General features: G+C 41.2%; 4 protein-coding genes across 6 annotated transcripts in view; 2 read left to right on the top strand and 2 right to left on the bottom strand.

The window, feature by feature from the left end:
- Positions 1-430, bottom strand: part of dlx3b (distal-less homeobox 3b) — a 2,784-nt gene extending 2,354 nt beyond the window's left edge. The window contains exon 1 of the mRNA XM_069155338.1: positions 1-430. This exon is cut by the window's left edge and continues 131 nt beyond it. Coding sequence (XP_069011439.1) covers positions 1-212 — 212 coding nt within the window. The 5' untranslated portion in view covers positions 213-430.
- A 15,261-nt stretch (positions 431-15,691) lies between these two features.
- On the top strand, positions 15,692-42,365 carry itga3b (integrin, alpha 3b). 2 transcript variants are annotated; one of them, XM_069155901.1, is made up of 26 exons: positions 15,692-16,125; positions 29,159-29,286; positions 30,420-30,502; positions 31,341-31,590; positions 31,782-31,880; positions 32,026-32,230; positions 32,905-33,098; positions 33,451-33,539; positions 33,627-33,763; positions 34,089-34,175; positions 34,267-34,334; positions 34,547-34,692; positions 34,820-34,966; positions 35,079-35,176; positions 35,715-35,883; positions 36,132-36,209; positions 36,298-36,377; positions 36,525-36,602; positions 36,717-36,819; positions 37,096-37,272; positions 38,800-38,928; positions 39,129-39,242; positions 39,686-39,784; positions 39,869-39,994; positions 40,212-40,368; positions 40,798-40,887. In XM_069155901.1, exons 1-25 carry the CDS (start codon positions 15,950-15,952, stop codon positions 40,320-40,322), a joined length of 3,171 nt encoding a protein of 1,056 aa, XP_069012002.1. In that variant the 5' UTR covers positions 15,692-15,949; the 3' UTR covers positions 40,323-40,368; positions 40,798-40,887. The 2 variants fall into 2 exon arrangements, with proteins under 2 accessions (XP_069012002.1, XP_069012001.1); XM_069155900.1 differs by lacking the exon at positions 40,212-40,368 and having other exon boundaries at positions 40,798-42,365.
- A 422-nt stretch (positions 42,366-42,787) lies between these two features.
- On the bottom strand, positions 42,788-60,547 carry ace (angiotensin I converting enzyme (peptidyl-dipeptidase A) 1). 2 transcript variants are annotated; one of them, XM_069155899.1, is made up of 25 exons: positions 59,921-60,547; positions 55,752-55,925; positions 55,561-55,648; positions 54,473-54,616; positions 54,119-54,310; positions 53,195-53,292; positions 52,839-53,008; positions 52,457-52,680; positions 52,147-52,291; positions 51,061-51,159; positions 50,261-50,383; positions 49,963-50,168; positions 49,463-49,599; positions 48,896-49,054; positions 48,211-48,298; positions 47,762-47,905; positions 47,188-47,379; positions 46,647-46,744; positions 46,100-46,272; positions 45,462-45,685; positions 45,237-45,381; positions 45,030-45,128; positions 44,687-44,809; positions 44,146-44,330; positions 42,788-43,005 (listed from the first exon to the last, which is right to left on the bottom strand). In XM_069155899.1, exons 1-25 carry the CDS (start codon positions 60,152-60,154, stop codon positions 42,788-42,790), a joined length of 3,882 nt encoding a protein of 1,293 aa, XP_069012000.1. In that variant the 5' UTR covers positions 60,155-60,547. The 2 variants fall into 2 exon arrangements, with proteins under 2 accessions (XP_069012000.1, XP_069011998.1); XM_069155897.1 differs by having other exon boundaries at positions 42,788-42,981.
- Positions 60,548-68,184: 7,637 nt separating this feature from the next.
- On the top strand, positions 68,185-71,214 carry abi3b (ABI family, member 3b). Its single transcript, XM_069155896.1, has 5 exons — positions 68,185-68,554; positions 68,682-68,849; positions 69,703-69,882; positions 70,061-70,131; positions 70,501-71,214. The coding sequence occupies exons 1-5, from the start codon at positions 68,420-68,422 to the stop codon at positions 71,048-71,050; spliced, it is 1,104 nt and encodes a 367-aa protein (XP_069011997.1). The 5' UTR covers positions 68,185-68,419; the 3' UTR covers positions 71,051-71,214.
- The last annotated feature ends 19 nt before the right edge of the window (positions 71,215-71,233 follow it).

Genomic DNA, 71,233 nt, shown 5'->3' with positions numbered 1-71,233 from the left:
TGGTGGTAAGAGTTCATGGGCTGTCCGTACGGCTGACTCTGATAATATTCGTGATGGCCGTGGGCCGTCTGTCCGCTGTAGTAGCCCATGTCCGTCACCGAAGACTCGGGGAGTGTAGGAGAGTCCTTGGAGTTCGGGTGGCAACTCATAGATCCGGGAAGATCGGTCAAAATACTCGCAATCTTCTTTTCATAGGTCTGTCCGGCGCTCATGGTGAAAGCAGCCCTCCGGAATAGAGAAAGTCCACTGTTTGGATTATTTTGCTGTTGAGTGCGCAAAAGCAAAATCGCAGTAGAGAACTGTTGTGTGCGCGCTCTTTGAACGCACGGCTTTGCTGAGCCTATAGTCCACTGAAACTCTTCCAGCTGCAGAAACCTGGTTGTGGCATTGCTCAGCCACTGTGACACAGAGTTATAGAGAGCTGGGCTGGATGCTGCCTTCCCATTGGCTCCACCGTCCCCCCCCCCTTTGCGCTGCGGGCGAAGTCGTGGCCTTCAGCCAAGAGCGCCTGAGCACTCATACCCCACTGCCCTGAGTTTTTTTTGTTTTTTTTTTCCTTTGCATTTACCTGTTCACACTTGGTGCAGTTCTTAAGGCCTTTAGGGACTGTCAGTCCAAAAAACGTCAGGCAGGTCCAGTTCTGTTCCCTCTACAACATTATTATCTACTGCACGGTGGCTTCTCGATGTTGCAAAACAATAGAGGCCGAGAGCTTTTCTAAAGACTGCAGCCAGACCGTCTCCTTAATGTTTTTATGCAATGTTTTCTTAACAGTGCCTCGAGATCACGCTTTATTCAGCCTATTGAAAGGCTGCTGGCCAGCCTCCCACTGACTCCTTTTGTCATTCAGAGGTGTTGGCGAACAGTGAACTTTACGTCGAAGAGATTGAGGAGATAGGGGAAAAAACACGCTCAACTCATATTGCTTGCGGGTAAATTCCTCCGCACTGTCCGTGTTGTGTGCGTGTAAATGCAAGTCAACACAGTTAGAAGGTGAGCCAGACTGTACCAGAGTGGACAATATTGGAGGGAAATGAGTCAGCAATATCTAGTTACATTTTTATTTATTGGGGAATATTTTTGATACAGGAAAAAAAAAAAGGAAAATATCGCGTCCTTTGTCATTTAAACCGTTTAAAAACCTTGTATTGTATGTTTTTTTTGCAGCTTATTTGCCTTCTGTTGAAAGCACGGCGCACAGCGCCGCCTGGTTTATTCATATACAAGTGCAATTTGAATTTTACAATGAAAAGTAAAGAAACGGAAGTTGTACAAACTGTGATTTGATGTCTGCTATCAGCATCTTCTTTTTAAAATAAATAATCTTCACAGAACACAATCTCAAGGTTTTGGAAATAAACTTTAGATGGGTTACAACACGCGTTTCCTCTGGGGCTCCTCATGTCTGATAAACTACCGCCCTCTTTTGGTAACTTTGTGTAGCACCGTCCTGGAGCTACGTTTAAAGGGTCCATTCATGCAATTCACCAAATTTTAAAAACATAAATAAAATTAAAAACCTATAGCAAGCAGAAACTATTCAGATGACTTCAGTTTTACCCATAACCCCAACATTGGAATCTGTACGAAATCAACCAAAACGTAAAATAAGAGCAGCCCTTAGCCTTCTGAAACTATGTGATCATTCCAGGGGAAATTAAGTGTTGATGAGCTGATATTCACGACAGAAATTAAAGTCTGTTGTTTGATATACATGTTTCAACGACCTATAAATGACAGGACTGTTCTGAAATAATAATAAAAGAAGACTAACATGTGCGTCTTTTGTATTTCTAATATCTATACAGTGTCACATCACAGATCTTGTAAATCCCACACCATAACTTTGATGAACAGTTGACTCTTAATCATTATATAATTCACTATTTGAGCACTTTTGACTCTCTTGCATTGTTGTGGTTCAAATCTACATAAACAGTATGATTGGTAGATATTGTTGTTTTTTCTCACCTACATACATACGTACTATATTTTAGTTGTTGTATGTTTATGATGATATAAACTGAACTCGTTTCAATAGACTAGCCAAATTTAGTCCAGCGGTGCAGATTATGTTTTTCAATAGTTTTATGTTGTGATACAGACAGAAATTTTCCAGCTACAGCAAATGTTTTGTGCTCAAGTAAAGAAGACATGAATAAACAATAACAATAACAGAATAACAATTATTATGTTATTAAATATTGTCGTTGTTTTCACCATTAGTATTTTGCCAAGACGTCGACAATGCCTGACAACATATTTAAGCATGTCTTACAGAGACTGTGTACGTCTTATATTGTTCATTTAGAAAACCCCAATCTGTGGTTTCATCATCAAGCTGTCAAACCTCACTTTACACTGCTGAACAACAACAGTGAACACATGAGAAAATAGAAACACATTCAGTCAGCAGCAAAAACAAGAAGCTGTAAACCTGCAAAACTCTCCTGTGTGTTAATAGTTCAAGTCAGGTTTGCATTTCAGCGAGCAAATAAGATGTTTGAGGACAAAACATGGTGCATAATAACATATTCCACGTGTTTAAGGAGCGAACACAATAGGTCCCTGTTCTACTGTGAAACAGTCAGGATTTTGCAGTGTCACAGAACAACCAGTAGATGGTGCGTCTGTCTTAAAATTCACTGTGGTATCAGTTTGGAAAGACTCACTCATGACACATAAACACACGTTCATCACAAAAACATGGTAGAAATACTCTCCAGTGTATATGGGCACCTATCTCTGAATAATGCAATGTGAACACCAGTCCGGCATTAAGTCTATCAAAGTAATGTGTTTTCACAGTTTTTAGAGATGTAGGAACTAAGTCTAGTATCGGGGCTGTCTTGTCCAGGACTTACCTGTCTGACGCGCTTCACCTCTGTTTGACGTCACCATACGTTTCCAGTCTCTGTGCGTAGTGTTGAGTAAACAATCCGCAGGCCCCTTCAGTTGCTGAATGACGATTATCCCTTTTGATTGTCTCCACGGTGCATAAAGGTCAAGTGTCCAGCAATGAATGAACACACAACTTATAGCACGACAAACAAACTTTAGCACCACCGCGGTCAAAAAACGCGATTACTTCCGGGGTAAAGCACCTGACAACAGTGACCTTCCTACCTATAAAGGATACCTGGGCTCTAATTATTAGTACAGCGACACCCAGCGTACACGCAGAGGATAACAATTAAATTCTGGTTGTTTCAGCAGAGATTTGACTAGAAGGTTATTTTGGAGGATGTAAATTGTGGTGGTGTTAAACTGTTTTGAATTGTACAGAAGGGTGCTTCCGCTATATAGCCTGCACTCATATAAATGGGGTGGAGAAAATATTGAAAGTATGTGTCAGTATAACACAAGCCAATTCAATGGTATCAAAAATGCAGCCGGCACAATGACTTTACACAGCTGAATTAATTCATTCAGGCTTTTAAAAACAAAGAAACAAAACCCTATCACGAAGGAGGTGTTTATGAAAGGATCATTCTATTTGACAGCATTAGTTTTAACTGCTTGTACCTAATATACTGTCAACTGAGTTTGATGTTATGTCTGTAAATCCCTTTACTCAAATATGCTGGCTCAGGCACCTGCTTGGGTTAGGATGGCGAGAAGATCCAATATTGCATTCTTAATCGAATTGGAATTTGAGGTTTTATTCTTGTCCTCTTCAGGCACAGTAAGGAATCACTCATGTTGGCCTGTAAAAAAGTCTCTTTAATGCAAGTAATGTTTCTTTCTAAAATTTTATTTTCTCCTAATTGAAGTTAATGAAGGCATTTTGTGTCAACAAATAAACTTTCAAGTAAATTGCCAGGACTTAAAACTACTGCCTCATCGCAAAAGGCAAGAAGACATGAGAGTTTTACCAACAGGAATATGTACTGTTTTTTTCCCCATGTATTTTGTCACTGCCAAGTTACACCTGTGAAAAGCCTCCATGTTGTTACAGACACAGGAAGGACCCTCATCTCTGCCAAATTATCTTCAATCCACCAATGTCATTCTGGACACCAGACAGAGGAGAGACTATACCCAGTTGAATTTAGGCTCCTGTACACTTGTGGAAATCTATTCTGCACACGGTCAAACAAACTCTATCAAACTTTGCCATGAGTCAGCCAATCAAGCCCTCACAACACAGTAACATGAGACAGCATTCAGGGACATGTTTTGTGCTTTCCTCGTGCAGTGTGTAAAAGTGGAACAGCTGGCTTCGGTCCAATATGGGACAAAAGCTCAGACCTTGCACAGAAAAAACCCTGCAATTACTGGCTGGGTTCGGTCTGATCGCTGTCGATGATGAAAAAAAATAAGCACCTTTTGTTCTGCACATTATAGATGAATCAGTATTACCTCAGAGAAAGCAATTTTCTTTCCCTTTTATAGTTCTTAAACCTTCCCGAGAGTCATCAGTGTGATTAAGGGAGCCCCACTCGGTCAAAAAAGCAGCACTAATGGCGGTGACCCTCACACAGGACGTATGATGGAGAATCAGAGATAGTCTGGCAATTGTTTCAAGACCTTGATACAATGCCAATAGTTATCAGAGTTGCACCTCAGATCCATGTGTTATTGGTATTTGTCATTCCAGCTCTTCGGGTTTTTCAATTTCAAAATACCATCTTCAGCATTGACCTGACTCTTCCTTGGTATGTACACAGTATTATGAAGCCCTCGAGACAAATGTTGGACATTGTGTTTTCTGGCACGCTTTCAGAAAGCATAACAAAACTGCAAGTTACATTCAGAAATGCCACGCCTAACAATGGGAAACACATTCATGTACTGTTCTATCTGCAACTATAAGAGCTTCTATATATATTTAACCCAAATAAACAACACAAAGAGTCATGTAAATCAGTAATGTGCACACACAGTAATCCCACACACCTCCACTGTGGAGGATGTTTGGACTTTAATTACGAGTGGCCTCCACAAAAACAAACTCTGCTTGTTGCTTCCTACGCCCCCGCGACCATCAGAGCAATTTCTTCTCCCTTTGAAAACTTCAAGGCGACAGTGTGGAGCTCCTGGGGATAATGAAGCGCCATTGGGCAGTTTGTGCTGATCTGACTGAATGGTCAGCTCCCTCAGGGAGTCAGGGCACTCCTTCGAAGTCTTATTAACTCTCTCTTTCTGTCCGCCTCTCTCGCTCTCCCTCTTTTAGTTCTGATTAGAGATAAAAAGAGAAAATGGCAGTGATTCAAGGACTTTGAGACATCTGTGTAGTGTAGACCTGTGTGTGTGTGCAGGCAGAGAAAATCACCTGCTGATTTTAACTTCTGCTCATTTTTCATGGGTAAACTGTAGTCAGTCTTTTCTCTAAATGTTTCCAGCTAGGTATTACGTGGTCTGCAAAATGCATTACCCAGACAATGACTTAACACACACGATAATAGCACAGAGTGAAACTCAAGAAAACCACATTAACTTGCTTCCCATGAAAATGTTAAAATGTTTCAGCGCTCCCATCCCTCTGATTTAAAAATACTCGACCTGATCTGGGACCTTTCTGGAACAAATGATCGGACCAGTCTCCCAGTGGTGTTGTAAGTTGGCTCAGCCACATGGAGTTGAGGCCCTGCTGTTCTCAGGCTGCTTCACACCAGGACACAGTGCTGTGAATAGGTGGTGTATGTATGTGTGTGTTGTATACTGAAGGGCACCAGAAGAAAAGAGCCCAGGTGGGTAATGTGTTCCCAGGGGTCCACAGCTGCTAAGGAGCTAATGGAAGACATATGTGGCCAGATGTTAAAGGGCATACCCTTTTCCCCAAACACGCACACACACATAAACATATCGAAAACACCTTCTAAAGTTAAATGCTCCCCTGCAGAATATCTTCCACCCACACTGGGACTCCTGTGAACTGAAATACAGACTGGATCGCTGCTATTGGACATCTGCTGCCGTTAATGGAACACTAATGACACTTGTGTCTCTGTCATCACGCTAAGGAATTAACACACTTCCTTTTTTAACAATTGTTCTTCCTGCATGACTCTGACAATATGTACATATTGTTACATGTATAGGCTGTTTTAAATGGAAGTTTGAATAATTATTTCACTTTTTTGTGTTTCCAAGCAAAATGTAACTATAAACTAAAAATAAAACTGTTTGTCAAAAGTGATGGTTGAATGGTTGAAATGACAAATGGACAAAAATATATAAACAGCTGAAAAAGCTGAGAGTAATGAATAAACTGCTGAATTTGTTGACTGAAATGGATAAATTGTTCAAAAAATGAGCTAAAGGTAATCAGAAAGTACTGGATAATCTGTTGAAATTGTGAGCTAAAATCAAGAAATTGTTTGGTTATCTCAAAGTAATCAATATGAAGGGAAGTACTAATGGATAAACTGTTTAAAAGTTAACTGCAAAAAGTAAAATACAAAATAAAGTAGCCTAAATGATGAAAAGTTAAAATCAGTTGATTCCTAAATATTTAAAACAGTTGGTTATAAGTATTGGCTATATGGTGGTAATGTGTATCAGAAAAAATGATCTTCTCACGTTGGTGATATTACTTTAAACCGTATCACCCAGTGACATTCTTGTGACCTGCCACTGCGATTTCTACTTCAACAAGTATTCAGTCTTTATAGTTTTGAAAGCAGGGATATAAACAAACAACCCCCTGGACGGAGACAACGGGTCTTTGACCTGGACAGCGTTTCATGTCAATCAGCGTTTGAAACAGTGCACTGCGCTAATTGAGTGGTGTGGCTCAACTCTGCTGTGACCAGAGCCAGCCCCAGTGAGCTGGACAATACGCAGTGCGACAACCCACTGTTTGTCTGTTCTTCTATATACAAAGGGAAGTTGTCCTCATCAAGATATGATACATCCTCTGTGACAGCTGACTTCCTGTTTCTTTGTTGACCTTTGTAAAAAATATTTTAGTTATACGGCATCTTTTTGAGCCTCTAATGTCCATGCTCCTCACTCAGTCCATCACCTCCTTCTAGTCCTCTCCATCTTTTCCAATCAGCTGCACAGAGGATGCACAGAGGCCTCCGTACAAGTGTCCCAGTCCTGGCAACTGCAGCCTCACTGACAAGAATGCATCTATTCTCTGGCTCCACTCTGCCAAGAGTGGATGAGTAAGAGCGGCCTGCAGAAACAGCTGTTCAGGGAGTGATCAAAAGAAGGAGAGAGACTTCTTTGATTACCACCTCTTTGTTCACCTTCCACTCAAACGTTTCTATTCAATGAGGCCGCTCTCTGAATGGGCTGCAAGCCAAGGGAACTCACAAGGCAATATTCGCATCTATTTGTTTTTTAAATCCTTCTTCTGCAGCATTTTCAAACATCATTTCACCGAGATTCATTTTAACGATAATATTTGCAAGTGTCTCAGTCTCCCATGACTCCAGGTCATAATCCAACAGTTTATCTTGACCCTCCTTTTGTCACAATCTCTTTTGGCACTTATCACTAACGAATGAATGTGTAGCCTTGGAGACAGCTATGCTCTCCTTGAGTCTGGTTGAGATGCCCTCTCCCAGGATTGTAGCAGGAAGCCCCACCCTGATCCAAGCATGTTTGTTTTGGCTCAGATTGAAACTCACGGAGGACGAGATGAAACTGCTCCCTTCGATCTGCTGGTTACCACCTCTAAATTTGCAGGCAGGATGACAACGGCTTTCATCTCAACACAGTCAAATGCATTTTCTGGAGTTGTTTTCTTTTTATGAAGGCCATAGCAATCTAGTCATGTCAAAATGGTCACTGTGGCAGAAGAGGTGCCTTTAACTGTGCGATCTTAGATTAAAAGGAGAGCAGTACGGAGAGAAACATGTAAAAAAAAGAAGAGCCTTTTAAGACTGTGTTTATCATTTTCAACTAATGCATTCACATGCATATAAATCTGTATTTCCATGAACTTAAGCTCACTTTTAAAATTCAAACCTGTAACCCCTTTTTCAAACTTTATGTAAAACTTGAACGATTAATGATAATAATACAATTCAAATGGTTTGAACTGCCACAACATCCAGATGCACATGTAAAGCTCCTAATATGCAGCACCTTTGTGTTCAGTTGTTTAACATAAACAATCCCCAATTTTACATGTACTCAAATGACTTTGACTGGAAATGTTTTGTATGGAGGAAAATCACAGAAAAGTCTTGTGAAAGACATCCACCTACTCACTTGGTGGGCTTGTTAACACAGCATTGAGAGCTGTCATTTTTCCAGGCATGTCTGAGCATGGCTCATGTTGGGAGTTCCCATTCTACCTCCTTTTCTGCCTCACAAACTTACACAAAAAAACTCCAGCAGGGTTTCTCATCTCCATTTTATAAACTTTCAGTCATAGCCCTTAAATCAAATGTGGCAGAGTGAGTCAGTCAAAGTCAGGTTGAAACAAAGTGTGTGAGTGCGTTACTTTAATGCAGAAATATGTGTCTCCAGGAGGTGAGCGTCCTTCCGCCTTCCTCCACTCCCTGTTCTCCTGTACAGGCTTTAGTACAGGATCTGGTGTCCTCGGGGAAGTGATGACAACACAAAGTCTAATCTGGAAAACAGTGGATATACAGCACAGACTGCTCAGCCTAGAGCAGCGATTCCCGACCAGGGGTGCTTGTCCTTCAGGGGGTCCAGGAGCCTTAGGGGGTTTGTGGACAGATTGTTGATTAGCTCAAGTAAAATTAAGTTTACAATTTGAATACAAAAAAAAAAGAAATCTACATATTTAGTCATATGTGAAGGCTAAAGGTGATAAATATACACAGGTACTGCACTTGAATGCTTTTACCACCCACGGGTTGCAGGCCACATTGTGAGGGACGGTGCCCCTCAGACAGGCCTCTCTGTATTTCTGTTGCTGCTGAGTTCCTCTCAGTGTCCCTCGCTAATGAATGGACATTTAATGATCTGAGAGGGCCATTCAATTGAGTGGAAAATGTGCAGGTCTGCCGAGTACAGCTCCACTTGTCGTAGGAAATAAAGGGCCCGGCTGTGTTCACACACATAAGTAGAGAGGGACCGAGTGGATTCACACAGTAGCACAGAGTTTTTAACAAGGATGAAATGCACAAGTTTTTAAGGACATTTCGATAATTTACCAATGAATATATAAAAAGTTTTAATCATTGTAAAGGTAAACAGGATCCACACTCTTTTCTGCTAATTTTTCAAACAAACGCAGTCATCTGAAGTAACATTAACAACCTCATGAGTTTATTAACATTGCAGCAGTTTCACCAACAATCAGATGGGAACCATCTGCCAATCTTAGCACGCTTACAACAAAGAATTACAGGTCTGACTGTCGAAAACCAACACACGTGTATTCAATCAAAAAACCATCCTTTTAAGTCCCAACATTTATTTGCAGGTCATGCAAGTCATAAACAAAATGGCACCATGCGGTTAGGGAGCATCTACAAGCAAACAGATGATCAAAAGACGTCCTCCCCGTGTTTATAGGAAGTCTAAGGGATGAGGTTGGGGTCAGGCAACCAGACAGCCTATATGTCGCTCCGACAGGAAGGAGGCTTTATAAGGAGCATCATAAATCATAGCAACTCACTTCAGCACCGGAGAGAGAAGGAGCGATGTGGTGCAGAGCTAGCATTGTGTTTGGCTGGTCAGATTTACTGCATTTACCCTCCAAATTGTGTCATTACTCAGTGGTCTGTCCATAGAATTACATTAGGCCTGGTCACAGCAACATGCATCAGATTTACTGCCCTATATATTCACCTATTATCCAAGGTGAAAAATAGTGAGGCTCTTAACAATTCGATTATGTGAATGTAGATAGGAATATAATTTGGGAGTTTGTCAATGCGACTTTTAGAGACAATTATAAGGCAATATTCATTATCCCTTCATAATGTTTCATCTCAAAACATCTGTGTTTACCAGCCTAGAGTCTACACGTGTGTTTTTGCAGCACTTTCTGAAAGAGCGGACTGTTTGGGTCCCAGAGACAGATAGCTGCTCCTTTAGTAAACATTGCAGACAAGTGATGATGTGGGCTTCACAAGGTTGTTAAGTATCAAGTTCTGAGTTAATGTGTCCCGTTGGAGGAGGGGGAAAAGTCTTTACCAAGGTGAAATGCTCTCCTGACCTTTCTGAACGCCCACAACAGCTAATCCTTAGAACTAGTATGGTCTCAGTGAGAGTCGTATTATGATTGAGGTCTGGCTCAAAGGTCAAGTCGGTGTCATTCCCCGGAGAAATAGCCCCTGTCACCTGCCCACTCCCTTCCTTTTAGGCATTTTTGTGGTAGGTTTTGCATCTCAATCCTTTAGTCTGCAGAGCTCATGCCCAAGGTTATCAGTCCTGTGGGCATCGAGCCAGATCAAACCCAGCCTCCCCTCAAACATTTCTTTCTGTACCTGTGACTCCTCTGCACAGAATTGTTCATTCAAACAAAGGTGTCTCTGCAGGCGGAGGAAGGAATGCTGCACGGAGTGACTCCCTTTTAATGATTAAACATTACTGAGAAACATTACAAGTGTCTTAATTTCATTTTGCCCCCTCCACGAATCTTTAACTCTATCGTGCATTTCTATCACTGTTAATGTAGTGATTCCAGATAGCGGAGAAAAGCTTTGGACGAAGACATTTGTAATTATTGTTTGTGATTTTTTTTTCCGCTGTCAGTTATTTGCTGCAGAGTGCTTTAAAAACTGCTGCTGGGCTGCAGGAAGAACAAATTACTCCGCTCTAAGTGCATTTAGAGTGTGTTATAAATTCCATGAACAAAATCCCTCCAATATTAGCAAAAATTATCGGACACTTGGACTTGTTAAATCATTTTCTGGCATGACCGAGGTTGGTTCAAGCCAAACAACTTTTTAAAGGAATAGTTTGACAATTTCTTGCTGAGAGTTATAAAAGATCAATCCTCTTATCTATGTATTGTAAACTACAGCCAGCAGAACTTAATTTAGCTTAGCTTAGCATAAAGGATAGAAACAAGGGGAAACAACTAGCATGGCCCCGTCTGACGATAACTATTAATTAAATTAATAAAGTAACTGTGTAACCTAAAAAAAAAATTTTTTTGTAAATGCTGCTGTAGCGAAAAAATTTTCCCCTCGGGGATTAATAAAGTAACTACTTAACCTAACCTAACCTAACCTAACTAAAATCTGCTTGTACCAGCGCCTTTAAAGCTGTCTGTAGCATGTTATTTCTGATTTGTCCTCCTCTTTGTGTCATTGTATGGTTGTCAGGAAGTTACTGGTCATGCTCAGGAAATAGTCTGACACCTGTCATGAAACCACAGATTGTAATTTTTCAGGTTTTGCTTTAGTAGGTAAAATAATAGTTGGTAAAAGGAACCTACAAGGACCTTTTAAAGTCAACTGTTTGGACAGAGCCTGGTTAGCCCCCCCCCCCCCAAAAAAAATAATAATTAAATAAATAAATCACAATGCCTGGCCAAGCTAACTGACTGCTGGTTGTATTTAGCTGACAGATATTAATGTGGTGTCAATATTTCCATCTAACCCTCAACAAAGTAAACTTATTTCCAAAATGTCAAACGATTCCTTCAACAGAAAGAGAGACAAACCGTGTTCAATGTGTGAACTATTGTATTAATAAAATTGGGTTTGTGAATCAGCTGTTTTGTTTCCACAACAGTCACTATGCCCCACTGTCTCCCATCACTCTATCTGAATGCTAAGCTGAAAAACAGGTGCCACGAGACAGCGAGAGAGTGTTCGGGGCCACGCCTTCCTCCTCAGGCTATACATTCCTACACTTAAGCACGAACTAGAGACTTGAAAAACACAGTGATCCCTTGCATGGGTCCCAAACCCCTGCTGCATTTCCTTCCTGCCACACACGCATACACCAAACTCTAGCAAAACACACGCACATGTGGATGCTGACATGCAGCCCCCACATTCTCATGAACAAATGTGAACATACACTCTCAAACGTTTCCATCCACGCACACACGTGTGTATACAGCACTCAACCTCCACACTCCCAGCCCTAAATGAGCATTTAAAAGATTTAACAACCAAAACTAAGATGAAATGCTCAGTTGTTCCATATTATATATTTAGCTCAAACGCACAGCATGTGGTGGCTGTAATGGCAAATCCAGCCTTTCTTACATCAGGCTGAATCTCAAGCTGAGGGTTTGTTTAAAAATGAGTTTGTAACTGATACAGGAACTTCATACAGTGAGATGATTTGGAGGATAAATATTAGATGACCGACACACATTTTTAAAGTGAACCATCCCTCCCTTCATACCACAACTGATTAGTAGCTAAGCCAGTGTCAGTTGTTTCCTCGCTGTTGTGAACATTTGTTAGGAGAGATGTGGATAATGTGACTGCGCCCTCAATATGGACTGTGTTGGTACAATACTGACTGCAATCACTCACTGTGGAAACAAAGAGCTAAGAGTTGATTGGATTATTTAGGCAAAAGCAAATGAAACGAAATGGCATGTTATTAGATTTTTGCTCATGCATTATTCATATTTTGCTCAAAATTAGATTTGACTCGTGTCAGACATTTTAAGTTAGAAACAGGAAAGTATGGAAATCATTGTTTTTTGTCTCGCTGGGCTGTTCAAGAGTTCATTTGGCATTCTTCAATACAGCAAAGTGCCAAGGAAGAGCCAAAACATGTAAGTTGTTATCTGCCCGGGAGCACAAAAATAAACAGCACTGTCATAAAGCTGCATATTAGTTGTGTACTCTGTGCATGTGCACAAGTTTCTGTTGTAAATTCCTAGTTTAGTGGACAGGACTGCGTAGATGGTGTTTAATTCCTGTGAAAGGTCATTTGAGCCCAGCGAGAGTCCTGGCTGGAGTTTAAACAGACCACACTGTCTTCCAACAGACACGACCGCCACGCCGAACATACTGGCTTCATAGCAACTCCCGACGCCATGGCAACGGTCAGCTAGGCCGTCACCGTGCAGCGAGGGCTCGTTGTGAGAGCGTGCTGTGTTTCATATTCAACCAATGTCCTGCTCCGTATGGTCTGCTCACCAATCTAGTCTAATGCGGATTAATATTCATGGAAATTCAACGTGAGGATGCCATCCAGTTATTTTGAGGCTGATGCTTATTTTCATGCTTACAAGGCTGTGCAGTCATCGCAGTGAAGGTTTTACACAAAGCCTAAGCAACGAGTCAGGGAGACTACGTGCAATGGGACTATTATAGAGCATATTGGTGCAATCAGTCCTCACATTTTCTCTGCTCTCTCTTCACAGCACTCTTTAACAGCCAGTCCATTTCTATTATCACACATTCACATCAGGAACTCCACATAGCATCCACCCGCCCACCCCATCCCATCAGCCAGCAGCACTGTTTCAAAGGATGCCTTCAGAGGCCTCAATGGAGCCATTCGGGATGTACGACACAACACAAGGTAGCATGAAAGTTGAAGACGTTATGGAGGCTTAACCAGCTCAGTTGAATGAATACTATGAGGCAGAAAGACAAACATGGCAATAATGAGAAGTGGGGGGAAAGGGGAGGGTTTTGTATTCGGGGGATATTGTTTTGGGTGGAGGTGCAGTATGATGACGGGGTAGGAGGTGGTGGGAAGTGGGGAAAAAAAAAACAGGAAACTGGGAGACAAATTGCAAATTACATTCCATGTGTGGGCTAAAGGCTGCAGAGCAGGGGACTCTGGGGGCAGCAGCAGTAGCTGCATTCAGGTCTTTGTCCGTGTGGTTCACAGAGGCTGGTGTTGGTTTACAGGCGGGTCGGGGGAATACACGTTTTAAAGGCCGGAACTCACTTTTTTTCTTTGCTGTAACTCTGAAAGTGAACTCCCTTCCCTTGTTTCAAAAGTTATCAGATACAGTTGATTTTTTTTTTTGCACTTTTTAAATTCTCATTCTAAACACTCACTCTGGTATGAATAGAGACACAGACATATCAGTGATTGACAGCTGTCTGTCAGTGCATTTACACACCTTATACAAGAGTGTATCTTGTTTTCCAATACTGAGGGACAGAGTTTGTCTGTATCATGTCACATTTCCAAAGTGACAGTAGGGTGGGTCTCAGACCTAAAGGGGTTGAGGATCAGGTGCTCTCCACTACCTTCAGAAAACATATGGAATCTGTGACATTGACCAAAATAAAGGGGGAGGTCAGATTGCTGGTCAATTGTTCTTTGGTTGCTTTAAATTCCTCTCTGCTAATGTCTCTCTCAGGACGTTCATCTTCTGCCGAGTCGGGGCAGTTAAAAAGCTCTTTATTTGCATGATCGCATGGATCTGTTTAGTGTCAGTGCTGTACCAGATGAATGCCTTGATAAGGCCACAACAGGATGCTGACAATGTCGACGGTGGCATGTTGTGTGCTCACCTCAGGGATGTTCTGTGGAATGCACCTCAATGTGGTGATGGCAATGTGGTGTTTTTCTCTGTTGACATACTTCTTGTTTTGACACAGAGTTTGCACCTAAATAAAGACCTGTGAGCAGCACAGCAGACAATACTGAAACAGTGCCACCTGAGCAGAGTGTATCCAGACTGGGACAGACGTTTTGTTGAAGAACAGTGAAAGCTTCTGCAGTTGTGGAATGTGCACAGTGAACTACAATCCCCACAGGGCATTATTTCACTGGGTTTTTGAGGGACAGATTACCTCAGGGTGAGAGAAACTCCTGGAGCGTGGGGAGACGCAGAGTGGGAGCTCAGCTCGTCAATTAAAAGAGGTCAGCGATGCCAGATTTTAGCCGGGAGTCGGCCAATAAAGCAGACATGATGAAAAATCACACTTTGCTACGGAGGTACGGGCAAGTGGGGAGGAGATGAAGCTGCACTTGGTCTCTTGACACCAGTGGTTCCACAGAAAGACAGGAAAAAAAGAGAAAAGCAGGGGGCGGAGGGGGATTCAAGAGAAGGAAAGGATACTTTAAAAAACTCTGGCCTGTTCCATGAACTCTCTAAAGGGATTAAGGGTTTAATGAACTGCCTATTAGAGGCCAGAAGTTTAAGCAATAGGCAGTGGAGCAAGGCAAAGGGTGGCTGTCACAAGAGTGCTCATGTGAGGACGGCCCATGCGTCTATTAACTTGGAAGTGGACTGACTCTCATGGTCCTTCAAACTCAAAAAACTCGCAATAAAAAGCCAGATGATTTAGTCTAAAAATCCTCTGCTTCATTCTTGAAGGTTGAGTTTAATACTTGTGAGAAACAATAATTTCCAAACGTATCAAAAATATTAAACTTATTTTAATGTCTGATGTTAATATTTCCCTGTTGTGATGTCGATTTAAAAGAGCATATGAGCTAACTTCATTCTTAATAAATTGGAAAATTTGGGTTGAAACTAGATAGGAAAAGATTTTTTTCTGACATGAAGCACAGTAAACTTAAAATAACTGTAACACTGTGTATGCTGCATGTGCATATAGTGTACATGTTGACTATAGGGAGCAGCCAATGCACAAGTTTCCATTGTGTGGAAATAAGGTGGTGCCATTTTAATGGATGGAAATAAATAACTTGAATCCTCGAACCAAAAAGACAGCAAAGTTATTTCAACATGTTCACATCATCATGTTAAGACGTGCTTTCTAACATGCAGATTTGTGTCTGCGGAAAACCGCGTGTGAAAGAGGAACAGAAATGTTGGTGACAGACGAGATGGAGGTGTCACACTTTTTACTACTCTGTGGTGTGTGAGTTCAGTCATCGCACTTGTTTTACACGGGCGTGGAGGAGAGCAGATATGAAGGAAGGCAGATCAGGGGAGGGCAGCAGAGAGAGGCAGAGGTGGGCAGGCACACTCCGACACCTACAGTGACACGGTGAGTGCGCGGGGGGACAGGCGGTGGCGGCGGCTCTCAATGGGGAGGTGTCTGTGAAGCAGCAGCCTACCTGTTGGAGCCCTTTGCGGGTGAGTGCCGTGGCCGGACCCACGCTGATCGTGGACCTGCGGGAAGCCCAGTGCACTTGAGAAAGGGAAGACGGCTCAAACATGTCTCCAGGACTATTACTCTGCGCGGTTTTGGCCGTGTTTCACGAGACGCAAACCTGCAATGGATTTAACATAGATGAACGGTTTCCTGTGATCAAAGAGGGAAAAACCAAAGGGAGCTTGTTTGGATTATCGGTAGCTTTGCATCAGCAGACGAACGGCGCCGGAAAATACCTGTAAGTTGTCGCAAATGTGCATGTTCCACTTCTTTTTCATTTAGAGGGTAAATATAATGTGCGCAGTCAGACAACGTTTAACGAAAAACAACCTTTTATCCGCTTCAGAGAAGCGTATTGTGCACACTTTACTGCGCAAAACCCCGCGGTGACGCTGTGGAGTCCACATACAGTGTCGAACACCTGTCGCCTGTTTCTGAACTCTGCTTTAAACTGCATCACACTTTGTCTAGTTCCTCTTAAAGCAGCAACCTGCTGGACGCCGGAGCGGTTTAAACTGCTGCAGGTTTATTTAGACCGACCATTAGAGACCATTTTAGTTTATTGAACACACGTAATAGCCTCCAGGTAACTGTGCTCGTTTTGTTGCCTCGTCTTTGGAGTTAATTTAAGGTGCGGAAGTTGTAACCAGGGGCTTTATAAATGCGTGTCGTACATTTCAGTCATAAAACGTCAGACATCTGAGCTAATGCTGTTGCAGGTTACACCAGCCTAATATATATATATATATATATATATATTTATTTATTTTTTACACACACATTGTCAATTTTTTTTTCAATCTTTTTGGATTGACATGTCCTCATTCATTGCATTCATTGACATGTCTTATGGTTAAAATGAATTGCGGTTGATATAATAATGCCTGTTACAGTCCTCTTTGTGTGAAGCATTTGTAACAGGTGAACTGTTCTAAGCTGTGGCCTCTCAAGTAATTCCAGTGCTTAATTGTATTTTAAAGGCTCCTATTTCATTTACATTCACATTCAAAAATATGTTGTGATCAGTGTTGCCTCTCTTGTATGTGCAGTTTTGAAAAGTTGTTTTTTTGAGGTCGCCTCAGAGTTTAAAGTGTGTTTAAAGAAGTGGGGTTGTTTTTCCTAATAAAGGTGTTTACTGGTCTGTAACACTAAACTAACAGGGTTGTTATCACCAGACAAAAACACTCATGGAGTTAACCGTGTTTTGAAGGATTTACATAGAAGTAAATCATTTTGTTTTAATAATAGTCCTAGTTGATGTTCAATGGCATGCATGTGTGACACATCTTTCCTGTCTTGCTATACAACGTCGTTAATGAAAGCTCCACAAACTGTATCATTGTTTAGTGCAGGATTTCACTCGGCCAATTACAGTGGCCCCCTCATCCTTCCGCATCCATGATCACACACTGTGTTCATAACTTTCTGTTATCTGTGCCCTTGTTCTGCTTTGAAGAGTAAAGCAGGAAGAAAATTGCAAACCGGGGCCCACTTCCTGTCTTGTCAGTAGAGTCAGTCTGAATGTAAGTTTATCAGCCTAATCTCTGCAAAGTGGCGGATTGATGTGCATTACAGAGATTTCCCCAGTTAGTAGAATGGATAGCAGTGTCCAGCTGACATAGGATCAATGTGCCATGTTGGCCCCATCCCAGAGGGATGGAGTCACCATCCACAGTCTGCAACCCAAGAAGGGCACCACATGGCTGTGGTAATGAGACTGGGGGACTTTAGGGACAAGTGGTTTGTGAAGGACTCATCAGTCTGCCACTATAATAGGTCAAGCACATATTTTAATTTGTTAGCTTACATGATGTCCAAATGATGGCCTTCTTAAGGTCAGTAACACCAGCAGGGTGGTGGTTAAATCCAGGGTTTTCCTTTTAATTTGGTGATTATAGTTTCATTTCAATAAATGCTGCTCACATGTATCTAGATTAACAACAATGATGAGATACACTTGTTCACTTTCTTATGGTGCTAGAGATGAGCAGATTGATATCAATCATGTCTGTGCTAAATATAAAGCCACGCAGCTTTCCTATTATGTAACTTTTGGCAATAAAAAAAAGAAGTAATTTAATGTATTTTCTAAACTGACAAACCACAGTTGTTTTGTAGCTGTCGTTTTTAGAAACATAAAAAAAGAGCACTTGACACTTTGACACAGGAAGACGCAGTGAGTTAAATTACTCTTTTTAGCAGGAAATAATTTGAATACTATACACTATGACTATTTGTTCTCTGGCTAGCCGAGCACCTGAAGGAAAAGACTGATGTCAGGATTAAATATATAGAGCCTCTATTTGCTTTGCTAATGTGTACATGATGCATAATGTCAGTGTGGCCATTTATGACTTTGAAGAAGTGAGACTCCAGAATATCTGATCTGATTTAAAGGTCTCACTGACAGTGTTGACCTCCACACCAGCACAGATAATCCGTCCCAGTCATGTGGAATTTCTGAAGAAATATAAGTTCTCTGTATCGCAATCTGTCTTCAAATAAACAACATCTCATGGTTGAGTTATTGACAGTTGTGCTACTGATTCACGTTCATCAACGCAACAAGTTTGATTGGCTAGAAACACGTGATATGAGAAGAGATGTGTAAACACAGACACAGGATCCATACTTTTGATCGTGTCAGGAAATTAATTCAAATGAGATAACCACAGTGTCACAAAGGGTCACAAAATGATAAAATTATCGTACATTACAGGACTTTGGGCATTATTCATTGTATTGTAAATCGTACAGAGGTTAAATTTAACCTAAGAATACTATATTAGTATTAGTATACTTAATTTGCAGACGCTTGTAATCTTAGGCCGTTAGAGAGCCACCAATATTCACTAAAGATGGTCCTCCAGCACTGGTTGTGTACATATTCTGTGATTCTGTAGAGACACACAACAATGTGCTGATAGTGTCTGCTGTGTTTGAGCTGGGCTGGTTTTACAGTCCTGTCTGTTTCCTCTGCATTGTCTGGTCTCTTTTGTGGCCTCAGATCTGTCTCCCTGCAGCACAGAGCTGTTAGGACCACATCTCCTCATCACTGCAGTCAACTGTAGTGGGAATATTAGAAAAATGCAAAGACTTGGGCTTATAAACCAGTCATGGCATGTAGGATGTTTAAAGTGGTCGTCCTTTGTGCATCCATGAGTCAGACTGAGTCCAGGATAAAAGTCAAGACAGAAGGTTTCCACTCCCAGTTCTGCAATAAAGTTTTCCCTTTACCCTCCTAAGATGTGGGCTATTAGCCAATTAGTCTGAATCTAGCAGTGTATCTTGGCTGAGCTGAGGCAATTCAAAGTGAATTTTGAATCGAGGGGGGGGGGTTACATGTCCAATTAGTGGGCCGACATTTCTGCCTATTAGGGAAGGGCTGCACCTGAATAATCTCAAAGATACCTGAGGCCAATTTGTACTGGCTAGTCACCCCCCCCCCCCCTCCCTCTCTCTCTTTGAGTCACCCATTTTTTTTTTTTTTTTTTCCTGAGAGGGCTTTATTTGTTCTCTGTTGCAGCAGGGGGAGGAGGGACTGGCCGGTCAGCTGGCCACCTATTGGCTCTTCCAGTCCCCTGACCCCATGGTATGCTTGGAATGTATTACCCTTCTCTGCACAGTCACAACCTGCCAGGTTTCAGGTTGAGACAAGACAGGAGTAAGAATGATGATCCAGGGACTGCTGGGGGAAACACACACACAAAACCCTCCAAACTCTTTCTGTGCCTCTCTGTAGACACAAAGATTCTTTCATTTCATAGATGGGAACCCTTGGGAGTTGAAAATTATTTAATTCCTCTGACTGGTGAATATTTAATCAGAGCTGAAGGGCATTTGCTTTTCTAGCTCATCTCTGTCTGACTGTAGCACCCCGAGGCCATGAAAGTCAGCCATTTAATTTGACGGGGCTTTCTGCTGTGAGGTGCAAATTAAACTGGTCTGTCTGCAGTAAGCTTTATAGAGACATACACACAAATCTGATGTTTGTTACAACATGCACAGGAACATTTTCTCTTTTTCTTCAAAACTGTTAGTCAGATGGAATTAAACAGTTACTTCCTGGATAAAATTGTTCTTTGGCAAAGTTAATGTAATGCAGCGGATGAGGATGATGTGTGGTGTCGAAACTTTGAATACTAACCTTGGAGTATTAAACTTTTACCGGTGCACTAGAGAGATATCAAAGTCAAACACTTCCTTTTAAATAGCAAACAATCATCTTCATGTGGATTTGAAGTATTGCTACAAAAATCCTACTTTCAACTGTGTCAGAGAAGAGACTCACTTTGTGTCGGTTACAATATATTCCAATGGCAACACATTTTCACAGAAAAGTATACATTTGTGAGACTGCTCCAAAAAACGACCCTGTCGGTCTTTTGTGAAACCAGCGTTTTACAACCTACAGCTACACTTTAAAGTTCAGTTAAATAACAACAAACTGGTGTCTCGCAGAAGTTCAGATCACGTGTAGAATTTATTTTGTTCGGATAAAGCGGGTTGGGCGGCTGGGTCGACACAACAGCAGATTTGGATAGTTCCTAACTAATTTAGAAAAAGGCTCATGGGTTGTATTTATGCTCATGAACAAATGACCTATATGACCACATGGGTTGGAGTTTGCCCCTTAGCCTCATGATTTTACACTTCAAATCCTTTTTTTCTGTCTTATATGTGCACAAGTAAATATTTCGTATATTTCCGTGAGCTCTGAAAAGCCTCTCAGTGGTCAAATAAACTGTTGCTTAAGTGTAGCTCCTGCACAAGGAGACTCCTAGCACAGCTGTTGTGTAGTGACAATGTGTCATGCTTTGCAAGTTTTAGATCTGTTTTAGATCATTTCAAGTGAATGACGTAATGTGTCCTATAAGATGTGCTGAATAAAGTCTAATGTAAATGATGTAGTTGGGAATGTGTACTTGGCCATGATCTAACATCTCTCCTTCTACAAATGCTAGTGGTCTTTGTTTCTGAAGTAGACCTTTCAGCACGCTAGTGTCCTGCCACATTGACACATTTTCAGATAACAACACTGTGATGCCCGTTACACCCTCATACATGTTTTATATGAGAGCAAGTTCTTACTGATGTGTCCTTTTCTGAGAAAAGGAGACATTGCTGATGTCATTTAAGAGACATTTGATGAATACATTTCCATTTATAGCATTTGAAAGAAACCCAAAATTTTTAATGGCTTATAAGTTATAGCCTATGAAGCATTTTACAACTATTAATAAATCCATTAGTTGCAGCCTATAAACACTTTATAAGGAGTAAAAGTTGTATCCAACCTAAAAAATAAGAAATCCCAAACAAACTGAAAAAAGCAAATAAGAAATTAAAAATTAAAAAATTTCCCCTCGGGGATTAATAAAGTAACTACCTAACCTAACCTAACCTAGACAGAAAATCCAGACAAACAAGCAGGTTTGTGGGTTAGAAAGAGGTTAAAGGGCATCAAGGCCAAACCTCTGCATCTGTACAAGACCTCACTAAAATGAAGTGCAAGGTTGTCCATGGTGACTGGCCCTAATCTTGAAGGCATTTACTCACTGTATCCAATCAGTTGGTGATGGCATGAGTTACATTTTGTGTAGCAGCAGAGTGAGTGACTGCCTCTAATAACACGTTGAAATGGATCCCAGTGGGACCTCGGGCCCCCTGCTAATCTCCACAGAGGAGATTCTCTATGGTGGGGCTTTCACTGGAAATACCTGCAGTGAGGACTGTTTCCATCTTAACAAAACTGTAAGAGATCCCCCTTTTTCTCCCCTGCTTGTACAAATGCCCTCAACAGCATGGAAAAGAAGCAGGCCTCTGGGCTAATGAGGGCTACCTGTAGCTAGAGAAACTATATGCTTCAATGCCTTTCTCTCTTCACGCCATTTTTCATCTTTGAAGAGGCAAATGATCCTGAAGTATCGGTTTACACCTGGTATGTGTCCAGGGAAGGAAGTGTATGCGGTAACTTCTGATGTGTTCTTAAAAATACAACATGTGCTAATAAAATTATATGATTCAAACTATTCACTATTGATAAATGACTAAAGTGAATAAATATACAGGAGAGAGAAGAACCAAGCATTTGTTATTGGAAGTTTTCCAAGCCTCTGCAGGTAAAAGCAGATGTTTCATGCACACCTGCACTGCTTTTACACAAACTGAGTAATATCCGAGTGAAAACTTGGCACTAAGCAAACATGCTAACAGTAGTGCTGCCATCAGCTCCATTACAGCTGTGTGGATGTCCACCTGTGCCCCCCCACCCCCCCCCCACACACACACCCTCCTCTTTTCTTTTACATACAACCGGGGTCAAAATGTTAATGGAAATGCTGTTACTGATACCGAGAGTCTCTTGTGTGTTCTGGCTACATGACATGCAGTAGTGTGATGTGGGGTCACAGAGAAACATGTCTCGAGATGCAGTCCAGCAGTGTGCGTCTGTGTGTTCCCTTTTGCATGCATACATTTGTGTGTATATCTCCATGTCAGCTTGGTAGATAGCATGTTTGTGTGTGTACGTAAATCATGCACAGCAGAGTCTGCAGCAACAGTCTGAAATCATTCTGACATTCAGCGGCAGTAGACGCCTGGTGGGTTGAAGGTAGCAGACCTACAACCTGCAGACACGAGCTAAAATAACATTGTCCCGGTCAAACAAGGTTTTACTCATTGCTAATGAAAAGTGAGTTAGTTTATTATCAGGGGGATGACCTGCCATATTTAATTTGTCAGACTGGATCTAAATGAGTTTGCTCTCTTGTTACTGTTTCACCAAAGGCAGATGGTGGTCTTCAAACAGGATGTTTGTCCAGCTGAGGTACACCGTTACGCTGCTGTGGGTGTCTGTTTACGGGTGCACACAGATATTTAATTTAATTTAATGCTATTTGATTGTTCTGTGCCGTTTCTTCTGTTGATTAATAGTTGAATGAACTGCATTTCATTTCCATCAGAAATTTCTCCTCTTGACTAAATTACCATTTATCACGATGATGCCAGCATTTAATTTCCTCTGTTTTCCATTTCTGTCCATACTCAGTCTGTTAAAAAATCTGGTGTGAAAAGTCACACAACAGCTCACTTGCTTTTCTTCTTAGCTCTGGCCTTCAGTATAGCTGTCAGAGAAATGAGGCCAAAAAAAAAAATACAATGTGGTCGTATTATGTGTATTTTTGTATCCTTCCTGTTAGGAGTTCTGTTTTTGTGAAATTAAAATTTAAGTGCGACTGCCCTCAGCAGTGTGCACATGGATTGCTAGGTGTGCCCAGTTCAGCACAAACTTCGTTTCACTCTGTGCATGTTTGTTAAATATTAACACTTTTCAACAGTTGTAAGATTAGATTGAGAGATGCCTAGTTTAGTCTGTTCCATTGTGTCGGACTGTAGATCTGTAGTGTAGATCATTTTCTGAACTGATGGTTGTAAGGATTAGGTTTTTGTGGCTGGAGGTTGTTGTTCATGCTGGCATTTTGTGATATGTACCAATATTGGAAAACATTCTTAATGTCTCAGTAATTATAAACAGCAAATTGTCCAGCCCGAAAGACCCAAGAATCCATTGACTGTATATAAAAGTGGATGTATCTTCTGGCTCTGAAAAATGAGACCAATGCAAAAGTGCCTTTAAACTGCAATATCACTGACTGCTGCTAGGAGGTTGGCTCCAAAGAGCCTCCAGCTCCATAGACTCCCACTCAACTTCTCTCATGAAATACAAAGTCAACCATTTTATTCCACAAGTTCTTATGGTGTTGTTTGCTAAAGTCCTTCCTTCTTACTAGTTTTTTGGCGGTCCATCTGAAAATAATCCCTTAATTAAATTTTAAAATAGGCCTCAAAAAGCTGTGGTTGGGGGTGTCTATTTGATTGACAGGCCTGTGGTGCAGTCAGGTTTCTGCTATCGGTGGGTAGAATTTAATGTTGTTTCCAATCAGATTGAGTCAGATCCACCGCTCGCTCCTCCCCGGCTCGTCCAAACATTGGTCGCTTCTGGCTTCAAACCGCTCCCAATTAGCAAGATGGCGACGGATGATATCCGAACTCGAGGCCTAACAACGGCCATTCACAAACCAATGGGTGACGTCACTGTTGGTTGCCTCTTGTAAGAATCACAGGTGAAGGTATATGAGTTACAGCAGGTTGGTCTATCACTGTTTGACCAGAGATGACTCATCTGTTAGCCAAGTTGTGTTTGTGCCGACCTGTATGAAGTGTGATAAAGACAAGGCGTGCTTCCTGTGAATAACCTGATAACAATGCACGTGTTCACCATCACAGATTGTTCTGTGAAAGTGTTTTCTGTGAAAGCATTGAGTTGGATTTATCAGTTAGTTTACAGTGAAACCTCACTATGTGCAGAGCAGTTATAGAAAAAAAAACAACACATTTTTCATCATGTGACTGTATGTCCTCATACCATCAGCGCAGTCACAGTGGACCCCACTGTAACACATCATGTCTGTCATATCAACCATCTTCTCGTCTTTCGCTGGAGTCATTAAAAGAGCATAAAAAGATCTCAGGCCTGGTCTCCTCTTGTCCTAATACTTAATTCAATCTGTAGAGTCGCCCCATTCAATATTATCTCCATTTATTTGTTTCCTGGGTCTAAGTGCCAATGTCTCCTGGGGATCAGTATGAGTAGCCTGTAGTGCAATAGCTTTACAGTATCCTGAAAAACAGTGAGGACTTAGGAGGTGACTGTGTGTGGTTTTTTTGTATCTGTTGTTGGGATATTAGGATTAGGAGTGGGGCTTAATATCGTTCTGTTCTCTTGTTCCTTGCCTGTACTTGTTTGGTAATTTCATGACCTGCTGGGTGCTGCAGTGAGAGGGAAACCGTTTTATATGCAGGAGTGTCACTACAATGTGCAGCATCGGTCTTAAGACTGTGTGGTGTCTTGGACCGGGTCAGCAGAGAATAGTTTTGTGTAATGTTTTCATCTATACCCGTCTAAAATCACAAAAACCCTTTCAACTCATATTTTGCTTGTTTGTTTCATGTCTAACTACGCAGAAATGACTCAGCTGATTAACTCTCCGTAGGGCCATGTCACGGCAGCATGTTCTGTCTTTAATATGAGTGCTTCATGTTATCAGTGAGAGGTTGAGTTTCACTGGTTGTCTGAATTAACCAGTGCTTCATTTTAGAACAATATTGTCAACAGTATTTGTTTTTGTTTAGGACGTGTTACAAGTGGCGAAATGTTTTCCAGTCATTCTGAAAGTACTTTCATGTCTGATGGTAAAAAAAACATGCCCTGGGGTTCTTTCAACATGAACCTGGAGATTTCCTTCATTTTCTTTGCCCTGAGAGCCGCAGCCACACCTCGTGACAAACAGGTTGCCCTAAGCCTTATCTGGAAGATGATCAACTGCTTGTGTACGGTTAACATATTAACACATACACTCACAGCAGCTATCATACTGCAGCATGCACTCTATAGACATGCAACATGTTAAACATACAAGAAGTAGAAAGTTTCCTCTTCTGCTTTTAGTCGTACTCCCATTTACCTCTTCCATCTTTGTGTTTTTGACTTTCAATTTCTCTCACCTACTTTTAAATATTTACACCTCTTGTCGTCCTCGGTGAGGGCCTTATAGAATGAAAAGCTGTGTGCCAATTATACACCTATATAATGTGTTTATTGAGGATGAATGTGCTCTCAATATAAGACAGCAGTCCCACTGTAAACATGACTGACTCATCCTGCACATTTTCTCCTCTTGTTAATCTGGAAAAAGCCTATAAGTTGGAGAGGAAATGTCATCCATCCAGAAGGCTTTAGTCATCTTTAATTAAGTTGGATTTCCTGGTTTCACTGTTGTTGACGTTGTCCTGAGTCACACATTTGTCAGGTGGGGGGTAAGAGCACGGAAGACTGACTTTTTTTTAATTAAAACAACTATTTGTGAAGAAGTTTGACATTTGTTTATCTAACCAACAAGTCTGACAAACAGATAACTTGACCTCTGTTTAATTAGCTTCACTGATATGAACAGACAGTAGTTCATCTTACTCCCTTCGTCTTCTGAGCTTTTCTTACTAGTAATGTCAGGAATGCAGCTTCGCTCACCTTAGCGGGCTGCGTTTTCTGTAGCTAATGTTTGGTTTAGCCAGCCGCTTGGATCACTTGTTAGGCAGAAGGGGCGAATTTCAACATGTCTTCAGAGTAGGAATGCAGCTGCTGGTTGCCGCCCCCCCACCCCCACCCCCACCCCCTCTTCCCTTCCCTTCCCTTCCCTTCCCTTCCCTTCCCTTCCCTTCCCTTCCCTTCCCTTCCCTTCCCTTCCCTTCCTTCCCCTTCCCCTTCCCCTTCCCTCCCCTCCCCTCCCCTCCCCTCCCCTCCCCTCCCCTCCCCTTCCCCTTCCCCTTCCCCTTCCCTTCCCTTCCCTTCCCTTCCCTTCCCTTCCCTGGCTGGCCTGGCCTCGCCTGGCCTGGCCTCGGCCTTTGACAGCCTGTTTATGAGGAGGTGATGAGAAGGGAAGAGGACAGGAGGAGAGCACACATCGGGGAACAGGATGGGATATGAGGTGTGCTGTCACGGCCAAGCAGCTCTTTGTTAGTCAGGTTTATGTCATGTTTATGAGGGTTGAGGAGGTTTTAGAAATCATTTCAAATATCCCTGCCTAAAATGAGAAATGTGGGTTCATCAAGCAACATCATGACAACTGCAAATATGAAGAATAGACTGATGTTTGATGATGGAAACCTTTTACCTGTACAGTAAATATGACAGTAATGCCAGCAGGTGCTTAGTTACAAGCTAACAATCTACTGGCTTCCCCATCGTACAGTATTTACCGTACACACGAGAACTGTAGGCAAGAAAGCAAATAAGCTTATTTTCCCAAACTATCTCACTTTTTCCGTGTTAATGTAAAGTGTACATGAACATGTCAGACTTGACGGCGTCAAATGGTTGAATTTCCACAACAAACACCAGTGATCCACGAGGCTCTGCTGAGACGGTGAGACGGTGAGAGTGTGTTTATGAGGTTGGATTAACAGGTCTCTCTTTCTCTGGTTTGCTGCAATCAGGACTCCTGCAGCCCAGATCATCAAAGCTCCTGAAGCATGTGTAATTAGCGCTGGACTCTGTGTCCAACATCATCAAAATTTCTATTCAGGCAGAGCAAAGTTCACGTTAACTGGTCTGTGAGTGTTTATAACACTCGCTCGTTGTTCGTTCTCTTGATCGACCTCGTTCTTTCTTGTAACACTGGGGATAATCTCCCATAAGGCATTGTGTGGCTTAGCTTTCCCACAAGAATTACTAACCTTATAAATCAGGGTTTTGAGATGCTTTGTGCTGAAAAACCCTTTGAGTGACCATGAGGTTTAATTTAAAGTACCAGAAAAAAAAAAAAAAAAACTTCTCATGGCCTTAAATTTTCTGTGACACACACACACACACACACACACACACACACACACACACACACACACACACACACACACACACACACAGACAGACAGACACATGTACACAGATATACTACAGAATGGGCTTCCACACACTCGCGGTGGGACTCTTCTCAGCACATCTGTCAGCCCCATTCACCACTACGAACCTCTGAGGAATCTTAGCTGCTGTCTACACCACTGAATGATCACCTGAACCAAGGCCTCTTCCTCCCAGTCCACTGGAAATTGCCGGCCCTCAGAGGCCATCTTGGCTCTTCCTGGTTGTCATCACTCTGGCAAGATAATTGATTCATTGCCGATAATGCCCATCTGGTTGCTGAAAGAAAGGATAATGTTTTTGTTTTGAATAAAGATAGCTGGAGTGTTCAATGTTCAGTGTTCAATGTAAATCTTCTGGCTGTTATACTTTATTCTCATAAAGCAGAACAAAGATATTTCACTTCCAGATTATCCAGGAACACATTGCTTTTCAACCTGGCTGGTTTATGTAACTCGATGAGGTTGTGATGTGTGCAGCAGCATCTGATCTGACATCAGAAGCTTTAAATAAGATAATAAGGTAATTCAATTGAGAATCAACTCGCATGACTGAAGTTTGTCTTTGCATGTCTGAGCCGCTCGATGTTCAAGTGAAACTTCCAGGAAAAAATATTTTTGTCTGGTCTCATGAGATGTGCTCATGATTAGATTGTAGTATATGGGGGCACGTTGTGAATGTAAGGGTGTATATAAACACAGAAGGCATGTGATGGAGTGGTGGAACCTGGTACCCAGTATCACCATGTTTGTAAAGAGTTAAAACCCACCAGATAACCTGTGGCTAATTGAGCTGCCCAAGAACCAGACTTTACAGAAACTCAGAAATATTTCTCGTGTTCATCATCAGGGATGGAGTATTTTAGCACATCTTTCTTTCATGTTCTACCTCCCAGAACAACGATCTTTCCTCAAGTTGGAATAACACAGACTTTACTTGGGAGAGACGTTTTAATTTGAAGACACAGTGGTCTTAATGGAAAGGTGTATTTTTAAGCTCCCACCCACCATCTTTATTTATTCTAACTTATAACGTTGTGTAAGAGAGGGAGTGCAATTAATATAGTGTGTCCACAAGCTTCGACAACATGACTCTTTTTTTTTTTAAGTTTGAATGAAAGCAGCAAAGCACTTTGATTTCACCACTATGCATTTTTGTTTCTGGACCCAGCTGGTCATATGTCACTCACACACTCTGTAAACAAGATTGTCTGCACCTTCCACCTACAAAGTGGAGCTAATAAATCCTGTGCTGACGGTAAATAGTGTGTCCCGGCACACAGCGTTGTCGAGGAGTAATCCCTCCACTTCAAAGTTGTGTGCCGTGATAAAAGGTGCTGAGGTGGGGAGTGTCTGCCTGAGTGCACAAAAAGACCAGTTCCATCACCAAGAAGCTATCTGGTGTGTCTATTTTTGTGTGTGTGGTGTCCAGGCTCGTCACGGGTCATTGTTTGACTGCGCCATTTTTTTTTTTTTAATTTTTTTTTTTTAATGTGAACTGACTTTTTTGTGTGTTTTTGTTGAGTGCTGGGTAGAAAAAAGTTGTGCATATTCAGATGCACAAGAACATGAAGCTGCAGAATATGTTGCATGCATTTGGACTGGAAAGATTATCTGTTCAAACATCTGTTGCTGCTACTGTCTCTGTTTTGTGTTATCTAACACCTTGACACAGCTCTGATATGATCTCTGTCTGTCTGTCTGTCTGTCTCTCTCTGTGTGTGTGTGTGTGTGTGTGTGTGTGTGTGTGTGTGTGTGTGTGTGTGTGTGTGTGTGTGTGTGTGTGTCTCCAGGCTTCTTGCAGGAGCACCCAAAGAGAAAGCCGAATCTTTACAAAATGTCAATGAAACCGGGGCCGTCTACTTCTGTCCAATTACCACAGACTCCACCGACTGCTCCAGAATGGACCTGGTCAGCACAAGTAAGCGTGGTTCAGACCGCATTGGTCATTAATTGTTTTTATATTTAAGAGAGGAAAGCAGAGTTGCAGTATTATAGTGAATGAGTTTCTGTGTAGGTCGAGTTAGTGATTTGAGTGAGATTGGTGAGAGGAATTAGCAATACTCAGGGGTGGCTGTGGCTCAAGAGAGGATTGCCAACTAATTATAAAGTTGGCGGCTCAATGCACATGTGAATGGAGGAATGGGAGGGAAACTGTCAAGCGCTTTGAGAGTGCTAACGTGAAAAAGTGTTACATTAGTACCATCAGTCCCTCTAGGAAATCATAATCAACCAAAGTGCCTGGTGGACTGACCAACTCAGTAAAGATAGGCTGGCTAAAAACACACGAGAGTTATGAATTAAATGAGCCCTCAAGTGATTTATTTTTGTACTTCCTTGAACTTGATCCAAAAATACCAATAAATATGAGGAACTGAAAATAATAACTAGCAGATGTTAATCAGCTAGCTTCGCCTTTCTACAGTGATGCCAGAGCTAGTTTGACACACTATCTCAGTCAATTCCCCAGCATCCCTCTTGGCACTCAGGATCATTAGGTGTGAGCTTGTATATGAGGATACAAAACCTCTGAAAGTGCATCTTTTTTCAATTAATAGTAACTAACTGATTAACCCAGGATCTCCCTTCACTCATACCCTCAAGGTTACAGTTACGAGCCATAATAAAAGGATTGTGCATCACTTTTAAAGTTGAAGTCAGAATGACTTGCTGCAATCACAGCACATTTTTGTGGTTACTATTTGTCAGGGCATGATTCAGCCTGAATGAAGCTTCACTGTTTGGTTGGTTTACTGTGACTATAATCACCATAATCACGCTCAATGTCTCTTTTATTATAGTAGATGGTCATACTGTACTGTAAGGTGGTTTCATTTGGTTAGTATGTGATTAATCACAGAAATGTGGTTGTGAAATTTTGACATTAAAACTGTCTGATCTCTAAATAAAAATAAAACAAATCACATTTTATATTGTAAAAAAGAAAGGAAATTATGTATTGTAATTGTAATGTATGTAGCTCACTGTCAGCCCCACCAATTAACAACTTTTTTTTTTTTAACACCTGACCCAACCCATATGACACATCCACAGCAAACTCAGAGGAGATGGTTGAGGGCATGTGGCTGGGTGTGACTGTGGCCAGTCAGAGGGGCCTGCCGGGGGGACGCGTGCTGGTGAGATGACACCCTGTTTCATGCTATTAGTCACTGCTACAGATGACTGCAACATTTAGCATTGTGATAGTGCAGGGTGAGACGGTTTCTGTTTTATTTCATGATCTAGTGTCGCAGATAACACATTTGGCTTGTTGCAATATTTTATTATTTTAAACATGCACACATATAACCGAGACAGGAGAACTTGTGCAGGGAAGAAATGTCATGCAGACTCATGTTCAGGTGTAAGAAGATATATATATTTTTTTACCCTTTCTTTTCTTTATTTTTAGAACTATTGAAATATGCATATGTAGTAATAAATGGACTATTATAACCCTCCCATTTAGTTCATTTGAATTTATGATACAATGGACCACACAACTGATCATCCATCTTTAAGTTTTTACATAGTTACGTTTTAGATTTTTCCATATCGTAAATAATGTAGGGGTCATATTTTAGAATTTTCTTGTTTGTTGTACCGCAGCATGATGCAACATCTTAAAACGGTTTTAATTAGATTCTGAACCAAAATTCATATCTAACTTACAGAAAAAGACCGGTACATCCTTTAACTGCCTGCGGGCGGCACCATTTTGCATTGAGTCTTTTAAAAAAGTAAAAAATAACTAAATCCTGATTTTCATTATATGAGTCTTTAATTTCCCTTCAAGCTGCCTTTAACTTTCAAGCCACTGTTTATGTTTAAAGTACACTACACAGCAGAAAGTAAGAGATTATATTTTGACAATATTATCACTGATTTAATATCAGGAGAAATACATTCAGTTGAGTTTTTTTTTTTTAAATGAAACATGTAGCTTCATAGATGCATACTGTTCTCTGGGTCCAGGCATGCGGGCATCGCTATGTGAAGATCATCCCGGGCAGCACGGGGGAGCAGCGGCGGATGATAGGAAAGTGTTTTGTAAGGAGTAATGACCTGACCTTTGACCCCAGCGATGAATGGCAGAGTTACGGCTATGAGGTCTGCAACCCCCACCAAGACATGGAGTATGAGGGCATGTGCAACATGGGCATATCAGGCGGCATGACAGACACTGATGTCTACGTGGGCGCGACAGGCAGCTACATGTGGCAAGGTGGGAAGTGATTCATGCCAGAAAACAGCATGTATTGTTACCTAACGCTAAAATAATGGGCAGGTTTCACCGAGGAGGATTAAAATTCTATTGTTATTCTAAAACTGAGATTATTCTCTGTCTAGGAAACCTGTCCATCATGAATGAAGCAGATTTTTAACATTGGTGTCTGATTCTACTTCGTTACAAAGGAAATGTTCATGTAACATGGAGAGATCCAGATCCAGTGAACGCCTGGGACTCTGTTGACAAGCACTTAGGACAGCTGAAAAGACGATACATTTACATGGGTAAACATTTGTTCATCTTTGCATCATTTAAAAATGATAAATCATTTGAAAACACAGTAAATCAGATTTTATCTGTGACATTTAAAATAGATTATATTACCGTTATAACAGATTAACACTGAATCTTAAATGCTTTCTCTTTCAGGTTATTCGGTTCTCGAAGAAAAGAAACTGCTGAGCCCTGATGACTACACAGTGGTGACAGGGTCTCCCAGGGACGAGTCCAAGGGCTCTGTGATGTTCCTGACAAAGAGTCAAAGCGACATCAAGCTGGTGCAAAGGATCCCCGGGAAACAAGTGGGCTCGTACTTTGGAAACAGCCTGGCAGTTGCCGACCTCAACAATGACAAGTAGGTTTCTACACACCAGACAGAGCTATACTGTGGGACACAAAACAGAGAAAACTGCTTGTTTTGTGTGTGTGTGTGTGTGTTTTCTTCTCTTAAATATTCTATGTTCGAACTATAAACACATACTACCTTGTTTGGACCTCATCCTATGCATGCTGGGAATCAAAGCTGCCTTCAAATGAAAAAAAAGAAAATTCAATGCATCAAGAAATTGTCTATCATTTTATTACAGGGAACCAAAATAACCTTCCTCCTGCCATATTTCAAACACCAGCTGCTTTTTATTCACAGACAGAGAAGAAAAAGTTATGTTTTAATGTGTCAACGCAGTGACTGTAAGTTTATCTATATCTCGAGCCGTCTCACGCTCAGATGCTCTGTTTTGTGGGGTATGTATGACACTGATGTACTGAGAAGAAAACCTGTCCTTTCAGCAGCAGAGATAAAGTGTTCATCATAACATCATGGTGAAATCATGTCTCCCTTTAATGCACAAGAGAAAAAAAACTTTAGGATTTAGGGAATATGTCAGTTTGAGATGCCAGTAATATAATGTTGATGAATTACGAGTAATAATCGGTCATATTAATGATGTTTTCTTCCAGAAAGTTTTGTATGCATGTCGTTTTTTATATCTAAATATATGTTTGGTTTTTTTTTCTCACCTCCTCCAGTTGGAATGATCTGATCGTGGGTGCTCCTTTTTACTTTGACCGTATGAACGACCATGGAGGAGCTGTGTACATTTACATGAATGAGAACGGATCTTTCCAGAATACACCCACCATGGTGCTGAAGGGTCCGTCTAATTCTGCGTTCGGCTTTTCACTGGCTGCCATCGGCGACATCAACCAAGACGGATTCCAAGGTACGACTCTGAACGCAACATTTCTTTTACACTAAACATGTGATGAAGATTGTGTAACAGCCAGCCAGAGTAATGTTAGTTTTCAAAGTTGAAAAAAATACTAATAAAACTTAATGCCCAGACTGCAGTTAGGGCATAATAAAGGAACATTTATGTATTTTTATGCAGTTTCTAAGTGATAAAATTGCAGCAGGGAAGCACAATGGACCCTGCTTCATTTTCAACTGATAAAATGTACTATGCTGCCACCAAGAGCATTAATATATTCCATATACGGACCTTGCTCAGTTTTCTTCCAGTGGCTTGCCTTTGATTTCCTCCAGATGTTTCACTTTGCTGTTAATGTCTGCAGACTTTGCAGTGGGAGCCCCATTCCACGACACAGGAAAGGTCTACATATGGATGGGAAGCAAAACGGGGATCTCAAAGAAGCCCAGTCAGGTAACATCTGACATCCTGTGATGGACAGTTCAAACCTTTTGTGAAGTACTGTGTTGAGAACGCATGTGTCACTGATGCCCCCTGCAGGTGATCGAGGGTAAGTCAGTGGGTAATGGCAGATTCCAGACCTTCGGCTACTCCATCAATGGAGGGATGGACATGGACGACAACAGTTACCCTGACATCTTAGTTGGCTCTCTGGACGACCGCATTGCCCTGCTCAGGTAGAAAAAACTTAAACCAAAAAAACAAGTCATTATTATTTTGGCATTCAATTCAGATATTTTGATGTGCCCTGTGCAATGTGGGGTTTTAGAGGCCTCTTGCTAAACAGAAAACAGTATTAAGTCAAAAAGACAATTTCATTTCTAGAAAAGATGATCAGGTGCTGCCAGTAAAAATTCACAAGGTAATACATTGTGTGGTAAATATTCAGAACATAGTTCAGTGTAATTGCTGGTATATGTCTTAATTAAAAATGGTAAATAAGTGTACATGTTTTACAGGGTAACAGTTTGATTCCTCTTTTTTTCCTTTATTTATTTTCAGGGCTCGACCAGTCGTCCACTTAACTAAAGACTTCACTGTCAAGCCTTGGATTGTGAACCCTAATCAGTGTCCTGGAAACACACCATGGTGAGACGTCTCCTCATTGTTTTATTCTGAAACTGGCTTACATGTATATATATATATATTTAATTCTTTGACATGTTATTGTACTCCACAGCATTACAGCCACTCTGTGTATGTCGTTCACTATGAGCAATGGAAACAAAGACTTCAAGAAAAATATCAGTGAGTTGTTTTTCTGTACATATTTAAATTATTTTCAATAACAAACAGCATAATGTGCAAACAAATCATATTTTTAACTTTGCAAATAAAAATATGGAGCTCAATGGCTGCTCACTGATCCTGATGTGAATTCTTTATATTGTCAACAATGGCTTCACTGAACACTATGCTGTGATGTTCTGTAATGTTTTCTGTGTTTCTGCTTTGTGAAGCGGTGAAGTACACAGTGGAGGCCGACATGGGGAGGAGAAGAAGCCCTCGTGTTCGTTTCCAGAACAATAACGATGACACCTACACTGGCCTCCTGAGCCTGCCATCGTCCAAATCCAAGTGTCACACTCTGAAACTGTTTGTGGTGGTAAGGTCGCATATGTTTGTTGGGTTTTTGTAAAACTGCATTTAAATCGTTTTATTTGAAAAGCTGCTTTTACCTTATACTCATGTGTATTTGTAGACCGGTGTAAAATTCTTGGATGAATTTACAGGCGCCTGTGAGGGACAAACTGGAGCCGGTGGTCTTTTCCCTCAACATGTCGTTACACGAGCAAAAACCTAAATCCAGACGCATCCTGCAGAACCTGGACGCCTACCCAGTCCTGAGCCAGGAGCAGAAAGTCACCCAAAGATCAGAGGTACAGTGCTGCACACACTTCATTTTTAGGTGTCATTTTAGAGATGTTCACAGTATGTGATAGTCCTCCTGCACAACATGATATGATGTTATATTTGCTCTATTTCCTGTAGATAAACTTTCAGAAGGAGTGTGGCACAGACAACAAATGTTCAAGTAACCTGTTTCTGACGGCCCATTTTGTCGATGAAGAACATATGCCGTACCCCAGGTGAGATTACACTCCGAATGATGACTGTTAATGTTTTTAAATCCGAGACAAAAAACCCTGAATTGTTTTTTTTAGACAAACTGCTGACATTTGAAAGAAGTTTGACATTTCTGGAAATGCACTTTTTAAGCTCTCTTGACCAGAGTTATTTGAAAAGATTGATACCGCTGTCCTGTCTGTATGGTAGATATGAAGCTACTTCCTTCACCCACTTAGCATTGGCTGAGTATAAAGACACGTTCACATTTATTTCAGTCATTACATTTACCTTTGGAGACAGCAAGGTTTGCTGTTTTGTTTTTCGAGTGTTCACTGCTACGCTTAGCTAACAGTCAACCAAAATGTGGTGCTTTAAACTTTTTTATAGTGCAACAAGCACAAACATTTCTGTCAGAATTTTAACATCACCTCTGTGGGAGAGTTTATTTACTGAAATGCTTTGTTGTTTACAGAAGCAAGCAATGCAAGCAATATGTTAGTTTAAAAAAAAAAAAAAGTAAAATAAAATACTGAAGTGAAAGGTGTCATTCATGTCCAGGCAGGGCAAATTCCAAGTGCTCCAGTTCAACAGCAACATGAAGATATTATGGCTGCAAGTGAATGTGACCAATTTTCCTTCTCCTGGGAAGCTGGCTGAGGACGCCCACCAGGCCACCGTCAACATCACCATCCCTGATGCGCTGACATACTCTGGCTTCAGAGCTGTGGTACGACCACTAGAGGGCAGCAGATGCCTGGGAAATGTCTATTTATGATTCCCCTCTTTCTAAGTGTTAAATTCTTGAGGGCTTTTTTTTTTTATTTTTTTTTTTAAAGTATCATAAAGATTTAAAAATAGCTTCTTTTCAAGTACACAATGGGGTTGCTCAGACTTATTCTTGCATGCCCAGTCACTTGCACTCCTTTAATAATAAATTGTATCTTTCCTGTTTTGATATACCGACTGTGTATTTAGGACCACCCTGGTGTACAATGCAGTTTGGACAACACAATGATTTGTGAGTTGGGGAATCCTCTTAAAGGCAATGAAAAGGTCAGTATGATTTGATTTCACAGAATTTTCTTCGTCATCAGCTCAGATTGGTTTGCAGCACTTCTCATTTGCTTGCTGTCATTTTTAGGTGTCTCTGCTGCTCAAGTTTGAGACATTGGGGATCAACCTGCACACACAGGAGATCGAGACTCAGCTGCTTTTGTCAACGTAAGAATTCAATACTGTTGGATCCATATTGTATTTTGTTTTAACCTGAAGCTAAACATGGAAAACAAGTCTAAAAGCTATTGACCTTTACATAATTGATAAATATTACTGTGGCACACAGTGTTGTAATAAGGTTAATTTGTGCAGACTCAGTGAGCAGAGTGACCTGAAGCCCGTCCCTGTGGCCATGCTGATTGAAAACACCATCCTCCCCTCCTTCTCCACGTGAGTCCCATTACGTAACAACTCATGATGTACTGTACGTACAGTAAAGAGCATGGAAATGACTTGAACACTGAAGTGTCACATCACATCATCATCATTTCTTCCTCCGTCCAGAGTGAACGCGTTGGTGCAGACAAAGTTTAGTGGGACGGTAATGGGTGAGTCAGCCATGGTCAACACCAGTGACGTGGGCAGTCTGGTGGAGTTTACCTTCCATGTGAGTCACCTCCACCACTCAGAGACTGCATTAGACCTCCAGGATTGTATATTGCATCTGTAATATGTGTGCTACTCACCCACACTTCCCTCGTCCCCACCCTGCCCTTGAAGCCATCACATATTGCGTGGGGAAGGGATTATTATGTGAGCGGTGGTTTGTGGTGTAAGCATGACCAGGGGCGGATACTGTTTAGGAATCACAGACAAGCTCTGACTGTGACTTTGCACCACCAGTTGGACTTCTACTGAAGCTCTGTTTTGTTTTCACCTATAGGTGAACATGACGGGACAACCGCTGGGAGACATGGGGACTCTGGCTGTTGAGTTTGGGTGGCCCTTCGAGGTAGCCAATGGCAAGTGGCTGCTGTACCTGACGAAGATCGTTGTTACAGGGAAATCAGAGATAGAGTGTAACCCCGGAGGAGAAGTTGTCAACCTGCTCAACCTGACCGTAAGGATCTTTTTGAGGCTTTGCTTTAGAGCCAAAATAGGACTTTTTCTTCAAGAGCCAATTCAGTTAGACTGTCGGTCAAGTTTACGTCAAAAAACCTAGAAACATTGTCCAGATTGAGACTGCGCTAACCTGTAAACTCGTAGCAGGCAATTTAGGATGCACAGTGGGAGCTGCAACAAAAATACACAAGTCCATCCATCCATCACCTACACTCGCTCTACCCTGAATAGGGTCACGGGGGCATGGAGCCTGTCCCAGATGACTTTGAGCAAAGGCAGGGTACTACCTGGACAGGTTGACAGTCCATCACAGGGACAGACAACCATTCACGCTCGCATTCACACCTACGGACAATTTAGAATCATTAGTTAAACTAACATGCGTGTTTTTGGACGGTGGGAGGAAACCGAATTACCCAGAGAACCCACGCAAATATCCAATTACTGAAGTGCCACTAAAATGTCTGCATTTTAACAGAGAGGTAATGGCTTAAATTAAAGGCTGTGCACAAAAGACATGGTCTAAGATTCAACACTAGCCACTTTGTAAGGCTGTACTGTGAGCTAACATCAGCACGCTAACATGCTCAAAGGGACCGTGCTGATGTTTTGCAGATGTGTTTACCATATTTAAATCGTTGTGTAGTGCATTTGAATGCTCATGTTTGTCCATAAGCACTAAACAGAAAGGGAATCATTCCTGTGTTCTCAGAGTCTTATGTGGCCCAGCTCTCTATACAAACCTAACAAAGATGTTCCCCAGCACTGCATTTGCTTCGTATAACATGGGCTGTGGTGGGTCAGAGTTGAACTGGGGAACTCAGGGCCCTGGTAACATAGACCGCTACCACAGAAATCACAGCGGAGGCTGATAGGACTTCCATTAGTTTTGAAGGGAGGCATTAGATCATGAACCGAAGCAAAAGACAAATTAAATTATGACCTGAAATACCAAGTGACAGACTGATTGTTGCCATTAACAGACACACATTGGTATCTCTGGAGTCATTCTGCGAGCATGGTTACACTGTGTAATTATATTGATGCTGCCGCTCAGATACATTTGGGAAATATACTGTGATAGCGCAGTCGATGAAGTTTTCCTGAATCAAACGAGGCTGAACTCACTCAATCCTGCCTGACAACGAGTGTGTGAGCATGTGAGCATGTGCTGTAATTCATCCTGACGTCACCGTAAACTGAAGCAGCCTGAGCGGCATGAATAAATGTCGGTGGTAGAAAAAGTGGTGTGAAAAGGGTCTCGATGCCAAACCACTGTTCAAAAATACATTTTGGAAAAAAACACGTCGCCCCACACAAACCTCACAAAGCCCCAAATAAAATCTCACAATGCATGCAGCCTACATATAGACAGTGAAAATGACAAAGCTATTCTGAGAAGAGCCTGGTAATGTCTTTATCAAAACCAGTAATTACCACTGTTCTGTCGTCCTCTGATGTAATGTCTCCGTCTCCTCTGCCGCCTCCTTTCGTTTTCCTTTCTTCTCCCTCTCGTGTCCTCCAGTTGTCCGGCAGCAGATCCAAGCGGACTAAACGGCAGATTGTGGTGGATGATGCTGACGATACGACCAGGCCACACAGGCCACAGGCAGCGATCACGCTGCTCTCTCCTCGCAAAGACACCTACCTGTTGGTAAGAGACCTCAAGCGTCACTTGAAAAATTATATTTGATCATCAGAGTGAGGTCTTCACATGTTCCCTCTCCTGCTCTACAGTCATTTAGATAAAGCAAATCAAAGAAATCCGGTAAAGGCCGTGATTACGACCACCGTGAAATTGTCCCACTTTGTTCACCGATGTAATCGTACTTCTTTCTCAACTTGCCTTTGAAGGACTGCTCCAAGGGGACAGCGAAATGTGTGACGTTCACCTGCCCACTGCTCAACATGACGGACACAGCCAAGATTTCTGTCCGATCCAGACTGTGGAACAGCACCATGCTGGAGGTCAGCTCACCAACTACACACACACACACACACACACGCACACGCACGCACACACACACACACACAATCACACGTTAATAAAATTGCCACGGCTTCTCTCTTCTTCAGTTTTGCAGTTCAGATATGGGAAGATTTTAAAGTTGTAACGTACAAACATTTTGTTTCAATGATCCTTCCAGTGACATCAGTGAGCTGTTTGCAGTCCACAGCAGGTTTTGCAGCTATTGTAGATCGATAGTGGACTGACACAAAACACTTGTAACACAAGATGATACGAGGGAGTGAAAGAGCAGATCTGGGCTCTGATCTTCTCCAACCTTTGACTTCCTTGTGAACATGTATTAATGTTTGTTTGTGTGTGTGTGTGTGTGTGTGTGTGTGTGTGTGTGTGTGTGTGTGTGTGTGTGTGTGTGTGTGTGTGTGTGTGTGTGTGTGTGCTGCAGGACTATGCCAACGCTCTGAGAATTACAGTCAAAGGTCAAGCTACACTGAAGCTCATCACTGATAAACCAGCCATCAAGATGGACAGTCAGACCACAAGTGTACGTGATGATATTTAATGATAATGATGATGACAAGGATGCTGACAATGCAGGTAATGATGATGATAATGATCTTTCTTGTAGTTCACAGTAGAAATAGACCCGGTGGAGGGGGTGGAGACGCCCCATGAGCTCCCCCTGTGGATCATCATCTCTGCAGCTGTAGCGGGAATCCTCCTACTAGGAATCATCATTGTTATACTGTGGAAGGTGAGACAACACTGATCACACTACTACACATGGACATGCTGCATTTCTGCAGACTCTGGAATACCTGTGGATCTGCCCTCACACCAAACATCTCAGGATATTGCGATAGCTGCTGACCCATTTATTTGACTGATTTATAATGCAGCCATTAGTCTAAACGTTGACTTACCTCCTTCATGCACCCTTCCTCCTCCTCCTCCTCCTCCTCCACCCCCAGTGTGGCTTCTTCCAGCGGGCCAGCAGGCGAGAGATGTATGAGGCCAAGGCCCAGAAGGCTGAGATGAAGATCCAGCCCTCTGAGACAGAGAGGCTGACTGAGGACTACTGAGGCGCCCCGTGCGTCTCCCAGCAGCACACACCAATGGGGCTTTTGGGTAAAAAAAAAAAAAATAAATAAAAAAAAATTAAAACTCTCCTTCAAATGGATTTTCGGGAGCTACTGTTCGCACTAAGCTTGGGGTGTGATTCAATTTACTTCTTTCCGTCTCTTCCGGTTATGCCAGCTTCTTGTAGTTAATCTTACTAACTTTTGCTCAAATTCCCTTCCAGACTAATACTGTGCATTGTGCTGTTATTGACCACTTTATGTCCCATTTTCTCCGCTGCTTTATCTTTCTTTTCTTACTCTGTAGGATTTTGTGGGTTTTTCTGCTACCTAACTTGATTTTCCTCAGCCTCCGAATCCCAAATCTTCCTCTCAAACCGTCGTTAATTCCAGCTCTCCTGCCGTTTTAAGCGTATCCTCTTTAACGACCCCCCCCCCCCCCCCCACACCCTCCTTCTTATCTCTCTTTTCCTGCTAGCTTGGATTCTTCAAGAGAGCCATCTACTACCGGATCATGCCAAAGCACCAGGCGGTGAAAATTTGCAGGGCTGAGCGCTATCAATTCAATCTAGGCTTTCAGCCAGAGGAGCCACAGAAAAAGTACTGGATCACCAACTGGACCGAGATGCAGCATTACTACTACTGAGGCCTTTGCTGCGAATGCTGAACCACTCGCTGTCACAGTAGTTTGACCAACGGGGCCAAACAAAGGTGGACCAACTGTGGAGTGCATCCAACTTTTTATTACTTTGTAGATTTCCATTTTTTCTGTGCAATATACTGAACATTCAGATTGTAATTTGTTAAGTATTTTTTTTTAATGAATGCATTGTTGTACATTGAAATTTGGGTTGCATTCAAGAGTAAATTTTAAATTGTTTTGATCATGTTGGTATTCATGTACTGAACCTGGTGTCTCCATTTATATTTTAATTTCTTTTCATTATTTTTCTCCTCTGAGAAAAGTTGCTGGTTGTTTCTTTGTTTCCACCACCTCTATTTTCTTCTCTAATCAGGGGAATGAGTCTATTTGATTTTCTCTGTGATTGTATATGTGGTTCCTGCTCTGTTTCCAGATGTCACTTTGTGCTCAGTAGCTGTTGGTTCTGTAAAGGTTTTAAACCAACATTAGTGTTTTTTGGAGATCATTTTCAAACTGCACTTAGACTTTGTTGACCAGCAGTCACTATGTTATGAATCTCATGAATGCCCATGTCATTGTTGAGCAAGAATTACATAGACGAGTATCTCAAAATGCAGGAATGGTTGTGGCTCTGTACTGCCTTCAAATTGCAGAAAGTGACTTTGTATTTTTCTGGCTAGGTGAAAGCATTATTTTCTTGGTTTCTGGGAAATAATGTTTGTTTTTTCTGGTGATTACAACACATAACAGCCCAAGTGGAAATGCTGTAACTGCCCACATTAAATTCCACTGAGCCTGGTAAGAAGTTGAAAAGCAGTAGCTTCATTTCTGTATGTAGACTTAGCCATCGGAGTACACTTGATAATTATTTATTACACCATCTTGGGCTAATCCATTAGAGGACCTAAGAATCACATACAGGGAGTCACAACACTGGATAAAATAACATTATATCTGTGTGGAGACTTCAAACTCCAGCACAGATAGGTACGCGTCAAGTGTACATGGGTGACAAGTTACGTTGAATCGACTCTTTGAATGAATGCATGTTGTGGTTGACCTTTGTTCTCTCACTGACACTGAGCTTTGTAGTTTTTATACGACAGTAAACGGACACTTGGATCGTTTCCAAGCCGTTACGGCCCCCACCGAGGTCAAACTGTAGCACTGAAGACAGACTGGACTGAGAGGAGACGGTCATTGAGAACAGTCTCCGATGGGACAAAGTGTTGCGTAACCACTCAAGTCTGTGTTACCCGAGAGCCCGCAGGTACTCTGTTGTGTGACTGTGGCAGAGGCTCCACTGACTCTGTGAGTAAAGAGGGAAGGGCTGAAACCAATGCACAAACTCATGTTTCTTTTCTGTGGTGGTGTGATGGTTATTTTTGTACCGTGCAGTTTCAATGTAATTCAATTGTTTTAACTACCTTTGCAGCTCATTTACATCTTGTCTGAATGCACAGGCAGAGTAAATACTTTGTCTTTATTGTAGAAATGCAGCAGATTCAACAAACAAAGAAAAAATAAAAAAAAAAATTCTAAACTGTTTACACAATGAATGACTTTACATTCATTTGAGACATTTCTTTCCTAAACATTCAAATTTTACAAATAAATTACAAAATTGTAATGTTCATTTGCATAGGCAAAAAAAATAATTAAGAGTCAAAGTGTATACAATAAATATACAAGACTAGATAGGAGGCAGACCAAAAAGCAAATTTGTTCGGAGGTACACAAAAACACTGATGTTCACATTGAGGTTGGTAATGTGCTAGCTACACAAAGTCAGGCCTTACTTCAGCCCTTTAGTAGTCACCGACAGCTAGTCTTTTGTCTTGAGCTCCATCTGGGATGTGGACATTGTAGACTTTTTTGACTTCCTGTTCTTGTAGGCCAATAGGATGGTAGCCACCAAGAGCACCAAGCCAAGGACCAACAGGATCCACTGGCCAGCCATGGCAGCCGAGCTGTCCACATTCATACCAAGGAAATCCACTTTACGAGCCTCAATTTCACCTGCAGGGGAACACATATAAAGTACTGAATAACAAACATGCCGGATGGATTGTTTTTCATTCACATTTATTGACCTGCAGATTCTCCACAAGGGGAGCTGTATATTTATTACAGTGCAATTTTCTGTTGTACATGTTTCAGTGTCGCCACCTACAGTACAATCCAAATAAAAGCTCCTGCGATTTTGACAGCTACCGGTAATGGGTATTACATCTGTTTTTTTCCTCTTTATTTTTAAGTTGAATATTTGTTTGAGTGTGTGTGTTTCTATGAGCGCTTTTGTGGTTTTACATTTTGCATCTCTTGTTGGTTAAAGTAATGGATGAGAATTGACCATCACTGATTATTAAATGAAATTCAGTCTACGGCTGTAAAACACCCAATAATATATATATATATATTTTTTTAAACGATTTAAAAAAAAAAAAAAAAAAAACATTTTATTGTTTTTTTTTGTTTTGTTAAACAGGAAGTCATGTTGGTTTGACTGTGATTTACACAACACATACCAAGATGGAAATTATTTTAATAAAACCAAACTTTAAAGTCTAAATATTCACTCCACAGAACCCAGTGTTTAAATAAATCTCTTCATCCCACCCAAACGTTTCGCACGCTCTGTCTCCACTGTCTGCAAAGTTCAAAGAGGACAGAGGATACACAGCAACACTTAGACTTTTGTTACCTTGGTACAAACCTTTTTTCCCCCCACTTCTTTACACATAATATGGAAAAGTTTTAACAAAAGAATGGTGGCTCAAATATGAAAAAAGAAAAGAGCAATTTTACTACTTTTTGCCTGCTTACTTACAGAGGATATTCCTCTTCCTACCAACAGAATGCGCTCAATGGCATGCGTAAATCTGTAAGATTTCTTATGCTTTTCCTAGCTCTTTCACTCGGTTTCATCAAACTAATCTATACATCCTTTCAGCAGGATCTCATCAGTAAAACAAGGGGAGCAGGAGATAGATTTCACTGAGGTGCAGCAGAGGAGAGGAACTAAATGAATGCCTCTGTGTGAAGACATTGTGCCGTTTCTGTCTCGGAAGGAATTCAAAAATATTTGGCTTTGAGCATGGAAAATTTATTTAAAGTCAATTCCCAGCAAATCCATGCTCAAATGTATCAAATCACGTGAATGCATGAGCGTGTTGAACATACCTGAAGGTTTCCAGTCGTACTCAGGCCATCCGCGAATATCCTTGTTTTTGTTGTTCTCTTCCTCCAGCCATTTAATAAGAGGCTGGAAATACTGCATGAGTGGCTGGGCAGTCATTTTGGACTGACCGGTGATCATGGCCATAGCCTCGGGCCAGGGCTTACTGAAGCCCAGCTTCATCAAATCACTGCAAACAACAACGCATGTTAGCGAGGAGATCAGAGATGAAGATCAATAGCAAGAGTGTGTTACAGAGATACTGACACACGTCTTACATGCATGTTTTCAGTAGCTGCCAACACTAACATATACTATACAAAAACATACTGTATAAACATATTAGTCAAGAACATCATATTATAATTATCTACTAATATTCTATATTGTGTGGTATAATTCTTTTTTTTTTTTTAAGTGGGGGGGCAGGGGACCATTTGACTTTCCATATTTGACATTATAGCGCTATCATCAGCGATGTCGAATGATCTTCTACCCAATGTGTAATGGTCTGACACACTCGTGTGCGTATGTGTGTTTACTGACCCCAGCAGCTTCCCAGCTTCTTTTGATTTGTAGATGTCACAGGTGTGTAGAGGACCCACATGCTTGGCAGCATCACACAGAGCTTTGTGGAACTGAAACTGGACGATGAAGCTAACGAAGTACCTGATTGACGTTCACAAAACGTGTACAATGTTTTAGTGTCAGAAGAACACAGAGAACACAACAAACAAACTGGTACTGTTAAAACCACGAGCACATTATGTTCCCCATCCTATTCATCTCATCTACCCACTGATGATTAGCATGTGTTGAGGCAGTTATCAATCTGTCTGTACTCAAATGTCACTTGTCTTGTTTGTTCTGCAGAATCAGGAGTCTTTACCTGACGTAGGGCACGTTTGCAGGGATGTGGAACTTTGCACCTGGGTCAAAGTCGTCCTCAGTGCGGGTTACAGGTGGACACAGTCCCTGGTACTTCATTCTACCATGCAAAATAAACATACAGTCAATCATTTTTCATAGGTCAGTCACTTACACGTTATTGGTGAACATTGTTCTTGCTAATTGGAAAGCTGCTGGTGAACTTTACCTGAGATTCCACCATTCTTTATTATACTCAGTCTGCGGGATGCGTCCATCAAACACTTTCCACCTCCACTGGTCCATCAGGTAGCCGAAAGGCAGGAAGGCGATCTTATCCAGAGCCATGCTCATCAGGAAGTTGATTTCACTCTCTGGACGAGGGGTCAGAAATGCTGTGTTAGAACACCCCATGCTTTTGCAGAACAACGAAATACTGATGGTCATCACTCACCAGGGTTGTTCTCAACTTTGTCCAGGAGGCCGATGATCTGCAGATGTTTGGGTGTGGACACTGACAGGGCAAGAACATCACCAATGGCCTCGTGGAAGCCAGGGTTAGCCCCGTCGCGGAAGGACACAGGCTGGTCTTTGTATTGCAGGAAGTACTGGACGTGGCCCATCTCGTGGTGCACAGTGATCAGGTCATCCATCGTCACAACAGTGCACTGTTTTATCCTGGAGACACAATCAAAGTGGAACAGAAACTAAAGTTAAAAATGGGTTCCTCATAGTGGAAAACGTTTCCGCAGGTGTCACTTCCCCCTTTTTTTTTTTAATTAATGTAAAGACCAGGACATGCACATTTTTAATAGCTATAAGTCCCTCACAGTGCCTTTCTGATGCTAGTTGTTTGTATGTGCTTTTATGAGCATGGTTAAATTAGTTATCTATCGTATCTCTCTTGCAAAGCAGATCTTAATCTCAGTGACACTATCAAGTTAAATAGTGATCATATAAACATCTGAAACAGAATCTGTTCATGTTTCGGGATTATATTTTAGTAAATCTGCCAGGCCACCTGAGCTCCAATGAAAGTCTATCAATTGGCTCAATTTGGCTCAATGAAAAGCAAGATGAGGTTTATTTAACCTGAAGTCTTTCCGGTTGTAGAAGTCCCATGCAGAGGCGTGACACACCACCTGGCGTCCGTCAGTCGGCTTCTCCAGCATGGATTTATCCCAGAATTCTTTTGGCATTTCCATCAGGCCCAGAGAGGTGAAAAATCTGTCTGATTCCTGAAACATCATGGTGGAGTTCCATTTCTGGATGAGGGAGAAAAAAAAACAAAAAAAAACAGAGTATGTGAAGATGCATGCGGGTATTTATAAACAGTTTTTGCAGTCAATGAGATATTCAACATTTGGAATAATAGATGACGGCAAACGTAAACAAACGAAGGTTGTAAAATTATTTGAGGTAATGTAGGTTTAGGTATTATGTACACTTTGTCAGTTATGGATGTCAGCTGCTTCTACTCAAGACACTGTGTAATTATCCTCATTCTTCTTGAATCTCCACTCAAACCCACTTTTGAGTCTTAATTTTACTAAAACAAAACCTAAAGCTGCAAAGTAACTGAAGCAGGAGTGTGAATTCGATGGCCGTGATGCAACAGCTGGTTTATGCGTTCATTCACCTTTTCTACCATAGCTGGCGTGGCGTCAACCTGTGTGGCATGTGGGTAGGGTATGACCAAATCCATTATGCCGGACCATGTCTGTGCCCACATGTTGCCTAAAAGGACAGAAGACAGCATTCATAATTCATGTTTCTCTAAGTCGAAGAATTTCGGGGGCCAGTCGTCCTCAGCTGTGCCAGTGTTTAAACCAAGTGGGATTTGTGGCGGTTCAAACCCGGACCTCGTGGAACTGTCACACAAAATCTCATGCTTGAGGCCTCTTGAAAGCAAATTAAATCTTGCCTAAATCCAAATGCATCTACAGCCAATGACAGAATATCAATGGGGTATGCTCACATATAAAAGGAGAGTTTTGGCTGTAGTGCAAGAATATTTTGGATTCCATAGTGAAATATAGGATTAAAAGGGGTTTTTGTCCCATGATCTTCACCTCAACTGTGGAAAGCCTGCTATTATCCAAGAAATTCTGAAGGCAGTGTAAAGCCCCGAGTGTTATATTATTCTTGTAAAAAAAAAAATCAAAAAGTTCCTTACTTACCCAGCAAATGAGCAGGAATGGGTCCCTTTAGGTTGATGTACTGGGGTCCATACTTTTTGTACAGAGCCCTTCGGACATAGGCATGTACGTTCTGATAGAGCGGCTCAAGCTCCTTCCACAGACTCTCCAAGTCTTCCTCAAAGGTGGGGGTTTCATACAGGGACCGCCAGAAAGCCCCATTATCAGCGTGTCCTACAGGCAGTAGCAGGAATAAATACGTTCTTCAGTGAGGGGTATTCTAAATCTTTAACATAGACAACGCAGGACTGAGTTTTGTGCAAACATATCTGCAAAGCAAATCTGCTTCTGAAGCAGAAATGGTGAATTTAATTTTTTTAAAAAGTAGGGTCTAGCGAACTACTTCTTTTTTTGTATTGGTTATGACATTGAAAATCACCCACTTTACATTGTTAAGATGGATAAACTGTCAAAACTGGTTATTTGATGACACCACTTTAAACTGACTCCTCAGATTGTGTTTGACAGTCCTGCATCTGCCAAATGAAAGTCTAAAACTACTTTCTGCTGCCCTCCAAGGCCAAACTTTTTACAGCATTTTTTTTTAATGTCATACCATTGAGAGTGGCAGCCTTGTTGGCCAGTTCAACATATCTCTTGTAATCCTGACGAAGTACTTTTCCAGCAGCATCTCTCCATCCTTTCCAGGCAAACAACAGCTCGTCATAATCCCTGGATTCTGCCATGATCTTCTGGAGGTCTGAAACACATTTCTTTTTATTACAAACTTTTGCCACTTCATAATGTGTAACGCAGCAGAGTGTTGCTGATGTCTTTTTTTGTTCGTTTAATACTTAAGGACATACAGACATTACAGTTCTTATATTATTTCATCCTACCTAAATTACATGTATCAGTTACCAAATAATGAAGTAATCAAATACTATTTTATTTGGTAAGAACTTTGCTAATATACTGAATTTGCTTCATTATTCATATTATTTATATTATTTTTTTGGAGCCAAACTCCTCATGTTACAATTAGCATATATTTCATAGTCTTACCTGGATCCAGCGGATGGCACGTCCCATTATCTCTGCAGACCTCAGCCACACTGTACTTGGTCTCCATGTTGGACAGAAGATTGTTGTACTGAAAACATAAAAAGAAATGATGAAGCTTTAGATCCCACTGAAACTATCAGCAATCCCGGGTTGTGATATTTGGTAAACAAATATGCTACATTTCGACTGGTGGCAGAAAGAGGGTGTGAACACGCAAGGAAGACAAGTGACTCTAAAAAGTAAGAGTGCTCAAGACATATACAAATACATAATGACAATAGCTGCAAATACATCCCATGACTACGTGAACCTGAGATGGTTCACGCTAGTTTAATACATGTGCACAGCTCTTGGTGCTGTGTCTCAGCCTTCAGAAAACTACCGTCTGTAAAAATATATAACAAAAACTCTTCCTAATGTGCTCCACGCAAGCAGAAAAAACAGCTCCAAAGCAAACCAAAAATATTAGTCTATATAGTGCCTGCAGTTTATTTGCAATTTTTTTTAAAAGATGGCTTTTTCATCATATTCATATTCATTTGGTTTAACCTCACCAGGCAACACCACAAAAGTTTTCTAATTATGTAATTCATATATTTATAGATTTATTTCCGCCTTTTTTCATTTCTGAACAAACATACGTTTCTTGAGTACATATTGGTAAAACCAAGTATTTCCTTCACACCTCTTCCAGTTGTTCCGAGGTCAGCGCGGCCCTCTCGATGTCGCTGAGTTTTTTGATGATGCGCTTGACTGAGGCATCTTGGAAGTCAGTGGTGTCATACTGACGGGCCCTCTGACCATACTTCAGGGTGTGGCCGGACATCTCCAGGTTCTTCTCAAGCTAGAGAGGAATAATGAATGCTTTTTAAATTGATCTATTTTTACATTAAGTGTCACGAAAGCAAGGCGGATCGATTGATGGATTTATGGATGAATAGACAAGACGACTGCATGGACGGACAGATCGATGGTTGGCCGGAGGGACATGAATGATTAACGAATGGATGAATGGCCATATGTATGGACAGAGATACTCAGATTAAAAGTAATTAGGAGGATTAGTAGACAGAAGCATGCATAGAGGGGTTGATTAGTGACTCATTCACAGTAATAACTTAATTGACAACTCAGATCAAGCAAATAATTTTATTGATTCCTGACTTGATCCACACAGTCAGTACAAGATGCAGCTGATGATATATCTGATGACTGATCAACGTTAAGGTGATCTCCATTGAGTTGGTCTCACCATTGCCTTCTTATTGGCTTCGTTGATGTCGGTGTTGTACTTCCAGGAGGCCTCGGTGTAGGTGTTCCACACCACCTCAGCTGTGCTGTTGTACTCGTCCAGGAACTTCTTTGCATCGAGCTCATCTGTATTCTTGTCTGGGTAAATAAGCAGGATCAAAGTAAGCTGAAATACGGTAGGCGCAATGTAGAGAGGAGCCATGTAGCGAAGTCGAAAAAAATGCTATCAGGTTTTTAGCAAAATTTAGATTTTCTTTTGCAAACACCAGAGGCTTGCATTATTGTAGACATTTGCTTGAAATGTAAAAGAAACTATGCTACACCTTATCCATCCTACACATCCACTATCTCTCATCTCTCATCTCACCTTCTTACTTTGTTATTAAGAATGCAGCTATATGTCTTCTATTTCATACGTGTAGTTCATATTCTGTTTTACTGCCATTTGTTTACCATTAGTTTGGAGAAAAACTCTGTGGCTTGCTCAACATCCTGTCTTACCAATATCCTCAGGGTAGCCCTCGGGGACGGGTGGGACCCAGTCAAAGTCAGGCCACCCTAAGGTCTCGTTCTCATTTTGCTTTTCCAGCCACTTAATGATGGGATCAAAGTATCTCATTAGTGAGCTGGCGTTCAGCTCTTCGGTGCCGATGGCCTCCTGAAGCACAACAGGCCAAGGTTTGGAGGAGCCAGCCTGAAGGACTTTCCTGGAGGAGGAACAGAGACATGATATTACACCTTTACTTTTTTCCATACTCCTGCTCTGTGTCAACAATGAAGGCCCAATCAGGTCACATACTTCATAATGGCCCCTGCTTCTGCAGAGCGGTAGATGTCACACGTGTGCAAAGGACCGGTGTGTTTGGCGGCTTCGCACAATTTTTCATGCAACTGGAACTGCAGGATAAAGCTGACAAAATACCTGCAGGGGAGAGAATTGCATCTTCAGCACACCACTTTTATACTTTTAAAACTCTTCAAAACATTTCACTACATAGAACAAAAAAAAGAACAAAAAAATCATATACAAGCTACACACAAACTTCAAACGCAGGGGACATCAAAAGAAATACACCAATAAGTTTGAATGATATGATGATGACTGATGTAAGCATGCCTTTCAGCAACCACTACAGTCTGTTTTTTCTGTTAAAGTAACTGTCTAACTTTTATTCCACTCCTCCTAAAAGCAACAAGCTGCAGTCGGAGGTTTTTCATACACAGCCCCGGCCCACGAAGGAAGCTTCCTGCTATTGTAGGCTTACTGTATTATTCTAAAACCACAACACAGTACAGCACACAATGACATAATTTCCAGCTCACCAAACTTTCTATCTTATTCATTCTCTTTACTTTAGTCACATTGTTACCCTCATACAGTATGTATGCGTCAGGCTCGTACACGAACATACACACTCGCATTATGAATGAGCAGTAAAAAGTCATTTTCTGTATTTTATGGAATTTAAAACCCGAAGCCGTCATGTCTTTGTGAGACTACAGTGTTATTCAAAAAGCTAGAAAATCACTATGACACTTAAATATCAATTATTCAGGCACAGTGTTTAACACAGTGGTGATAGTGGAACATGATGCTACCTGATGTATGGCGTGTTTCCAGGGATGTGGTATTTCGCCCCGGCGTCAAAGTGCTCATCTGTACGCCTGGTGGGCGGGCAGATGCCTTGATATTTATTTCTGTGAGAAGAAATAAGAGACAGATGAATTTAGAATAAACTGGCATGGGACACATAAAGACATGAGGACTGGCAAGTTATTTTTATTTGTTACATTTCATGTTTTCATTCAGTGTCATGTGCGCTTGTGTTCCAGCAACACCTCACATCACACAAACACACTTAAGTTTGTCAGCCAATACAACCACAGTCTGTTTTGGCTCAGTGTCACCTGGTGTGAAGGCAGTATGAAGTAACATTGACTGAATATATCTTTAGAGTGAGTACAATCTATATTTTGATTATGACACTATTAAATGACAATTTCAAATATGTCACTCAGTAATGAACTTACTGAATCTACAGCCCCCCGTTTGCTTTGCAGAGATTTATAGCAGGTTTTGACAACTTAGTTTTTGCTAGTGATTTTCTTCATTCTCACCACGTCCGTCGTGTTTGTTTTTGGCTGCAAGAAGTGTCTGTTTTTGGCCAAACGGCGGGAAAAAACAACCTGTAACCTGCTCAGCACTAAACAGCAGACAGACACGGTGTGTGACGAGCTGCTGAACATAGCTGAGCAGTAGCATCATATTTACAGTACAGAAATGAGTGGTATTGATCATCTCATCTTCAAATATTTCCCAAGCATGTCAACTATGGTGAAATATGTAAAAAAAAAAAAAAAAATCATGTAAAACCTTTAGAACAAACTAAAATTAACCTAAACAATGTGAAATAGTACTTTATTAAAGAGAAAGATGTATTGTGTTGAACAGATGTCAACTGAAGCAATGTCCCGTTTCATAATACCATCTCACACCTCATCAAGCTCAACAGCCAAGTACTAACAAACAACACGGCAAGAATATGATCAAATTCAACCAAACTGCTGAAACTCAGACGGAAACAACAGTGACTCGCTATCGCCTCTTAATGTACACAGTGTTATTACAAGATGGCCTTAAACTTTACATATTGCATCTTTAACTTGAAATATCTTTGCTCCTACCTGAGGTACCACCAGTCAGAGTTGTATCGCTCTGGAGGGGTGCGTCCACTAAACACGCCCCATCTCCAGAGGTCAATGAGGTAGCCAAAGGGAAGGAAGGCTATCTTCTCCAGAGCCATCTTCAACAAGTAGTTGGTATCAGTTTCTGGAGAAACACAAAGTGGCATTTATCTTTTTTAAACATTTTGCAAAGAGTAAGATATCCAAGAATTCATGTCAATTGTCTAATGTTGTCAAATCATCCACATCTGGTCTGTGGGACGGTATTATAAGGTTTGGATATTATTCATTTTTGTGTTATTGTCAGTACCAGGGTCAGAGGTCACAGTTTCCAGCAGATTAATGGTTTGCAGATGCTTGGGTGTGGAAACAGAAAGAGACAGAACATCGCCAATAGCCTCATGAAAACCAGGGTTGGCTCCACGGCGGTAGCCAACAGGCTGGTCCTGGTACTGCAGGTAATACTGGACATGCCCCATCTCGTGGTGTACGGTGAAGAGCTGTTCCATCGTCACTGTGGTGCACTGCTTAATCCTAGCGGATGTGACACATGAAATGGTTAATGATCTTGTGTGATCAGGTTTTATTCTCAATAACAATATATCAATCATCAGTGTTTAGCTTGTAAGTTAAAGGAAGTGGAACTAGAGGTAATAAAAAAAAATCCTTGCAACTAAACGAACTGATGTTACCTGAAGTCTTTGCGGTTGTAAAAGTCCCAGGCAGACGCATGGCACACCACCTCTCGACCTTCAGGCTTAACCAACATGGATCCTTCCCAGAACTCTTCAGGCATCTCCTCTAAACCCAGAGAGGTGAAGAACTCTTCAGCCACACGAAACATGTGAGTGGCATTGTAGCCCTGGGAAGAGGATACAATCCCACAAGTCACAATTCATCCTAGCTGACAAAATTAGGATGAAATGTTTAAAAGATCTCTAATGTTAAGTGGCATTTTTTTCCATTGGTGAGGTCACCTACAGAATGATTTTTTTTTCTCCTCCATGCAATCTCATCCAGTTGCATACATTTTTCCCTTCACACTTACTTGTCTCAACATTTCAACGGTCACGTCGATGTTGGGTTTGTCAGGAAATGGGATCATCATACCATAAATGTTGTTCCAGGTCTGGGCCCACATATTTCCTGAGGGTGAGGAAGAAAACACTTTTAAGCAGCAATCCTGACTTGTTATGTGATACCCTTCTCACAGGCGCTGAAGGAAATGCCTACACGCAACATGTTCATTCACAGCGATGACATAAGAACACAAAACTACTAGCCTGCATCTTAAATAGTACGTGCTCGTTTTGTCTCTGGCATATGTGATTACATGCCACATGGTTAAATAGTGACTGATAATGTTAGAGACTCCACACGTTTTTTTAAATTTTTTTTATTGGAAGTTGATGGGGCTGAACCATATGTTTGACTTTTCTAAAAAGCAAAAAGTGAGTCAAGATTCAGTAAAATACTCTTGAACCCTTTACTTAATCATATTAGAGATTTGAAACATACATTATATATATCTATATTTAACGTAGGCGCATGTTAAACTAACAAAGTGAAGGTGATGTTTAGCTGAGGACAAATAGTACAATATTCAGAGAAATAACACTCATTTCCTATTGCCAACAGTGCAACAATCCATATTTAGTGGAGTTTCTTTTTCTAGAAAACAAGAAAAAAAACTAATAAAGAGACATGATTGTTGTCCTCAGCATACACCAAAATACATCCATGCGTTTCTTGCATGTAAGTATTTTAATGTAACTATTCAACTTTACAGTAAACTTGTAAAGGATGAAAATAAATAAAGCGGGGGAAAATTAAAACTTCTCTCTCTTTAAAAAAAAAAAAGAAAAAAAAAAAGAAAGAGCACCCCCACACCCAATGATTAAAGGGCAGTTGTACATTTCTTATTTTATACATGCATTTGTAGCTGTTGTCAGTAATAATATACGCATGTTACCTAAAAGGTGGGCAGGGATGGGTCCTTTAAGGTTGATGTACTTGGAGCCGTACTGCTTGTAGAGCTGGCGGCGCACAAAGGCATGCAGGTTCAGGTAGAGTGGCTCAATGGTCCTGTAGAGTTTGTCTATATCCTGCTCGAAGGTTTCAGACTCGTACCAAGAGCGCCACTCATGCCCAGTGTCTTCAAAGCCTAAATAGGACAACAATGTTAATTTGCCGTCTTTCCGTTTCACCTTCCTTCATCAGTCATTTCTCCTCCTTTTGTCGTCTTGTACTTCATTCACACAAAATTGAATTTGTAGCATTATAAATCTCTTGCTCTCAGTATCAAAGGTCAAGAGGAAGTACTTACCATCAGCTCGAGAGGCTTTGTTGCTGAGCTCCACAAACTGGGGATAGTACTCCTTCAGAGGTACACCTGATGCATTGTGCCAGCCCTCCCAGGCGTACAGCAGCTTCTTGTAGCTCCTGGAGTTGGCCATAATATTGGTGAGCTCTTCAAAATATAAGAAAATCCAAACACACACTCAGTCATAAAGTTTTAGAAATAAACAGGGAGGCTGACCTGATCTGGTGTCCTAAATAAACATACAACTCAAAAGCATAAGCTGCGAGTTTTCCTAAAACAATCATGACGTATTGGTTTTTAGATGACTTCATGCTCCTTGTGTTCTCTTGGCAGGAAAAGAACAGACACATTATCCAGGAGATTAGCTTGGAGTTATGAAGAGAATCACTTAAAACAACATTCACCTCCAAAGTGGCAGATATAGGAAAGGAAAGTGAAAAAAGGTGAAAGTTGAAGACCACAGACCAGAGTTGAACTGGTGGAAAAAGACAATGATGTTTGTTATTGTAATGACAGGAGTGTTTTTCTGTAACGGGATGTGCCATATACTTCCAGTAACCCTGTTATCATCGTGGAGTGTTTCCATGAATAAAAAAACCAATAATCATTAAGGGGAGTACACCTTAACAACAGCAATGAGCTTTTTTATTTGTACGAGCAATAACGTCAAGTAGAAGTGCTTGTTTTTGCCCTCTTGTTGTAATGTATGTGTTGGCAGGCGTTATTCTTTAGGCAGTTGTTGCTGTCACAGCACAAAGCACCATTGTTCACAATAAATGGCAGTAGCGTTAAAAGCTACTAAAATGTTATTTCGCCAGCTTTTTACTCAACACTCATGGACACATCCGTAACACTTCCTTTGGAGACCTCTCTGAAGTCATTTTTTTCCATCCTGTTACTTCCAGGAGCCAATAAGATCTTAACCACTTAAGTGTTTTTCTTCCTAGACTTCCCCTTCCACATTGTTGTTTGTTACGTATTCTCCAACACTGCTACGCTCCCGGTTCTTTCAAGGAACTCTAAAGTATTTAGTATCGTATGATTTATGCATCTTGACCTTCAAACTGAGCATTTTATTTGAGGCTACTCACCAGGTTCCAGGCTCCAGCTTACATTTGGCTCTGGGTGCACTTTAGCTGTTGAATAAATGTTGTCCATGGTGCTGAGAATGGTGTTATACTGCAGACAAGAAAAAAAAACAATTTAAGATTATTCATGTTCAAAAATGTGGTTACTGACTCACAGTGAATTTTCCATTGCACAATATGAGAGAGAAACAAACCTTCTCTCTTTCTTCCTGGGGAAGGTTTGCAGCACCCAGTATCTTAATCTTTTCCATCAGTTTCTTGTCTTCCGGGTTCGTGAGATAGTTGCTGAGAAACTCTGGAGAGAAGACCTGCTTAGCCTTCATCCCCCAGGCTTCAGAGAAGGCCTGCTCTTCAAGAGATGCCTGTACCTAGAGACAAGAGGAGGCAGAAGTGAATGCCAATGACTTATTGTCTGCAGTTCAGCAATTACAAGAAACAAAGATCTGAAATTGAAAGACCTGCCATGGGGCAAAAATAAACATGCAGCACGAGTCATTTCACTTTTCAGGAGTTGTTCCACTTTGTCCACAATGACCAGAGCATGTTGTTAACCTGCGTAGCCAGCCATTAGTTTTCAAATATTGATGTGTGTCAGGAGTAGAAAGTGGGCAGCGAGGAGAGAACTGGGACATGCTGGACACCTTTGTTCAGTAATGTGTGAGGAACAACATGCAGCTTAAAGGCTAAAAGAGGGAAGCAAGAAATGATTCATACAGTGAAATGATATGGTCCCACAGGGGTGGACTCTTTGGTATCAGTCTGGTGCCATCTTTTTTTTGTCAGTGTTTTCGCACAGTGACCCTCACGCTGCCAGCAAATCAATGTTTAATCAGTGGAAAACTCTCTAAATCTTAAAGATGGTTTTGGTACAAATTTGACACATTTATGGTCATCAGAGGATGAGTATTCAGTGATTCCTCTACATTTTAACCCAACACCCTCTGTGGGTTGGACTGTATGGCTCAGAGTAAAATGTCAAGAGTTGGATGGATTGTCATGATCTTTGTGAGCTTTGGTGACTTTTGATCAAGTGCCATTATCACATCTATTTTTCCAGTACTTGTCTTTACCCAGATAACAATCTGGTTTTCTTACCTTCTACTGACCAAGTCTATCAGCTAGAATACCTGTGTCTTCACGTGACATAATATATGTTCCTTGACAGCTATTACACCACACATTCCCTCCCTTGTATTAAGAAAGGACAGCAACTCTCGCTCAAAGTGAAGCAAGGCAAGGACATTTTGTGTAGCACAACAATACAAAGAGTTTTAAATAAAACATCAAAGGGATTCAGACAAAAGATGAAACTACAATAGAACAAAAGAAAAAAAGCACTAAGACTTGAATAGAAAACAGTAATATATACTTCATCTACATAAACAAAACAGTAAAAGTTACAGTGCAATGTAACAAATTATAAAGTATCTGATGGAATAAAAGGTAAACATGGTCATCAAACTTAATCTGAAAGAACCAGGAGTTGCCGCAGTAGTGTGGATGGTTCATAATGTAGTGGCGTATCAGAAATGTATTTTGGCCCCAAACCATTCAGTGCTCTATAAACCAACAGCAGAAACCAACTCTATGACAGGCAGGAAGCCCGTGTAAAGATCCGAGAACTGGACTGATATAATCCACTTTCTTATTCTTGGTGAGGACTCCTCAAGCAGCAGCGCTCTGAATCAGCTGCAGCAGTCTGATTATTTTTTTGATTCCTCTTGTCCTTGGCAGAGGAAGTAGATGGGTAACGCAGGAAGAAAAATACGTTTTAGGAGAAGATTTTTATTCCTGACATGTTCTGGCAAAGTCCATCTGCCTTAACAAGATGTCTGCAGTCCCAAATTCAAGGCTAAAGTATATATTTCTTAAGTGCATTTGTCACCCAAGCAAACGCGCTCACCTTTGGCACCAATGAATCTTAAGAGCTTTTCTTTATGGCACTCATGGGCAGAGGCGTTCTCAGTATATAATGACAGTGCTGGAAGAATGGAGTCAAGGCTGCTGTTAAACACTGGATGGCGAGTACATGTGTTGAACATTGATTGGCTCTTATTCAAAATGATAAACCACAGCTGTAGTGGTAAATAGCACTACACAAACCCTTGACTTTTTTTTATTTTTCCTAATAAAAAGAATGCATTAAGGTGCTGCAACACTTTTTCCATGCGTCAAGCAATCACTGGAAAACAAGCCAACTCAGTCACACTTGGGAAAAACACAAAATATCTGCACATACATACATACTTGCATAAACAAAGAGCTATGAGTTATTCAAAGGTCACTATTTGTGCAACACATCCTGATTAAAACTGACAGAGGAGTAGCTTCTTTCCACTAATGTTTTCATTGAAGCTTCTTGTCTGTCTCTCTCCCAGCCTTTACTAAAATAACAGGCTGCAGCAGAAGAACTCTGGTGACAGTCAGTTGAAGCATTAACTCTGACCTTTGTGCTCGTCCTCTCAATCAGTCTTTTTCTCAATAGTTTTTTCCAGCCTGCCTACACCCATCCAGCCAAACAGATAATCACATTCACAACCACAGAAACAAAATAAAGATAGGGGCGAAACGCCTTTTTGCTGATTTACTTTCCATCAAGGTCCTTCTGTGACAGTAACACTAACTTCACCATTAACAGATCTTCTTCCATAACCTGTGTGTGCACAAATTTGATCTGGACTTACATTCAATTGTTCTTTCCATCACGAGCCAACCCATTATACTCTCGAGTTTTCAAGTTAATTACCGGAAAGTTAGGGTTCAAATTATTTTAAAATATGTGCATCTAAAAATGAAACCTCTCCACAGTGTGTGCAGTTCTTAAACTCAAACACATTCAAGTTGCGTGAAAAACTGGTAATATGCAATGATATTAATGACTACGCCTCAGGTCTGATTGTGGTACATTAAGGCAGCTGCGGTTTCATTCTGGGTTTCAAAGGGCGTCATTCATTAATATCTGCTGCTATCAGTTTCTATTCTGCACAATTCTAAAGTCCGCAAACTGATTCCGTTTGATCCTCTACGTGTCCGACATGAATCACATTTGCACCGAAACCAAATCCCCCTCACCTCTGAGGCTGCGTGAACGGGCCGAGGAGAAAATGTGTCTATGGGTTTGGATTTGCCAGTTTGCGTCCTATGGATGAGCGGTATTTACAAGCTGTACTTTAATGGGTCCTCCACTCCTGACTTCAATGTAATGGACTCATAGTGCAGCAGAATGCCGACATCACAACATTTCTCTGTCATCCCGAGTTGCCCCCTCCACCCCTCTGGGCTGCCAGATCAGATGGAGCTCAGCGCTCCGATTCACTTTGATCCCATCTTTGAACTGTTCAGGACAGAGCTACAAGGCTGCTCATCTTTCACCTTACATCCCAGAAACATTCTGTACAGCACAACACATTCTGCAGCCTGACCTTGCAGAGCGCAGGCCACTTCTACACCTGTTCAGTGTGTGAAGAGACCAGTGTTCAAAGTCCTGCTTAGTGGACTGAAGTCCTGTTGTGACAGCTGCTCGAGCACGCAAATTTGAAAAAACAAAAAGAGAAAAAATCCAAAGGTTTTCTCCCCTGAGTGTGTCACAAGGGCGACTTGCTTTCATGCGCTCGTGGTAAACTTGTATTGCAGACACGTATCCGTGAATATGTGTGTGTGACTCTTGTGCCTGAAGACTGGAAAACACACACCTCTGCAGTTTTACACTCTGCCGTCTGGTTGTACTTTTCCTCTGCTCTCTTGCTTTCTCCCTTGTCTTCATTATTTATGCAAATGTATGTCAGACATGTGGTGATATGCAACTGCAAAACCATCTGTTTTTAATGCCTCACAGCTTGCCTATGAGAAAACGCATTGTGAAGCTGCTGCAAAGAGGCATTTCATTTCAAATATTGCCACAGTGGATCATAAAGAGTGCTAGCGTGTGTAAAACTGCATTCTGTAGCGGGTGCTTCCATCAGGAGAAATTGTTTGAGGCAGAAAATATCATAAAATACACAATTTAACAAAACGCCAAAATAAAAGCATCCAAGACCCCCTAGAAATGTATTCAAAAATTAAAGACGTTCACACCGCAGGCTCTCAGATCTGATTTATATTTCCAGTAACACTCAAGCAGAGTTGGCTGCGTTGGGAGGAAACTGAGCATGTAATTCTGGAGAGAGATGAATAGTAGTATCTTCAAGTCAAGCAGAGCTAAGCTCCACAGAAACCCTCGACCATGCATGCATTTGTGGTGACGAGATGCAAGTGCTGGCGAGCGCTGAGCTGAACTGGACAATTTACTCTAACACCAGCACAAGAGGAAAGATTTGGCAAAGAAGTCCATCTCTAAGCTCAAGACCTCCAGGAGTTGTCCTACCTGAAGCTTGGAGTTGTGGTCCGTTATGTTGGTGTTGTAGTTCCAGCTGGCAGAGACGCTGTCGAATAACACCACCTCAGCAGTGTGGTTGTAGTCACTGAGGAACCTTAATGCATCATTGGTGGTGTTTGTATATGTCCCTGGCTGCCAGCTTGCTGGCAGAGCCTCAGAGAGCCCGAGGACTGGCAGCAGCAGCAGCAGCACTGACCATAACCTGTGCACACTGGGACCCATGGCGAGCTCCCACCAAGGAGAGAGTGGAAGAAAAATCTGTAAAGCTGAATAGTTGGGTGGAAGTGCTAAAAATACACTTGCTCCACTGAAGTGAGAGTACACCTTCCCCCTGAAGCTGTTGTCTCATCCACTCCCTCACTGCTTCCTTCTTATAACCTCCCAGCCTGGCTACTGGTGAAATGCACAGGAGCCAAAGCGAGCCTCTTTTTAAGTGCCAGTGTAAGCCAGCCCACACTTCTCCGCAGCCTTCCCCCTCACCACTTTACAGAACTGGACATATTTCTCCACCAATTCCCTTCCTCCGTCCTATCGCCTATCCCTGTCCTCTTTTTTCTGTTTACCAGCCTGTCAGGATGTCTGACATTATCTCTGATCAGAACCACGTTCCTATAACAGTGAGAGCCAAGAGATAAAATATGACACACCGATTGCCTGATCCGCCTGCCTGCCTGCAGAGAGGTGGCTCCTCAATACCCAGCAGTGGAGTCTGGGAGGGACTCCACATGCTTTGCTCTCAGTTCCCTCCTTCGGCTTAGTGACAGCAGGAGGAGGAGGGAGTTAAAGACAGGGGGAACGAAAGAGAGAGGGGATAGGGGAATGGCGGTGAGGGGGGTGGTAACAGGATTCAAGGCAGAGTTGAAAAGGCTCAGTGAGATTAGCAGAAAACGTGATATAGAGACACTAAACAGTGACAGGGGCTCACCTTGAATCGTGTCTTTTGTACATAACCTGATCTTCATAGAGCAGCTTTCTCGTTCCAATCAGAGAAAAGAAAATGTGCATCGAGCTCTAACGGAGACCGTGCATTTCTCTCTTGGTAAGAACGCTAGTGATTCCTACACCAAATTTACAAGGGTTCCCATCAGTGATCAAAGGGGATGTCATTTGGGTTGACTGCAAAGACAGTTGACAGGTCTTTTTTTTAAGAACGAGGAGGTTCACAGCTGTCAAGCAGTGAAGGGATTTCAAACCGTCCTCATTTCTGACATCTTTACAGTGAAATTATTATTTGTTTTTTATAAAGCGCATACAAAGACTCACTTTCCTGCAGTACGTGACAAGTCTTATACCACTGGTTGCTGTACAACAACTTTCACACGTTCAGATTTGTGCAGGAGGATTCATTCAAGTGAAAAGGGGAAAATCATTGTTTTTGTTCCCCTGGAATAAGAAACGTGTGCACTTTCTTGCTGTGACTACCGAGTAAACCAAACAAATCCACCGAGTCGCTCCTAACCACAAACTGATCTGTTATGCCATCTCAAGAAAGAGTAATTTGGATGCGTTTACAGCATGCACAACATTCAGTGCACATTTAACAAAGGAATATTACATAATTTACTGTATGTGCATAACTTGTTGTCATGCAGTGTTTAAAGAAAGACACAAATGGTATTTCTGGCATCCTTAAAAACCTGCATTAAGTGTTTCTGTGATGACTTGAGGTGAGCAGAAACAAGCTGCCAAAAATGGCTGAACGTCCTTCGGGAAAATGACAAAGTAATGAGAGATGTTTTGGTATTTTTGCCTTTGTTAGCTGACAGGAAACTGGAAAAAACTGCTCATTTGGATGATAAGTCTCTTTGGGTTATCACCAAAGGTGACCCCTTTCTCAATAAATGTAATCATTTGATCCATATGCAAAGTTGTCATTCCCTATTCTTCAGTGTTGTATCCCACAGATAGCTCCAACTCTGCTGCATTTATTCTCCTTACCTCTGCAGAGCTGTAGAGTTGTGTGCAGCCATGTGACCCAGTTTATTACACCAGCAGGTGTATTCATTGCAACAAACATGTCACAGCTTAAGCACAAACTTAATGGTGCTGTTAAAAGCTTGATTACCTTATCGTCACTTTTACTCTCCATTCTCCTTTATGATGCCATGTTTATACATTATTGAAATCCATCAGCTGCTTTTCTGCTGCCCACCAGCTGGTCATTCACCTGACTGGGAACTTTGTTACACTTTAAACAAGAATTTAAGGCATTTGACAAGTTCCTTTTTCTTGGCAGTTGCTACAAACCTTTTCCTTAAATGACACCAAATTTGATGTTTCTCAATATACCATTAAATTGTATCTATTATTTTATGTTTCTTATATTAGTAATTCCACCATATAGAAGCAAAATGAAAGAAATATGACAGAAAAGTATTTATACAAGTTCTCACTGACTTTAAATTAAATAAGAACTTCTGGTCAAAAATTGGAAGCTCTCTTGTACTTGCCCGCACTCTGCATACGGTTTTATTTTATATTTTAACTCCATTTTATTTTATTAAGGTTTTGTCTTGTGGTTAATTTGATCTTTTCGTATGCATTTTATTTATTTTTCTAATTTTCACAAATACATTTTAACATGTTCTTTTATATCTGTCTTTAATCAAAACACCATGTGATTTTCTTGCTGTAAAGCATTTTGAGTTGCATTTCCTTTGTGAACGGTACAAATGAAGTTTATTATTTTTATGTTTTCTTTAGACAATGTTGTTACGGACAGTTTAGCTAACAAGAAGTTTGAATATCATTAATCACTATTGAGCCTCGTAGCAAAAACAGTGAAAGAGTCTTCAAGCTGCTCGAGGAGACCATTTCGAGTGACGCTGTGACTGAATGAGTCCATAAAACATGATAACTATAAAATAAGTGATCTTAGATTGCACATGAAGGGGATCATAAATCCTAATGACTTAGATAGCAAAATAGAAAAACAATTCTGGTTTACTAGTTAGCAAGTGTAGGATACTATTTTTTATAACATTCAAGCTTTAAAAATATAATCTGATCTGCAGAGTCATGCACTTTGATTTGAGCATATCAAAGTCCTTGATATCCACATGACTAGAGTAAATAAATAGCTTTATAATGGTCTAATGGATTGTTATTGGGCTCTAAATGTAAATCTCATGAAAAACAAATATCTTTGATATTGGCGTGAATTGCATTGCTGATAAAGTTTTCCATCTGGGGCAGATGATTTTAATGATGCTGACTTTTTACTTTTACGGTAAATGAACTCTAGAGCACTTAATGTAACTTATGTAAGGCTGAGCTCGGAGCCTGTTATGATCCTGAACGTTAACTTCAACTTGTTAAATCAGTGAATTAACACTAAAATGGAGCCTGTATTGTGTTCACTCTAAACCATTGATTGAAGCTGAACTCTCAGTTTGATCAGAAGCCAGATAAAAATCTGTTCATCTGAGTGGGTTTTGTCAGCTTAAGGCAGAAGGAGTCATTATCTGCTCACAGGGAGGCAGATATTATATGATTAGTTTGGGGTGACACAGAGTTCAGCTTTGAATCATGGGAAGTTTACACTGCACTGTATGCAGGGGGCACCTCAATCAGACTTCAAGAAGATATCCCAGATATCTACAACACCATAAAGCACCTATCTTAAAGGAGATACAAAATATCTCCAATGGTCCTGTGCTCATATTTGCCGATATCTTTGGAAACGTGCAGCACGTGTCCGACATGTGAACCACCTGTAAGGGACTGGCTACTTATTGACAGAATACATCCTAGCTGAGCTGATAGAAATATTGCATTGGATAAATTCATGTCTGAAGTGAATAAAGTCAGAAAAGCCACAGTCTATATAAATATAAAGAAAGATATCTTATGTCAAAACTATTTCATACCTTTGACAAGAAAAAAAAAAAAAGATGAGATAAGGGCGGCAGGTGCCTGAAGACTAATAAGAATTGAGTTCGTAGCCACAGCCAATAAAACTGTCCACAAAGACTGTTAACTCCTGCCTTATCTTCTGTGTGTATGTGTGAGTGCACTGGTGTCCTATCAATGTTTTTTTTGTCCTGCCTTCTCCAGGGCTATAATTGAATTTGGCTTTTCCTTTAAATGGAGTCTGTGAAGTGTGGAGAGGCTGCGATAGGCCCGAACATCCAATCTTCACAAACCTGCATGTGTTGCAGACCACTGGACGTGGACGCTGCGGGGCTGTGTGAATATGTGAGAAGGTAGCGCAAGATATGAAATTACAGGTTAACTTTATTGAGCAGAACTTAAGAGGCAGTTTCTTCCACTACAGCTTGAACACCTTAAACGCCACTCAGACACCTACTATTACGCCAGTTTAATCAACACCTTCTCCTGCACAATAAATGTCCTGAATATGAAGGTGAAAAATCAAAGACTCAACCGTTATCCTTCTGCAGTGAGTCAGAAGTGACTACATGATTGATAACTATATAGTTTAAATCAGATAGACAGTCTTGATCAGTTAAAAAAAAAAAGAAAAAAGAAAAAGGAACAGCGGATTTTGAACATTTAAAAAATGGCCGATAACCTGTTGAAAAAATGTCTTGTTCAATATGGATATTAAAGGTATATTTAAGTGAGTGGTGATAGATTCACATCCTGCCATTGGTTTCATGTTGATTAACAGCCGATAGTGGTAACATGCCAATAAATGCAGAACTTAAGCAAAACAGGCAGTGAAGAAGAAGACTGCTGGCTGGCAAACATATTAAAAAAAAATGCATGATTTAAATTCTTTTTTTAAACTTTTTTTTTAAGCAGCTCATGAAGATAGAAATGGACTTAGTAGGTTTGTTCATGTAGAAACACAATTTCGTTTTGGCGAGACACACTGAACGCAAACTTGGCAGTCATCTATTTATCTGTTTATTTGTATAAGGTCAAGGAGCATGAATCGATGCCACAGTCTCAGTATGGTTGCAGCTGTCACAAATAAAAATCTTTGAGAACTTATTTGTGTATGGCCTTTGGTGACCTGACATTATTGCCTGCATTGCTCTGTACAACATATGCAGAGACTGTTTTAGACCACGGATTTCAATGTTAAAACAGAGGAGAGCAAAGCTGTGAAGCTAGTTGACCTCTACCAGTCTACTTACTGTTTGATATTTAATGTAAATGACAGAATTGTTTTTTTCATAGCTTTTAATGAATAATAACTGTATTGGACGATAAAGTCACAACTAACAGTCCTATTACCAAATCAAAAAGCTGGTTTCAAACTTAGATGGTTTGGCTGTGAAAACAAGGCCAACTGTGTGCTGTTCTGTCCTGATTGATATGTTGTTGGTTTTGGATTTGAATACAACTAACCTGCCATCAGTGGAGGCCATTAACTATCTTATCAGATGGTCCTGGATTAACATAATGAATTTGCTTAATACTGAACACTTTTCACAAATGTGATCTTTGCAATATTCCAGAGGATTAAAAGAGCGTCACAATAAAAGAATCAACTGGAGAGTGGAATAACACAAAGGTAACAACAGGTAAAAACACCATGGTTGCACATTTGAGGCTCAGGATGAAAATGAGATAATGTCTGAGGCCAATGGGAGGGCAGTAAGGTAAGTATAGTTTTCTCCCTTTCCTCCTCTTCACTACAGTGTGTTATATAATTAGGCCATGTCTTGTTGTCTGGGCAGAGTGAGTATACATTACCAGCTCCATAAAGTCATACAGAACAGCAAACGACAAACAACAAACTGAGAACAGCACATGCTGCCGTAGAAAATTAGTGAAAAATTATCAGATTCTTAAAAGAACATTTTATTACTAATAATGTTGTAGGTGTTTATTTTAACATGATTAAAGTTCAAGACCCTCTTATCATCATCGTCATCATCTTAGTTTTGTTTGCATTCTATCATTCTCTAATGCAACGTACAGGTGATGGGACCATCAATAGTTTTGCTGCAATTTTATAAATTAAAAGTATGACCTCCTAAGGAAGTCAGCGGATCACCAAAGATATTACAGTTCTTCCTAAAGGGGTCATGCATACTTGTCCCAAATTTCATATCAGTTCATCCAGCGGTTGGGGCAACGTTTCACTGAATACTACAAATGTGAACCTTACTGTTAGAGGGGAAAGTCAGGGGATCACTGCAGTCGCTTAAAGTTTGTCCTCAAGGTATCATTAATCTGCACAAAACTCCACAGCAATTAATAGTCTCCAAGACATGTCAATAAAAAAATTTAAAAAAATGTCAACCTCACCAGGGCGCTGCAGGGTGACAGCAAGGGGATCATTAAGAGAAATCCTCTGGATACAAATCTGTGGCAATCCATTCAGTAATTGTAGTGACATCTTAGTCTGAACCAAAGCCATACAACAACCTCCTCGAACTGAACAAGTGAGGCCTCGGAGACATCAACCATGAACTGCAATAACGTAGTCAGGGATTTATGTAGCACATCATTCTCCTTTTCCAGCCCTTCACTTCCTGTCATCTCTAAGCTGCAATCTGATAAAGTGGTAAAATGCCTCCTCAAAATGATCACAGTTGAGGTCAGTGCTCCAGTGTTTGTAGATCTGTAAACAAGCTCTTTGTCTTCTCTCAACTGCTCGTCAAGTATCAACACCGAGCTACATCCTGGTAAAGTTAGTTATTGTGACATGTAACATGGCTGAAGGAAATGAGCGCCAGAAATTGTCTTGAAAAACTGACATGACAAAAAAAAAAAAAAAGTGCACTTTAACTGATGGGACTGGATATGTTTCTGTAAGCATTGGCACCCGCTCGGCAACATTTACAATATCACTCCGTGTTAAACACAACAAGGAGAGCTATTCAGATCAAGGGATACAGATGCAAGGCTTATGTAAACACACCTCTGAATATAACATTTCACAAGGTCATGCCACAAACGGCACCTGCATACAAACGCAAGCAACAGACACAAGTGCGTGTGCATATTTCAGCCTCACGGATCACAAACTGCTGCCAGCTGCAAACAGCTGGATTAATGAATCAACAGCACACCCCACAGACCTGATGGTAAATGAATGAGCAGCACATAGAGACAGAGTTTCTGCTTCATCCACCAAATGCATTCATTTATATATAAAAAAAAAAAAAAAAGCAACAGAGAGGGGAAAAAAAAAAAATCATGCACTTACCATGAGTTGTTTTCATGACAAAACGGTGTGTTACTGTAGTCGGAGGAGGAGGACGGCATGTCCCGTGTAGTTGATGTCCAGGGTCCCGTGTGTCCGCTCAGTGTTTCCTGGTTCCTGAGTCCCCGCTGTCCCTCAAATGGTTTTAAAAACTCACCATGAACATTTATCCAATCAGCTTTTATGAAAACGTCTCTGCTGAAGCCCAAATGTCCGTACGGGGGAATTATATTTAAAAAAAAAAAAAAATAAAAAAATAAAAAAAAAAAAAAACTACCCCGTGGTTCCACTTGGGAATGATTGCTAATATATGTAGCAATGCTAACATCCTCAACAGGAACACCTGCTCAGGGGAAAATACTTAACTCATTCACATCACCTGTATGAGCCCGGTTAGGTTCATTTAGATTTATTTTTTTAGACAAGAAATAATCCGTTTGTTTTATTTATATACTTTTTTTTTTTTTTTAAATTATAATATAAAGTATTCACAGACTAAAAAAATAAATATTGTAAAGAAATAAAGCAGGGTGGGTGGAGCAGCTATGGCTCCTCCGCTTCCCTGCTACCGCAATTAGCCAACAGAAACTACTTAAAAAAAAACCTCTGATAACTTTTGAACACACCCAGACGGAGTGAAGGAAGTTGTGGAATGCACCTTGTGTACACAGGATATCTGAACAATACCATGTGTTTAAATTTGGCTTAGTATTTTGTAATTATATAACAATGTTCCACAATATCATTATGTCTATAAGTTGGTGATGAGACAAACTCATTCAAACTTTTCCCTTTGAGCTATTCACTGCTTGAGTTGAGCTGTCAGGGGTTGTTGTAACTATCCCTTACAATAGGTATAATGTTTGAATGTTGATCATTATTAACATCGTCGTGACAATCAGGGTTAAAAGGCACTGATCAACAAACCACGAGAAGCGCTTTTCTGAAGACTGCACTGCCCTCTAGTGGATTTGACAGATTATACACGTGGCTGCCATCAAGGCTCCTGTCAGACAGCGTTTGATACCTGGTATCAAATTATATATTTCATAGTGTAAATTATTACATATGTAAACAAGTATTCAAACCACAAATGAGGTCCACCTTTTTTTTTTTTTTTATCAGACACATATTACTTGTCAGTTGTGCAGCCCTGACCTGAGACCAGCTGCTCTGAAATCTTTACCCCGCGGTGTTTTCCGCGTTCATAGTCGACTGTACACATCCCTCTCCGCCCGCATCGACTGACTCCTGCCAAAAAGTTTTCATCTTCACCAGATAGCGACAACTACGTCTTTTTTTTTTCTTTTTTTTTTTTTTCTTTTTCTTTTTAAGGTTTGTGAGGAGCGCCCATTGGAGACATGACGGAGAAAAAGAACCTTTCAAAAGTTGTTATTCAGATATTTCAAGAGGCGCCAGCAGCCAGGAAAGGTCTGTCTGATAACCAGAGCAACCTCTACCGAGTGGCGGATTACTGCGAAAACAATTATTTTCAGGTGAGTAGTGCTCGTAAAAAGACGCAACTAACAACTTCAGTTTTCGATCTTTGTTGAGAAATTAAAAGCTTTGAAAGAATTTTACAACATGACCTTTTATATTTATTTTTTTTTAATAATCCAATAGGCAGATGATACAACCAAGGCTGTTGACGAGGCCAAGGCTTTGGCTGCCCAGGCGCTGGCCAGTGTCTCCTACCAGATCAACAGTCTGGCCAGCACCTTGGTGAAACTGCTGGACTCACAGGCCATGCAGGTCAAAGATATGGAGTCCTCTGTCAATCTGCTGTCACTGGTGAGGAACACCTTTCTCCCTAAAATACACCTGAGATCTCTGACCAAGTCCAGATCAGGTTGCACCCTGCTTTTGACTGATGAAATGACTAAACAACAATAATAACCCAACCAATGTTATCTTCGAAAGACACTGTATATTTTTCATGACTTAAAAGTGAAATATGTAAGATTTTAGTCCTGTATTGTAACACCACTTTGTACATAAAAAGGCGACAGTGAGTCCCTGTAGCATCCAGGCAGTCTGCCCTCAGTCCAGCTCTCAGAGTTTCAGCAGTCTGGTTGAATTTTACATTTCGTTGCTCTGTCCTTTGTTAGTAGTTGGCTGTTTAGCCTGTTGAGGTCCACGGTGACATTACAACACAGGACAAAGCTGAAAGATGATCACGCTAATTTCAACTGTGCAACACAATTTGTTCGATATAACGTCAAAACTGCTATTTCTTCACATTCTCTGTTTATATTTGCAATGTTTTGCATACTGTTTTAAACATCTTACATATTGCACATTTAAATATTTTATTCACTGTATAAATATCTAGATTTACTTTTGAAAGAGTTTCTTATTGTTTTTTTTAAATGACATTCTAGATTTGAAAGATTTTTGTGAGACTTGTTTGACCCCCAGGAAGGTCAATAATTTCCTGTTTAACATGCAAGTCAAATGAAATTTGCACATTTTTCCACTACAATCTTTGCTGTGTACATATGAACCAAAAAGTGTGCTGTATACACTTTTTGTTTGCATGCATGTTGCCACTCACTAACCTTATTAGAGACACTTAGGGAAAGAAGTGATGAGAAAAGTTCTTGTGTATTGCTGTTTTGGGTGTTCTCTCCGTCCTCTGGTCCAGGCGGCAGCTATCCACTTTGAGAACGTGGCCAGGAGAGAGATTGGTGCTTTTACCACTCCCCAAAAAAAGACCCGCTCCAAGCTCATGACCCCGCCGGCTTCAGGCAAGGAGCCAGAGCAGAGCTACTCAAGAGTGCCACTATCATACTCCATCTTGGACTCCATTGGCCACTGTTTTCAGGTAAAGGGGGATTCTAAATTGAAAGATTAAATTGAGTTTGAGTCCACACATAACGCAATTTCTTTTTGGATTGCAGCTGTATAGAAAACTACATTCCCTTTTGGTCTCACTGACATTGTGTGGAAATGAGATGTACCACTTATTTATTTTTTCATTTTCATCCTTCTTCCATCTGCAGGTTATGGAGCAGCAGCCCAGAAAGAGAGCTGGGACCACAGAGAGCATACAGTCCACTGCAGAGATATCTGTGTATGTAGACACTATCCATCTTTTCCCTTTTTATGCTGACAACACTGTCATAATGAAACTACCCAACAGACACTGATTATTATGGTATGGGGATAATAATATTCAGTTTGGGTACAATATACAATCATATCTTAAAGGTTTCTGCATTAAGGACTAAAAATATATATTTTTTTACTCTCTAGCTGCTTCCTGTTTATAAGCTAAGGATTAGTGTCATATACTTCATACTGTACAGGCATCAAAGTGGCATCAGTCTTATAACTTCGACCAAACTTCCCCAAATCTTTAAAAACACAACTCCGTCACTCCCAGGATGTTGTGATGTCTCATGTCAGCTGAAGGTTTGTTTTTTTGTTGTTTTGTCTACAGATCCAGTCTTGGCATCGCCGTGCCTCCACCCTCAGTCCCCACCTTGCCAACCGTCCCCGACTCCACAAATAACAGCCCGCCGCCCCCTCCACCTCCCCCTTCAGCCGATTTGGACCCCACATTGCCGCCGCCACCTCCCCCTTCCTCCATGGACGCTGGCCTCCCCCCTCCCCCCTCCTTCCCTTCACCCACAGGTCTTTCTTCGCCTCCCCCTCCGCCGCCTGCTCTCAGTCCGTCAAACAGCGCCTATCCTCCTCCGCCTCCTCTTCCTCTTCCACCCCCACTGCTGTCAGGAGCTGCACCCCCTCTACCTCCTCCAGCCGGGGGTTCCCCTCTTCCTCCTCCACCCCCACTGCTGTCAGGAGCTGCACCCCCTCTACCTCCTCCAGCCGGGGGTTCCCCTCTTCCTCCTCCACCCCCACAAGGGTCAGGAGCGGCATCCCCTCCTCCTCCTCCTCCTCCTCCTCCACCACCAGCCCACTCTGGCACCTCTGGTATTGTACCACCACCCCCTCCTCCTCCTCCTCCTCCTCCCCCTGTCCTACGGTAACATTGTGTCACTGGATGATTTAAGTCTTGTTAGATTAACTCCAGTTTCTTTTATAACTCACAGACTGTGATCGGGTACACCAGGTATTGCCATGACATGGACGTATAAAACATGTACGGTTGTGTGATCGACATTAAGCATAAATAAAAGCTCGGAAAAGTGTGTGTAGTGGTTCAACCTTGA

This window comes from Embiotoca jacksoni, unplaced genomic scaffold (assembly GCF_022577435.1).
Source record: "Embiotoca jacksoni isolate LCO1_2020_lvr unplaced genomic scaffold, fEmbJac1.0.p SCAF_20, whole genome shotgun sequence".
NCBI classification, from domain to species: domain Eukaryota; kingdom Metazoa; phylum Chordata; class Actinopteri; family Embiotocidae; genus Embiotoca; species Embiotoca jacksoni.
Note: the sequence above shows the minus strand (reverse complement) of the source record. Positions and strands in the feature narration are given on the sequence as shown.

Excerpts from the sequence above, each read along its gene's own strand:
- itga3b (XM_069155900.1), top strand. The coding sequence starts at position 15,950 with ATGTCTCCAGGACTATTACTCTGCGCGGTTTTGGCCGTGTTTCACGAG. Across the intron at positions 16,126-29,158 it reads AACGGCGCCGGAAAATACCT|GCTTCTTGCAGGAGCACCCA; the intron begins GTAAGTTGTCGC and ends GTGTGTCTCCAG. Across the intron at positions 34,967-35,078 it reads AAGTCACCCAAAGATCAGAG|ATAAACTTTCAGAAGGAGTG; the intron begins GTACAGTGCTGC and ends TATTTCCTGTAG.
- ace (XM_069155899.1), bottom strand. The coding sequence starts at position 60,154 with ATGGGTCCCAGTGTGCACAGGTTATGGTCAGTGCTGCTGCTGCTGCTG. Across the intron at positions 47,906-48,210 it reads GTGCCATCCGCTGGATCCAG|ACCTCCAGAAGATCATGGCA; the intron begins GTAAGACTATGA and ends AATGTGTTTCAG. Across the intron at positions 45,129-45,236 it reads AAAGAATGGTGGAATCTCAG|AATGAAGTACCAGGGACTGT; the intron begins GTAAAGTTCACC and ends TTTGCATGGTAG.
- abi3b (XM_069155896.1), top strand. The coding sequence starts at position 68,420 with ATGACGGAGAAAAAGAACCTTTCAAAAGTTGTTATTCAGATATTTCAA. Across the intron at positions 69,883-70,060 it reads CCATTGGCCACTGTTTTCAG|GTTATGGAGCAGCAGCCCAG; the intron begins GTAAAGGGGGAT and ends TTCCATCTGCAG. Across the intron at positions 70,132-70,500 it reads TCCACTGCAGAGATATCTGT|ATCCAGTCTTGGCATCGCCG; the intron begins GTATGTAGACAC and ends TTTTGTCTACAG.